The sequence below is a fragment of the Coenobita brevimanus genome, chromosome 78 (genome assembly GCF_032717465.1).
Source record: "Coenobita brevimanus isolate Jiangsu-jjx chromosome 78, ASM3271746v2, whole genome shotgun sequence".
In the NCBI taxonomy this organism is placed as follows: domain Eukaryota; kingdom Metazoa; phylum Arthropoda; class Malacostraca; order Decapoda; family Coenobitidae; genus Coenobita; species Coenobita brevimanus.
The window spans coordinates 34,544,758-34,616,846 of NC_137031.1; the positions used below are offsets into that span (position 1 = coordinate 34,544,758).

The window sequence follows — 72,089 nt, forward strand, 5'->3', positions numbered from 1 at the left end:
ATGAGTCTGTTAGTGTCAGTGATGGAACAATGTGTGGTGTCAGAGTTCAAGCAGCAAATTAAGTGTAGTGAGGTGAAATAACGACCAGCTTAAGTCAGTTGGAAACTAATTTTTCCTTTTATTTCATAGGAAGTAACAACTAAAGTCCAGTGAATTAAAATAATTGCAAGTTTAGGTGTGGTGGAGACTTGTTTTTAGACTTTGTTGGATGGGCAACCCTTGGCCAAAATTACACTGCCACTGAACCCATGTTATAACTGATACAATATAAAATAAACTGTCTTGCAATGGATTTTTTCAAAGGCATCCTTATCATGAATTGAGGGTGCGCAGTACTGTGTATGAAATATTCATATCATATTAGGTCAAATAAAGCCATGCATCCTCTTAAGGAATCCTCATACTGAGGCTGATGATCTCTGGTGATGACTCTGAATACAATGATAACTGTAAGGAAATACTTGATACTGGATTTTGATACTTTCCATCCATCCATCCATCATCCAATCCTATGTTGCCCCATAAGGAGCATGGAAGCCTGGGGCTAGGCAAGTTGGTCCTGACATTTAAGATGAGAGTGACCAGCCTCAATCATCTCTGGGTGGCATTATGTAGACAATAAACCCCAACCAACCCTTAGATATAAACCTACAGACTCAATCCGAATGGAGCACCTAATTACCCACTAAACCACCATGTGCCATAATTTGGTTGTATGGTTACCATCCAGCATAGTAAATGGTTTCCTGGTGTAAAGGAAACTATTTGGCTTGTCATTCAGTGTAGAGTCAACCACAGGTAGAAGGAAGAGGAATGAATGAAGGGAAAAAAAACAGAAGAGGGAGTGTAAAATAACCCATAGGCAGAAGAAGAGGAAAAAATGAAGGAAGACAGAGGAGGAAGGAAGGAAGAAAGGAAGGAAGAGACGAAAGGGCAAACACCCAAAGCAGCACTACATCAAGTGAGTGGATGGTGAGCACCCCCACCTACCACCACATCATTGATTTATAACAAATTATGCCTATATGAATATAAATGTTATGCTATTAAGTCCAGACTATACAGTATTACAGAAAAATAATACAATCTCAGCACTCACAATCTCCAGCACACCTTTCTTCAGTCTGGTTATACGGTATCTGCCGAAGATCTTAATTGCATAGGAAAAGACAACAAGCTGCCAAAGGTGTTGCACCAACACATACTTCTTGCCATCACATTCAACCTCCAAGAACAGTATGTAGTTTCCAGACCTCAATCTGCAATTAAGAAACCCTTGAATCAAATGAGACATTCTTATTCGTATTCTTTTTACTGTTGTGGCTTCAGATTCATCTGGACATGAATGATATGGACTGTAGGCTGAAGCTGCCCTTCTCCAGCACTCCACAATCCCCCATTCCAGGGACAAGCAGGGAGCTGAGGGGGCAACGAAAACATCTGGCTATATCAAAGCCACTGCATAAAGGCATCCCTCTAAGCACCTGAATAAGACCCATAATCTAGGTGACTAGGAGTCTTGGTAGCACCTCTTCCTTAGCAATTTATTTTGCATTTTAGTGTACGTCTTAACATTCTCCTAAATGATAGCTACTGTAGCTATTTATATCATTTTAATACTGGCATAATTTGCATTAATAATATCCACGAGGATACAAAGATGTGCAGAGTGAATTGCTAAGGAAGAGATATTATGAAGTCTCCAATGCAATGGCACACTCTGAGGGTGCCACTGGCCACTCCTGTATATGTCTGACCACCTCAATGGACACCCTAAATTAACAAGGGAATAAGCTCCCTCCCATCCCATTACAGAGTTCTCTTTTGAGTCACCCCATGACCAGGCTTGATCAGCCTTTGGCTACAAATTAACGAGGGAATAAGCTCCCTCTCATCCCATTACAGAGTTCTCTTTTGGGCCACCCCACAACTAGACTTGGTCAGTCCTTAGCTACCAGCGATTTAATATCTTAGCCACGCTTCTGCTCTAAAGCCACTCAGTATACAGACCTGAGTCAAACAATTGGTAAACTAACCTTAGACTGTGACTCATGGCAGTAATCCGTCCTACTACACGGACCATTTCCTTAGTGTCTTGAGGTGCCATTCTGTAGTTCCTGTTCACCTGAAAATCAGTTTACACTAGGGTTTCTGGTGGTCTAGTGGTTAGAAAGCCCTAGCTAGAGTGACAGTATAGCACATGAAAGTATGCTGATCATCTACCTTTAAATGCACTTGATTATGATGGCCTAGCCTCAGGCCTCAATACTCTGAAGTGGGTAAAATGGAATTGGGTGTTACTGTACCATGTTTTTATTTACAGTAGAATTACTGTGTATGCACATAAAACGTTACTTGTAGTACTCTTTGACCAGACAAAGATCCCTAACCTCTTCCAGTTTAGGTGATGGCATCATGTTGCCACATGGGAGGGTTGAGATAACTAGTAACCAATGAGACTCATTCCTACCTCATAAGGCTCATCAAATATCATGAAGCCAAGGAGACTCATTCCTACCTCATAAGGCTCATCAAATATCATGCAACCAAGGAGACTCATTCCTACCTCATAATTAATTCTCATCAAATATCATGCAACCATGACTTAGTACTGTACAGTGAGCCCAAGGTGCACATTTGGTTATGGCGGTTTTTATCATCACTAGATGAAAATCTGCATTCCTGCTTTTATCACGTTCTCAGTTAAAAATCATTGCTATCGCCCATCTGAGCTGCATACTATGATAGTGCAAAATCTGTGGTTCCTGACAGCTTTGAGGGATTAAATGACAAGTCCTTACTAAAGGAGTACTGGTACTGTAAATTCCAGCCAGTGGAGACCACTAACCCCACCCTCTAGCCTCAGAACCCCTTACCACAAGCCCATTTCAGGTCTCTGTAAGGTATGTGCGTCTTCCTTATTGTGCCCTATTCACCATTTCCCATTAACCTAACCATTACTATGTGTGTTTCTGATACCGTTTGGTACTTGCCATAGCAGTATGGATGTCTCTATTGTTGTAAAGGGGAAAATTTGGGTTTATGACTGGGGTGCCCAGTACCTATTAGGATAAATCCCATAGGTTCTCTACTTTCAGTCGCACAATTTCATTATCTCGCACTAAATGCAGTAGTGGTACCAGTTATGTGCAAAAACAAGGGCTCACTATACTGTGTTCATGTGGGAGTAAAACAGTTTCAAGTGAAAATACATCTACTATTGCTACTTATACAAGGTGTGAACAAACACACACACACATATCCCATAGTACCCCCTCCAAGGTGTAGCTTGAGGTCCGAGGCAAGGTTACTGCACTCCAATATATATGGTACTCAAAAGGTAGATGACTAGCCTACTTTCTTTGATGGCATTACATAATTAAAAAACATCCTGTCACCACTTGGGAACTGAACCTGTGCAAAACTGTGTCCCTGACAGAGATGTTATTACCACAAGACTACTGTACATGTAAACATAAAAGAGAGCTGTAGTTGTTCTTGTTTGTAGGTGAGCCACAGGCTGTTGCCTTTCTCTTGCAGTCAAGCTTCCTCCTTTGAGGGGTTGGAGAGGGGGTAGTTTATGGACTTTCAAAACAACTATGCAGCTCTGCCATCCAGTAATATTGGTGCTACTGTGAAGTGACCATCTTTCAAATCGTGTCTGTCCTCATTATAAATTATTTTTTCCAAGTTCAGTATTCTAGCTGAGTAAAGCTACAGAAGTATCATCCATTAAAGATCCATACCAGCTGTATGAAACCGATTTTCTACATTGTTTCCCTTAATCTACAGTATCAACTGTACAGCAAGAAGGGAGAGAATGTGGAAAACATCCCTAATTTATGACAAGGACTGCCTGTACAGTAATTGGCTATTTAAACAAGGCAGGTAAGTTTTTGAAAATGCTATGTTCCCCCACTGAAAGTATAGAGGCCCAGGGCTAGGGTACTGCAATCAGGTATACTGACAGATGACCAGCCTACTATCCTTAATGGCATTATGTCATCAAAAACATGCAAATCTCCAGCCACCACTTAAAGATGAAACCTTTGCAAACCACTCTGAATGTGGCATTCTAGCCTTTGTTAAATGCTGTTAAGAGTATGTATAACAGAGTAAGGGCTACAGTTTATGTGGAAGGTGGACTATGCGAATGCTTTTATTTGAATTTTGGCTTGATACAGAAATGTTCCCTGTCACCATGGATCTCTTGCAGAAATACTCTACAGTACAACTAGGGCAGTGAATTCTGAAGCATCCCTGCTGAGGGATGGTGGCATTTGGAAGTTGAATGTGCTGTTTTTTGATGATGCTGTTTTGCAACGTGAAGATGAGTGGGATTTGCAGATCTTGGTGAATAAGCTTGGAGGTATGTCCATTATATTACATTCAGAGCCCATGGACCATACTAGTATTGGCCTAGGATATGCAGCTTAAGTCTTTGCACTTGACAATAGCACTTCGTCTAGCAATGTTAAGCCATCTCTCCTCACTCTCCTATCCGGAAGGTTTGTCTCAACACAGGACCTCATCCAACATCTTCCATGTCTGCTTGTGAGCATTTTTCCCTCCACATTCATGCCTGTAACCTTACGAAATGTCACTCTGCCTTCGTCCCTATCAGCACATCCAAACCATCTTATTCCAGTTCACATCACTTTTATTTCATTAAGAGTAGACTATCACATCTCTTGTGATACTGTATTCAGAACTCAGTTCTAGCATCAGTGATGCCTTACACATCCATCCTTTCTGTACGTTCCAACTTACTCATACCCTCTCCTGTCACTTGTCGAGTCTCACTGTCATACAACATAACACTTTTCCCACATGTTTTGTATAGAGGACTCTTAGCATGGAAGGAAGGCCCCTTCGTTGTCAGAATAGGCAGTTTTCAAAATGAGTGCGGCTGACGGTCGACGAATCACTGATTCGGCATTCATTTACCGAATCGGCACTCGAAATTGGAAAATATTTTAATTCTTATCACATTATTGTCTCATACACACCTAATTATCTGAAATCCGGTAAAAAAAAAATTAAAAAAAAGGGGGATTCAGAGCGAAAGGGTGCTAAAGTTAGCCGGTTTTGCCATTAGCTCGCCAACTTGCCTTGATAGACTTCAGTTTTGCATAAATATTCAAAATGCAAATAAATGTATTGACAGGCATATTTTTTTCCTATTTACCGATAGCTTGGCAATGATCCGTGCTTATTTTCCAAGATTTTGAAGCTTTGCGGGGTGTGTTTTTGGTCCATATTTAGAGCTTTAATGTGACCTCTTGATGTCTGGGATAAACTCTGTTAATTATATAGATGATGTTTTCAGTACTATGAGAGAGTTTAAGTTAAGAAAGAATGTGCATAGAACAGGTAAAGAGAGTACATTATTGTTGATGGTCATTGCCGCTAACAGATTCTCTCTCATCATTTCCGGCAAGTTTGGCAACACTGATGTGAGTACTTTTTGTTTATCATCTGAAACAGGAACACGTGTTGGTAAGAATGGGATAACGTGTTTGCTTTAGATTTTAAGTGACATGATCATTTTGTCGTAATTGAAATATTGAATGTGATGTTGCTGCATTAGTTTACAGAAACTTGGGTAGGTTAACATCCGAAAGGAAGCAGGTTGGGTTTACTTACCTGGTGGATTATTTATTGTATTTTTTTTTTCCGTAAAGGTACGTTATGCTTGAAGCAGGAGGACCTTACAAATTCAGTTCATGTTCCTCCAGTTTGTGTTCTTTATTTTTCAGACTTTTCCGGGTGGTAAACTACCTATTTCAGTACAAATATTTTCCACCCTATCATGTATTTTAAGTCGTACCTACGATTGTCTGACTCTACGTACTCAAAGGTGGTTTTCGCTTCCCACCTGGATGCTAGGTACAATTAGGCACAGTAAGGTTCGGTTCAGTTGAACACTTAGGTCCATCATTCAAAACTTTGATAAGCAGACCGCCATCAGGTTGGACTCCCAGTTCCCTGTAGTGCTCATGGATATTTTTGGTAGGCTGCAGTCATAGTGGGGTATTAGTGAAGTTTAGGACCATATTGTTCCTAAGGTTGGGTTAGGTTAGGTTGGGTTGGGTTGAGTTAGGTTAGGTTGGGTTGGGTTGAGTTAGGTTAGGTTTGTAGACAAGGTTTTTCTGATGGTTTTTGATGTAGTTTGAAAGATTCTGACCTTTTGGCAATGCTTCGTTTTCCCTTCTACTACACCCAGATGGGGAGGGGGGAGAATGGGAAAACGAAGCATTTCCGGCAGAAATGAAGGTCAGATTCTTTCAAAACACACCAAAAACCATCAGATAAACCTTGTCTGCATGTTGAAAGCCATATTGGTCCTAGACTTCACTTTTACCCATGGTGGCATTTGTAATGTTCCATTTGGGAGTAGATATATCTGGCGTGGTCCTCATGGGCAACTGTGTTGAGGGAGGGTCTTTTCAAGGCACCAGTCATCCTGTCAAATCCAGCAAAGCCCGAATTACAGATAAGAGAATAGTACCGGTATATCATGCTGACATTGAGTGTTGTCTGCCATTTCACATGTGGGATGTTAAGGGTTATAGCAGGTTCAGCTGATACAGTGGTGCACAGGCACTCCCAGGTCACAGTGCAGTCAGGGCCATTATTTTGTATTTCCATCTCAAATTCACCCCCACAGTCCTTACAGACTGCTTGACTTCAAAGTTTCTCTCATCCTTCTTGGCCCAGTATGACAATATGATATTCCTTTTTGGTATGAGTTTTAGGTGGCAGCAGCACTGGATGCACTCTTGTTGAAATGGAAGTGGGGGGAAGAGGTGGAGGTGGAAGATGTGGTTGTGGAGGTGGATGGAGTGGCAGTGGAGGTGGAAGGTGTGGGAGTGGAGGTGGAGGAAGTTGCAGGTGGAGGTGGAGATGGTAGCAGTGGCAGCAGTAGAAACAGGCTTTGTGGTGCTTGTCGAGTGTCCTCCTGCAGTGGCTCTAAAACAAAGCTTTTCCAGTTTTGTTTAGCTTGGGCAGCTTCCAAAGCTCTCATTGCCTTGGCCCTGAGGGCTAACTTCCTCTTGGACTCGGGCATGATGAAAGAACGTGCGATATGGCAGCAGCAACGAAATGTGTGCCCTCCTTGGCTGCTGTATGATTCTGAGCCTGCCTAAGCCACTGCCTCTGAGCCTAAGCACACATGTACATACGAGCAAACCACTAAAAGTTGCAGTTTGCTCCAGAAATCCATTTTACCTCAATTATTTTGGAAAAAATATAATGCTCACAAACTATGACAAATGGGTGTGGCTCAGGCAGCATGCATGCCTCAGGGCCAGAAAGGTATAGCTCTAAATAACAGCATAACAAGGCGATATATTTCCTTAGACATGTTTCTTTAGTTACCCATGATACCAGTGCTTTCTTTGGTGGTGATCTAAGAAAAAAAAAACATGATATTTTAAGGTATATCCCCCACTTAGTGACCCCAGTAATAATAGCTGTAGTACTTGTAGTATGTAATTATTACTTTTTTTTATTTCAGAAAAGCTATCACCATGGGTGTGAGGACAAGAAAGAAGAGACGTAACAAGTCAAGGCTTAGAATAAATGCCAAGAGAAAGAAGAAGGCAGACAAGAGAATATCTAACCCTTTAATTAAACAGTAAGTACTTGTAGTATGGTTTTGTGTAACCAACTTAGTTGTCTCTGGAATCTAGATTAGATTTATTCTTTAGGAACCGTGTCTTTGGTAACATGGGTAGTTTCCTATCCACTCGTGTAATGGGAAATTACTCTCAAAATCTCCATGTAATGCATGTTAAGTATGGATGTTTATGCCTTTGAATTGCAGTCAGGATTTTGGTTGCTTGAATGATGAGAGTGTGGCCTATTTACTGGTTAACTGGGGAGAAATTTGATAGTTTTCTGTCTGGTTTATGGCTGCTCTCTCAGCCTACCTTGTCCCATCCTTAACTGTAGCTGGAAAAAGATGAGATGATGATGATTTTCATAAAAATTATTTGCAGCATGTATTTATACCCAAAATTAAATTGTGAGGTGGAAAATTATTATTTTCAGACTAAAATACAATTAGAAATACCTATATACTGTACCTGTTTCCTGCAGTTTTTCTGTTTGGAATTTTGTATTTTCAAGTTTTCATTAAGTATTTGAATACAGTTTACTGGTACATTTTACAAACAGGCATGATGGTATTTTGTGTGTAATTATAATGTGGCCTACACTCATTATGTTTATATATGTGGAGTATTCAGTGGTTGATGCTGAAGTGGCACATACTGTATTAAAGAAAATTAATGGCTGTCCAAAGTCTCTTTTTGTGTGAAATAAATCCCATATGACCCACAAACATGACAGAACAGAGCAAAAGCAAGCCCATGGGAACCTTAAGTGTTCAGAGTGACATTGTGGAATGTTTTCACCTACATGTACGGTATTGGCTACGCCTACAGTATTTCTGTCTTATAGGATTTGAGTACTGTACTAGACTTGTACGATCCTGTCTCCAGCATTACAACTATCCAAGCTTTCCTTGCAAGAATGGACATTCTTAGCACTTAACACACCTTCATGCAATTGGTTCCATTTAGCGCTACTAATATTTGGAAGACAGTGTTTTCTTATGTCATCCAAGCACCCTGGCAGCCAAAGTTTACAACTATGTTCTCCTGTTCTTCCACCATCCCATATGATATAATCACATCTCGAAATTTTTTCAGTACCATGCATACTTATCATGTCCTCTCTTTCTCTTCTCTCTTGCAACATGTAATTTCAGCTTTTGTAAACTGACCTCATACTGCAATTCTCTCAAGTTAAGTATCATCTTAGTAACCACTCTTTGCAAATTCTCTAATTTATATATATTGTATATACATGTATATGTTTTATATGGGGAGGCAACACAACTTCAGCATACTCACATATAGGTGATACCATTGTCATCACCAGTTTACTTAGCATATCTTCTTCATTCATGAAATTAAATGCTATTCTTGTATTTGTTAAAAGATTGTATGCTCAGCTGGTTGTCTTATTTCTGTGCTTCTCTGGTGATAATCCCTACTGTATTTGCGCAGTGGCAGTATCGTAACCAATAAGATCTTGCCTAAGTTATGTATTTGCTCCTGTCATAAAGCTCAGATTGGGAAAGGTTGTAAAACACCATCTCAGCACTTTTATGTCACCTCAATTTGGGTTACCTTTTCTAGAAGTGTAGTCAAGTCATGCCCCACCTGCTCATGGTGGCCTAGCAGAAACCCTGTTTTTTAATTTCTGTTGTCTGTGTGAGTTTTTCAGTTTTCTTTTCTTTTCTTTTCTTTTTTTCCCCTAAATTAGGGGGCAGCACTACCTGGGTTTTTCCCGGGCAGTAGCTATTGTATATACTTTTTGCTGTTGTTGTTGTTTTGTTTTTCTTTTGTTCTTTTCTTTTTTGCCAACCATGAGCAAACAACACCAGTGCCCTCACTGCAGTAGGTTTGCAGCAAAAAGTGCATAAGCACTGAAGTGCGCCCACTGCAGCGAGAGGGTTCATTTGGCTTGGGAAAGTATGGATGCTAATGATTATCCATTTATGAAGTTGAGCCACCAGCTGGGCTTTCGCTGGCTGTGTAACCAATGTCTTGCACTAGCAGATTAGGTCTTGGCTGGTGTGGGAAGGAGAGTCACTAAGAAGCTGGAAGGTGAGGTTGTTGGGGTGATTTTTCAGGCTATGAAAGATGTTTCAAACAAACTGGAAGCACAAGAGACCAAAGTCTCATCACCCATGACTGTCACCAAAGACCAGGCCAGGCCATTTGCGGATGCTCTTCAGAGGTCTCTCATGGGGGAAGGGAAGGATCTGTGTGGGTGCGTGATTGAGATCAGTGCTCATGACCAGAAAAAAGCCATTTGTAGTCAACAGGTACTGATCGTAAAACTAAAGAGTGGTGCTGACGCTCTGACAAGTCAAATGGGACCAGAAGACATCAGAGGTGTACTTGACTCGTACAGTACCAGTTGATAGCTGCCTTAAGACCAAGGCTGGTGGGCTAGTAATGGAAGTTTCTGTCAGCTGAGGCCAAAGGTGAAGCAGCTTGGGTGCTGAGTGATCATTTGTCTCTGATGGCAGTTTTTGCCTATCAGGGCCAAAGTAAAATGCAGCCAAAATGACTGTGATGGGCCTTTCCTCTTACTTGGGCAACTGTGACATCATCCCAAGCATTCTGAATAAAAACAATAAAATTAAGATGCTCGTTGATCGAGGTTGTACCCTTAACCTTCTCTTCACAAGAACAAGGAATGACACTAAAACCGCTGTTTTGAAGATGTCGCCAGAGGTGAGATCCTCCATCGTAGAACAGGGCAGCTTCATCTATGTGGATCTTACAAGATGCCTTGCATTTGACAGATTCTGGGTTACACAGTATCATCACAGTCAAGGTTTTGGTCATACATCTGGGAGATGCTCTAGATTTAGAGTGACTTTGGACATTGTAATATGGAATGGACATGTAATTTTATTATTAAATTTATCTTTTATTGCAAAAATTTTGCAACTTCCTAGGACTAGAAGTTGTTCACAGTGCATTTCTGCACAAAAGTGTACGATATTTTATATGACTGTGAAGTCATCCCATTTTATGGTACATATATTAATAACTGTATTGACAGTGTTTTCTTTGGTTACTATTCATTATAATTCTCCCCAGCACAACAGAGTAGAAGTCAATACATCATTTACTGAGCCCATGTTGACTCTTCTGTTAAGATCTTCCTTCACAAACACTGTAACTCCAAAGCATGTGCCCAAGCATTCCATTGTCTAAATTCTGTCCTCTGGCCACCTTTCATTGCAAGGTGGGCAGAGGACAGAACTGAGACAAACTTTCACCATCTCAGACTTAACTTGGCATACCCAGTACATGTACTGTGAGGTGATACATACCTACTGTAATTATTCATTCCTTATTCTTTCATTGTTCATCAACAAAGCACCTTTTGCTTAACCCTTGTTTGGTCATGCTTGACCTTACTCATGTGATACCTTCCCGTTTATCTACTTAATGAGTTCTCATCCTACTTTGCTTCCTGATACAGTAGGCTAACGACTTTATTCTTTAATATTTTCATACATGCCCCTTACATTCCACAGAGGCATATGAGTCTGCCAGTTTTACTGGATTTTGGGCATGCATAGAATGCAGAGCCATGGTACTTGTATTGATAGGAAGATTTTAGTGGTAAGGAGATCACTGCTGTAGATACTCTGTCTCTTTTATGTGGATTGTATTCTTTTCCTCCTCACCTGGGGATAGATTTTATGGTTCTCCAGCCAAATGTATCCATCCATCCATCATCCAATCCAGTGTTGCCCTGTGCGGAGCCTAGGAGCCCATTGGCTAGGCAAGTTGGTCCTGACATTTAAGATTTCTTGATACATTTCATTTCATTTTTGAAGGTTCCAACATGCTTGCATGCATCAGCCTTGGTCTCCTAATGGTGGCTGTCCATGCTGCTTGATCTCTGGCAGTTTCCCTATCCAGTTCCATATTCCTGGCCATATATGGCCATAACCACCCTAACCAGCCATTCCTCAATCCCAAGCTTTCTGATACATGAGAAACAATTATGTGTGTGTGTGTGGAGAGAGAGAGAGAGAGAGAGAGAGAGAGAGATGTATGGGTTATTATTGTTATTTTTTTTTATTTAATTTGCTTTTCCATCCTCTGTTCATCTTCAGTTTGTAAAAAAATGTACCTTATATTGTAAATTTCTTTAACATGAATGAAGATGTGATTTGGAGATGAAATAGGCTAATGCTGTTGATGGAAGTGTTTATTCTTATACTTTTGCATGCACTTTGTATGGTATATTTATGTATTGTCATCTATTAATTTTTTAACTTTTGCAGTAACGCAGTGGAGAAAGCCTGGGAAAGTAGGAAGCCAGCCTCAACAAACTTAGGAGATATGGGCCTTGTATTTAATCTGAAGAGGATCCCTATAGCTCCAAAACAGGTATCTCCTACCTCTTTTTACAGTGTTTATATAGTAATGCAGTAGAGAAAGCCCGGGAAAATAGGAAGCCAGCCTCAACAGACTTAGAAGATGTGGGCCTTTTATTTGATCTGAAGAGGATCCCTATAGCTCCAAAGCAGGTATCTTCTACCTCTTTTTACAATGTTTATATAGGTTAGTCATACTCTGCATAAATACTGTACAAGTTCATAAGTTTCATGGTCTTACATCCTGATTTATATAACTGTATTGTAGAATACACCCACTAAAAGAATTATCAGCACTCCTTCAGCGTGATAAAATTTGATCTGAAAATAAACTCTTGAGTTAACGTGCCAGGTTGGTATCCCTGATCTGCTGAGCCTTAGGACTGTTTACCGAAGAGTTTGTTTTACTATCACTGTTTTTATGGTCTATCTGTCTATCTATTGCCAGATGCCTTAATCCCTTACAGGATGGCCACAAACAAATTGCCTCCACGTCGCCCTGTCTCTCACAATTTCACTGCCCTGCTTGCAACTTACACCCCCCTCTCTCATATATCTCTCCACTCCATCCCTCCATGGTACCTGTACTTAAAGACTTTCAGTATTAACATCATTTTCATTGAAGTTATAAATGAGAATGTTGTTGTGTAATGTGCAAAATAAATCACAGCCGTATGTAACAAATATTATGAAAGAACCTGAAGTCACTTTGATTATGAGTCCTTGGTTTGAGTACTCTGTAGTGTGTAACTGGCAGCATTGCCATTTTAGCGCAGGAATACAAGTGGTCCCCGCTTTACGAACGGCTGACCTATGAACTTTCAACTTTACGAATGTTGAAATTGTACTTCGAAATTTGAATTTTGATCTCTTCCCTGGCTCGTGATATGTGGTACGTTGCAACGGCAGCGAGTTTAGCCTCATTCAGCCTGGACGGTCATTAGTGTAAGCAATCAATGCTCTACAATGTTCTGTGTTGCCTTTTTTTTTTTTTTTTTTTTTTTTTTTTTTTTTTTCCAGTACCCCCTTGTATCTACGTTGTGTTTTTTGCATCCATCATATCTATGAAATGCTCATCCATCTCTCCTGCTACTGGTGAGAAGGTGAGGAAGACAGTTACTTTTGAGATGAAACTTAGTTGCCCAGCATGAAGGCAGCAAGCCTGTAGGTTCCAAGACACATTTTTAAAGTTTTTTGAGTTATAAAAGTGATGATGGGTTATTGTTTTTATTGTAAATGTAAAATGTGGCATCAGATGGTCGGTATTAACGGAAAAAATATAATATTGATATGCAACTCAGGCGATGTACAATAACTTTCACTTCATTGTCTATCAGTAGGCTACATACGAGACATTAGCATTTATTTAATTGTCTGATGAATGTAAGTGTACATTTGATATACTTTAAAATTATACAAATAGCCTGCACATGTTACATGTATATAAACAAGTACGGCAAGTTTTAAATTCCCACCCTGTTGACGGGAAATTGGCTTGAAGTGGAATTGTCCTGAGCTGGAACCTCCTATGCTGCCTGCTAGTTTAAGTGACCTTCTCTACAATGCTCTGTGTTGCCAGTGCCACCTCTTTTTTTTTTTTTTTTTTTTTTTTTTTTTTTTCTCCTGTATAGCAGGAAACCATTTACAATGCTGGGTGGTAACTATATAACCAAATTATGATGCCTGGTGGTTTAATGAGTAATTAACCCCTACACCGCGGGCATGTTTACCGATGTTTTGCGTGTGCCGCGGGGTTATTCGGGCTCCGACAGACTCTCAAAAAATATTTGCCAAAAATCAGTTATTAGTCCTAGAATATTAAAATTTTATATGCTTATGGCACATACCTTCAGCTTTCTCCTGGAATGTTTGTTGAGCCTTCGTCAGTTACCGTAGGACTTGTGGAGACCTCTGAAGTTGGGTAACGAAGTCTCCACTTTACACTTCCCGACGACCCGTAATATGATTACCACAGCCAGATATTAACACTATAAACACTACTCTATGATTTTCAAGTAGTTTGGGATCCATACTCCAAAAAAAAAAAAACTGTGAAAGCAATGAAAATTATGAGCGCGTCTGACCGCCGCACTTGCGCTAGTTCGCTCTTGGTACTCTGTCATTTATTATTCATAAAACCCCTCACACTTTATATTTCTATTACTGTATAACACTTATATATATCTACAGTCTTTATCCATAAGTTTCCTTAAGTAGTATTAGTTTATTGTCACTGTAGGGATTCAATTTCTTTCAGTAAAATACGTAGCATTCACTTTCTCGTCCTGTATACTAGCATTGAGAGTGAATGTCACTTTCATCTTCACTGTCATAACTCATAGTATTCAGACATGCTAGAGTGAAACTTTCACTTTCATTACTCCTAGGGTATATACTCGTATTCTTATAATACTACTCATTTACATTTCTATTTACGTTCTCTATTTTATTTACGTTATTTACATTTCTATTTTATTTACACTGTGTTATGCACTGTCACTTGAAGTAACTTATAAAACTATTTTCCATTGTTCACGTATATTTACATTCATTACTTTCACTTGCTGTTTACACATTATTTACAATTCCACTTGCACTGTTTTACTCAATAGAAAGATCGTAGTCACTCTTTTATCAATTGTCAGCCCTTTACCTCTTTCCACACGAGGTTTAGTAGGGGGTAAAGGTCACAGGGCCCTTTGCATGGGGGTGAAAAAGGCCCTGAAGTCAGCAAGAGGAACAGACGCGTACCTCCTCTTCGGAAGATGAGAGAGAACTGATAAGGGAGGGCCGGCCCGGGTAGAGGCCTACTTAGGGGATATTCAGTACTATACTCTGTTCCATATAAAGTGGCGGAAGAAGTACGCTCAAGTCTTAGTCGAACACAGGTGCCCGTACAAAGGGATTAAAGTGACCTCACCTGACTCTTTCTCCAGCCCTACCCTTCTCCTTCCTCTCCTGAGAGAGAGAGAGAGAGAGATTTGAACTGTTTATTGTCTAATATTCAAATATAGCAATCATATTTTTCTGACCTATTATTAATTAATCCTACATCCAATCCAAACATGAATTTGTGTAATTTGAAGGCATTATTACGAGTTCTATTCTGATTAGCAAACCTAAGAAAATCACCAATTCATCGCGAAATGGTGAACCCTTATAAGTATTAAAATATCAGTCATATGATTTGCTGAAAATAGCTTCTATCAAGATAGAGTTTTATATAAAAAAAATGGTGAAATATTCATTACCCTCTCTCTCCCTTCTAGTGTGTGTGTGTGTGTGTGTGTGTGTGTGTGTGTGTGTGTGTGTGTGTGTGTGTGTGTGATGAATAGGAAAAGGGAATGTTTCTCTTTCCCTTCCCTCCCTCTCTGTTCTTTCCTCCTTCCCTCCCTCCCTCCTCTCTCTCTCTCTCTCTCTCTCTCTCTCTCTTGTATAATATGAAACAATGCATGTATATGGCTTATATTTACAGCTCTTGTTTACAATAAGTATACACAAGACACCTCACACAACACTTGTTTATTCATCTTCTTCGCTGCTGGATTCGCTCGATGTATTGATAACAAAATTTTCTACCATGTGGTTTACAGCAGTGTCATTTCTCATAAATTTTTTTTTTTTTTTTTTTTTTTTTTTTTTTTGTGCCACACATTTCTGCCAGTTTTCTGCTGTTATTTTTTCTATCGCATTTCTCGTCAGCTCTTCGATCACTCATATTTTTCGAGAAGAATTTGAGTTTCTCTTCCTCACATCATCGTTGACCTGAGCCCAAATCAGCTCTATGGGGTTGAGCTGGCAATGATAGGGAGGAAGCCGCAGCACCTGGTGACCAGGATTATTGGCGATTTCATCAATTTCAAACAATTGCTTATCTTTATTTGTCTGTTTGTTTGTTTGTTTGTTTTTTTCACTTGGTGTAGCAGCTCAGCCTTAGTGTGCAGAGGGTTATGAGGGAGGTTTTTTTTTATCAAGAAGCCACTTTATAATTTCTTGTTTTCGTAAGCTCTGTGTTGGTGCTTTAGTTATGATTTTGCAGTGGTATGATGCTTTCTTCATTATTATAAGTGACCTGGCGGGATGTTGGGAAGCATCATCAAGGGCGTTCCAGGAAATGCTGCATGTGACCTCAGGGCAAATGCGCCACCCATCTTGACCTGAGGCCAAACGCACACCTGAACCAGTATGGGTCAGCAGGTGCTCCACTCATGCATTCCCTCCTTCCTCTTCTTTGTTACCATTCATCTCAAGCTATACTCACCCAAGAGTCCCAGCAGGTTCCACATATTTTTATAAGAAATGTCGATAGAGAATATACCTTATATGCGCCTGCGTGGGAGTGTGTGTGTGTGTGTGTGTGTGTGTGTGTGTGTGTGTGTGTGTGTGTGTGTGTGTGTGTGTGTGTGTGCGCGCGTCCGTGCGTGCGTCTAAGATGAATGGGAAATTTTGAAACCTGTCTCAGATAGTTTTTAAAATATTAATACAACAATCATGTAAGTTGCTAAAAGTTACACATAAGAATATACTGCAAGAAGAGAGGATAACTGCAGTAGACCTTTTGGTCCATGCTAGGCAGCTCCAACAGGAATAAGACTAATCTATTAGATAAACACAAGGATAGCACAGAAGAAGGCTCTCCACGGATAATAAAGACACACACACATGCACCTACACCTACGCGCGCGCGCATGCACACACACACACACACACACACACACACACACACACACGCATGCACGCACGCACGCACGCACACACACACACACACACACACACACACACACACACACACACACACACACACACACACACACACACACACACACACACACACACACACACACACACACACACACACACACACACACTCTCTCTCTCTCTCTCTCTCTCTCTCTCTCTCTCTCTCTCTCTCTCTCTCTCTCTCTCTCAGGAGAGTAGGGAGAAGGGAAGGGCTTGAGGAAAGAGGGGGATAATCCTTCAGAGGTCACCTGCGTTCTGCGTTTGACCCAGACTTGGGAAGGAAAATACAGATTTCTCTCCGCCAGTTTATATGGAACAGACTATACCAACGTAGCTCTTGAAACAGCTATGTATTTCACTGAAATGATTGGCAGGAAATCTAGGCAATACATTATAAATTAGGTAGTTCCAGGTGAATGTAAATATCACTTAGGCTTCTCCCTTCCCTCCTTATGTGTATATTTATTACGAAAATAGATTATATGGCATATTTCAAGGGGAAAAAACAGCGAAAATTAGCGAACGAGTGCACGTGAGGTGTTGTCAGGTGATAATTAGCCAATTCCAGGTGTATGGCACTCTCACTTACCTTATTTCTTTCTTGTATATATTATTTGGTATAAGAATAGGGCATAGGGCTTATTTGAATGGATGAAATCAGTGAAAAATTCCAGGGAAGATTTACTTAGCGTAGCACGGCCGGACAGGCGAGAGGATAGGGTAATGGAGGGGGGGTAGGGAGGGGAGTCAAGAACGGGGAGAAATGGCTAAATTGTCAACAATGGATGGGAGTACAGATGAGATTAGGAGTGCTGACTAGTGTTGGACATTGGCAGTACTGATAGATGATACAAGCCTCCACTTGGAAGCCCGGGTGAATTCAAAATAACGCAGAATCACAAAAGCGACGCCCTGCGGTATGATCCCTTGCTCCCAAGCGTCACGAAAGTGACGCCCCGCGGTTAAGGGGTTAAGGATTGAGCCTGTTTAGGTTTACATCCAAGGGGTGGTTGGGGTTTATTGCTCACATAATGGCACTTAGGGATGAGTGAAGCTGGTCACTCTCATCAAAAATATCAGGACCAACTTGCCTGGCCCTGAGCTTCTGCACTTCTCATGGGGCAACACAGGATTGGATGATGAATGATTAAACATCTCTGCAACTTACTGCCCATTCAGTAAGCTGTATGGATGAAGTCTTCAGCAGGTCTGGCCCTTGTCCTCAGGATGAGTGATAGTCAGAATTTTCTTTTTCCTAATGCCTCCCAAGTATGAATTGAGAATGATTTTCATGGTGAGAGCAATGCATGTGATAGTGGAAGTGTTGCAATGGCTGCAGTTGTATGTGTCACCTTTTTGTATATAAGTTGTTAGTTTGGCTATGGAACCAAGGGTGCTGGAAAATTTGTCTTTTACTAGTAATAATGATAATACTGTAATAATAATAATAATAATAATAATAATAATAATAATAATAATAGTTGGTAGGTGTTGTTGACCATCATCCACTCACTTGATGTAGTGCTGCCTGCTTCTTCCTTCACCTTTATCATTCTTTTTCTGTGTCTGCTCTCCTCTCTTCTTATTTCTCTCATCTTTACTGTCACTTTTTCTTACTCTTCTTTTCATTTCAGGTGGCTTTACATTGAGTGATAAGTATATTGGTTTCCTGTAAGCCAGGAAACCTTTTACAACACTGGGTGGTAACCACATAACCAGCCCATACATGTTGTCTGTATTAGCAAGTGAGTTGGCAGAGAGTCAGTACCCATCCCTGTAAAACAACCTACTCAAATCAAATGGCCACCCCTTATGGATTATGACTTTAGGCCATAGATAGATAAACAGTTTGAACCATTATGGTTGGTACATATGTTAGTAAATGAAAAAAAACTATTAACCACTTAAATGTCTGCCACAGCGGAGTTGGAACCCAGACTCAGAGCACTGCATTTCGGGAGACAAGCATAGATAACGACTGGACTACCATGACTCTGTAGTGCATTATAGATAAAGTCAATCTGTACATGTCAGCTTATGGCATATTATCATATATTCTCGCGTTTGTGTCATTTTTAGTTTATAGTCCTTTGAAGCAAGAGAAAGTTTCAGTTGCAACATTAGGATTACAGGTGCAGGCCTTGTAATTTTATTTTTATTTATTTTTTTTGCATTATTGAAGCCAGTTGTGTTTGAGATAACAGTTTAATAACTTGTGACTTATTTTTCATTTATAGGCACATGAGTCATCTACATCATCAAGGACCAGAAGAAAAAGAAAGAGGAAGGAGGAAGAAACAGAAGTGGTGAGTACATTCATTATGCCATAAGTATTGAATGAAAGCAATGGTAGGGTACAGTTGGAAGCACAGTAGACTCCCACTAAAACAAACCTCGATAGATCAGACTGTGGATTTAACAAACACCTCAGAACCCACCAAACGTTCATCAGCTATACCAAACAACAGTTGTTACGTGAGGTATATCACACGGCCCTTCTTAACGCCTCTAAGCGCTTTCTTTCTCTTTTGTCTTCTTTTTCTTTTCTTCTTTGTTTTTCTTCTTTGTCTTTCTTCTTTTTCTTCTTTGTGGTAGGTGAAGGCAATCACCATCCACTAACTCGATGTAGTGCAGTTACCTAGGAAACCTCCCTAGTGCACAGTTTTTCAAATGTATGTATGTTTGTTGACCTGAGCTGTGGCTGCCACTTACCCATAAACCGTTGGAACTAAGGCTCACTCTACACAGGTTAAACAGATGTCTATCTATCTATCTATCTATAGCCCGACGCCCTAATCCCGCAAAGGGTGGCCGCAGACAAAACGCCTCCAAGTCACTCTGTCACCCACCATTTGACTTTTTCATTTGGTTTTGGTTTGGTAAGGGAAAGGCATTTTAAAATTTACAGGTATTTATTTATTTGTGCTTCCAGTGTAACTCAGGAGCCAAACCTCACTCTTTCTAATGAAAATAATTCACTTGATATGTGAAGTTTTTTAACTTTTGTAAATTACATTATTGAAGAATACTCACCAACTGGTTTTTTCCATATTCCAGGTGAAGAAGATTAAGGAAGATGTGGCCACTAGAACTGAGAGGAATAAGAAGGAGGGTGGTATGCGACTGACTCATGCTCAGGTGGAGCTTTGCAGTTACATGATTGACAGATATGGTGATGACTACAAGGTAGGTATGCATATTCTCAAATGATGCTATCCACATCCAGGAGGGGATAAGGAACGCTTAAGTTTAATTGTGGCACAGTAGTGCAGTACTGTACAGTATTGCATGGTATTTGTAAGTACAGTATACAGTAATCCCTCATTTATCCAGATGTGCAGTATACTGACTTGTTCATTATCCAGATACTGGACCTTAGCTCTATGAAGCCATTATATGAATTTAAGCCATTATATGAATTCACTTGCCATTATCCAGATGTAAAAGTCCCCGAGAACTTTGGCCAGCCAGCCGACATGTTCAAACATACGGTATCGTGGCCGCTGGGCTCTAGTGGTGCGTGGGAAATAGGCAGTAACCCACAGCCTGAGCTAAAATGCCCGTCCGTCCCAGTACTGAATCATAAAAGCTGCGCATTGATCCCATCACTCCCTACTAATCTCCAGCACCCAAGTAACACCAACTGTAGCCCACAAATGGTGACAAAACATCTGTTAGCATCCCCACTGAATATCCAAAGTTGCGAGGCCACTGGGATTAGCCTTTCCTAACTGCCATCGCACATCTAACAGAGACCTCAAGCCACAGGTCAGGTGAAAGCGCCCTTCTGCCTCTAGACTGAATATCCAAAGCTGCCCAGTCACTGGGATATGCGTTTCTCAACGGCCAACACCCGTGTAAGACATATCACAAGCCACAAGTCAGGTGAAAGGGCCCGCCTGCCTCTTGAAAGAAAGATGAAAATCCTGCCCACAGCCTTGCTTTTCCTCCCCTCCTGTCCTTTCTCCATACCCTTCCATGCTCCTAGTCTTACTAGCCAGGCCTTCTGGCTCCCCCCTCAGTCCCTCAGTCCCTCCCCTCCTTTGTGCTGAAAACACCAACCTGTGACTTTTTAAAATTTTTGGCGATTTATTCTGATACTATAGGTCGCATCAAAATTCCGCGAAATCCATGAGAAAGCTCATGAAATTCTGCATCTAGAGATATGCTTAACTCTTGCAAGGTGTGGGCAAAATTTTGCATTAGGATGTTGGAAATTTATATATAGTTACACACCTTGAATCCAGCAACTTAATTAGTGATAGACTGCCACGAAAAATCCACCATTGATATACTTACTCTCCTGACTCATACCATCCATCAGTCAGTTGACCACCATGGAGAAACTCATGCATTAGCCCTTGATATATAGCGTTTGACAGAATGTGGCACCGATCCCTGCTATCCAAACTCCCATGCTATGGACTAACATCTATTGTTCATCTGATTTCCTCATATCTCAGTGACAAAAATGAGATTAAAAGTAGATGATGATTATTCCAATTTCCACTCAGTTAATGCTGGTGTGCCACAAGGATCAGTTCTGGTGCCAACCCTATTCCTAGTTCATATTAATAATCTCTTATCTGTCACCCACAATCCCATCCATTCATATGCAGATGACTCAACACTTCACAGTTCATTCACACTCAGACTTTCATTAACAAAGTTTTATATCTCTAACTCTCAATTCAGTACAGCCATCTCCATAAATCAAGACTTATGTATGATCACTGAATGGGAACAAAATAACCTGGTCTCATTTAATGCTAGTATTATCATCATCGTCTTCGTTGTCGTCCGGACCTCTTTTCCCACCCCAGGGGAGGGTGAGGAATAGCAACATCCAGACAGCCCAAATTTGCCCAATCCAATGGGCCACACTTCCATTCACTCCCCATTCAAGCCCATGGAATCCTGGATGTATCTGATATGCCAATAAGGTTCACCACATACTCTAGCTTCACATAAATATATCCGAGAGTTAATCCGAATGCTGTCACGTTAGAAAGGGGTGCCAAATCACTGATTATGCGCTTCTCCTCACAATATTCATCCAGCCAGCTTAGTCTCTTGTCAGTCCCTTAGCCTCACCAACTTCCATACCTCTCTTCCTCACACACTTATCCACCATATCCCTCCATCTTCTCCTTGGCCCACCTCGCCTCCTTCCTCCTTCAGATTCGCTCAGATATACCTTTTTCACCACTCTATTGTAGTCCACTCTCTCCACATGACCATACCATCTCAGTACACTCTCTTCGATTCTGTTGTCCACAGACTTCCTCACTCCACATCTTTCACGAATCACATTACTTTGTATCCTGTCCACTCTCTGTCCTCCACATACATTCCTCAGCAGTCCCATCTCCACTGCTTTCACTCTTAGCTTTTCGTTTTCATGCCACACCATAGTCTCACATCCATATGTTAAAGTTGGCATTAACATTCCTTCATGTAAGCCTTGTGCAGCTGCAACACTCAAGCCTCTGTTTCTTATCAAGGCCTTCATTGGACCAGCTACTTTCCTTCCTTGTGTCACTCTACTTTCCACTTCTTTTGTACATTTTCCTCTCTTTTCTACCACTGTACCCAGGTATTTGAATGCTATCACCAGTTCTAGTCTCTCTCCATTCACTGTAACATCACACTGGGAGTCACCTTCTCACTCAGCAACCATCACTTTACTTTTTTCTGCATTTACTCTCAAGACACGATGCTCACAGATATCAGCAAAACTCTGCACTAATCTACCAAGTTTTTGTCTGGTATTTGCAAGTAGTACTGCATCATCAGCATACAACAAATTTGAGATATTCTGTCCATCACCAAAACCAAAAATATACAATTTACTAATAGACAGATATTGCCAGATTTGTATATTACCTTCAGTGCTACTAATATTCCTATATCCCAAAATATTGAAATTCTCTTTGTTTTACTTAACAATGCCCTCAGCTAGACGTTTCATGTAAAATCACTTGCTAAAGCTGCCTCAAGAAACATGGATTATTGTACATAGTCCGTAGTTTCTTCACTGACGAGCAGTTAGCTATAATTTATAAGAGTCATGTGCCCTCTCAGCTAGAATATTGCTCACCCTTGTGGAATGGATGTGGAGAGGTTGCACTAAAACAACTAGACAGAATTCAGAACAAAGCTGTTGGAATTATTAATAACCCTGCCATTATAAATAGACTACCTCCCCTGCAAGTAAGAAGGGATGTTGCCTCCCTTACATTATTTTACAGATACTTTTATGGCAAATGCTCAGACGAAGTTGCTTCCATTGTGCCACCTCTCCATGCCTTTCCTTGTGCTACACATGCATCTGGTGGGCTCATGACTAGAATGTCATAGAACCATATTGCAGAACTTTTGCCTATCAGAATCCTTTTATTCCTCGAACTGCATCTCTCTGGAACTCACTTCCCCTAAAGCTGTTCAAGTGCAACTGTTACAGATTTTTTATGAATGGAGGGTGCCAGTAATCTGGTGTTTGGATTTTTTTTTAAATTCATATGTTTTTCCTCTTCTGTTATTAAAAAAAAAAAAAATGAAGGTAAGATTTACTTTTGAACACCATTTATTTTTACTGCAGTTTTGTTATTTTACTTATCAGTTTTCTGTGTTTTTATTAGCTTATCGTATAGTATGAACATCGGCAAAAATGATGTTAAAACCATTTATACTGATATAATCAATTTCCATTGGCATATTTGGTTGTGGATTGTGTGTGTGTGTGTGTGTGTGTGTGTGTGTGTGTGTGTGTGTAATTCACCGGGTTGGTCAGGATCATTTGATGGTCGTGATCGTCAGCTTTTACCCTCCCGGAAGGGAGCTGAGAGCTCATATAGTCCGATCTAAGGGCAAGTCTGTGACCTTCACACACCCACACACCCTTCCCCTTGCTCAAGGGGGACAGTAACCACCCACTTCGTCAGTGAAACTTTTCGCAACCTGAGCAAGGCGCGAACTCCCATCTACCAGATGGCAAGCGAGAACGTTACCACTGCACCAGCGAGCAGTGTGTGTGTGTGTGTGTGTGTGTGTGTGTGTGTGTGCCCTGGGAGCAGCTATCACTGTGTCACAAAGATAACTGATTTTCCAACTGTCTTCTGGTTTTTTGTGGATTTTTGTTGTTTATGCATTGTTTTCTTGGTGTTGAGCATTATATATTATGGATATCAATATGTGTGTTTTGATATCTCAGTATGGCAGAATGACCGGAAAACACTGCCAAAATTTGGAGGGGGTACTGTACATGTAGGTGGTTTATATATATATATATATATATATATATATATATGTGTGTGTGTGTGTGTGTGTGTGTGTATTTTTTTTTTTTTTTGCATGGTTTCTTGATGTTTAGATTTACTTTGGATATTTTATGTGTGTTTTGATGTCTAAATTTGGCAGATTTTTTTTTTTTTTTTTTTTTTTTTTTTCATGGCTTTCTTGGTGTTTAAAATGATTTTGGATATTCCTGTGTGTGTTCTGATGCCTAAATATGACAGAATGACTAGAAAACACTGCCAAAATTAGTTTAGGTACTGTACATACTGTGGTGTATTGGTAGGGTGTTTTGGGGTTTTCATTTTTTTGTTTTTGTTTGCATGTTTTTCTTGGTGATTAAAATTATTTTGGATATCCCTATGTGTTTTGATGTATAAATATGGCAGAATGACTGGAAAACACAGCCAAAATTAGGATGGGTGCTGTACATACAGTATTGTATAGCTAGGGTGTTTTTGGGTTTTCATTTTTTTTTTTTAATGGTTTTCTTGGTGTTAAAAATTATTTTTGATATTCCATTTTGTGTTTTGATGTTTAACTATGTCTGAATGATCAGAAAACACTGACAAATTAAGCAGAGGTACTGTACAAATAGGTTATGTATGAGTTAGAGGTTGGGTATAGGTAGGGTCTTGGTATAGTATGGGGGGGGCGTATTGTTCGTTATCCGGACATTGCCACTACCTGGACATGCCTTGGGCTCTGTTACATTGGATAATTGAGGGATTACTGTAATCAAGTCTCAATTTTTCCGTCGAAGCATTATGCGGCTTGCGCCATCATCCATTACAGCTGATGGTTGAATTTAATAAAATTATCAGGGGAAGCCCAGAACTCTAAATCCACACCATTTGTCTCGTCACCCAAACACAGTTTCCTGGCAGCCTATCTTGTAACTTGAAATTCTTGGCCACAACAGGTGATTTAATTTCATTCTTGTTACCATCCAAACAGAATCAGAAAGATGCAAGCAGAATACTCGTATATTTTAGACTAGATTGCATTTTTTTTTTTCCCATTTTCTCTTTAAGCATTGCTGATACTGTATATCGATGAATGTGATTTGAGGATTAGATATATTTCTCTTCTACTGGGCATTCTTATTACTGAAACAAACGAACGAGCGAATGAGCGTACAGTAAGACCTCACTATAACAGACTAATTGGGGCTCAAACCATTTTGGAAAATGCGAAATTCCGATAAAAGCGACATCCGGACTTCTCCCTGCTGACCCGGACTTTTTCCGATATACAATATCAGACATTAATCTGGATTGCATGAATGGTTTTTAAACTGTTTTGACTACCGTTGCAGTACTGTACTGTGTTATAACTTCACTACGTTAATCAAATGATATATTTAATAATATTGCACTGTACACTGATAAACATGTCTTTTATTTACCTTATTGTGGTGAACATAGTTGAAGTAGTCAGGCAGCTCGGGCTGCTTCTGGCTTTATTGGACTTTTTCTGATATGTAGGAATTTAGTCCGGTACGTTTAAGTACTTGGGTAGTGTGATGAGTAAGGATGGAGGTTTGGAGGGTGAAGTTCTTGAAAGGGTACAGCAGGGAAGAAAGGTTGCTGGTTCTTTGAAAGCAGTGATAAGAAACAGGAAAGTGAGCATGGAAGTGAAAAAGTTACTACATGACAGTATTGTGATACCAACTCTAACGTATGGAAGTGAAGCTTGGACGTTGTTGGAAGGACACAAGTCAAGAGTGAGAGCAGTGGAAATGAGTTATTTAAGAGGAGCCTGTGGAGTCACATGGAGAGACAAGCTGACGAATGAAGATATAAAGGAGCGTTGTGGTGTGGATGTGGATGTGATAGGAAGCATTATGAGGAACACACTGAGGTGGTTTGGCCATGTGGAGAGGATGGAGGGTGAAAGACTGATGAAGAGAGTGTATGTGAGTGAGGTGGAGGGGGGAAGAGGGAGGGGGAGGCCGAGGATGATATGGAGGGATGGGATGGAGAGGTATATAAGAGAGGGGGGTGTGAGTTGGGAGCAGGGCAGTGAAATGGCGGGGGACAGGGCGACTTGGAGGCGATTTGTTTGTGGCCACCCCAAACGGGATTGAGGCGTCTGGCAATAGATAGATAGATAGATAGTCCGGTAGCTCCTCGAGTCCGACAAAAGCGAATTCCGATCTATTGAAGTCCATTATATCGAGGTTTTACCGTATCTTACTGAGTTCAGTTCATGTATTTTTCAATGCTGCCAAATAATATATATATATGGTAGGTGGGGGCGCTCACCATCCACTCGCTCAGTGTAGTGCTGCTGTCGGGTGTCAGCACTTTCCTCTCCTCCATCCTTCCTTCCTTCCATCTTCTTCTGTCTTTCTTTCCTTCATTCTTTCCTCGTTCTTCTGGCTACGAGTGACTACACTCCCTCTTCTGTCTTTCTTTCCTTCATTCTTTCCTCTTCCTTCTGCCTGTGGGTGACTCTTCACTGAGTGACAAGCCAAATGGTTTCCTGTACACCAGAAAACCATTTGCTATGCTGGGTGGTAACCATATAACCAGATTTTTGCACCTGGTGGCTTAGTGGGTAATTACAGCACTCCAATTGGATTGAGCCGGTGAAGGTTCATATCCAAGGGGTGGTTGGGATGTATTGCTAACGTAATGCCACTCAGGGATTAATGAGGCTGGTCACTCTCATCTTAAATGTCAGGACCAACTTGCCTATCCCAGGGCTCCCATGCTTCTCATGGGGCAATGTAGGATTGGATGATGGATGGATGGATGGATGGATATACTGTATATATGTAGTGCATATATATATATATATATATATATATACAGTATATATATACCATGCTCGTCAGAAGTATGGGACGCCCTGCGTCCCTCCTGAGAAACAAACCTTTCAACATTGAAAAAACATATAAATAATGCATTTTATTTACCTTTAGTGCTTCGTAGGGTAGCCTTTACGTTTCTTCACGGACCTGAGACATCTTGGAAATGAAAGGACGAGGCTCCTGAGGTGCTGGAGGGGTATTTTGTCCCAGGAGTCACGAATGGCGGCTTCCAGCTTAGGCAGAGAGCTCACGTCCTTCCCCTGGAGACTCTTCTTTACGAGGTACCAGAGGTTTTCAATCGGGTTGAGGTCTGGGCTATTTCCTGGCCAGTCTGTCATGAATGATACCTCGCAGTCACGAAGTCAATTGGTGACCGATTTGGCCTTGTGAGCAGGTGCACTGTCCTGCTGAAACACTCGTGCACCAATTAGCTCAAAGGAGTTGGTAAATGATCACACAGAAGCTCCAGGTAAACATCCTGATTCACTCTGAGCTTCTTGGGAAGTACAACAAGCTTCCCCAAACCCTTCCCTGAGAAACAACCCCATACCATGAGTGAATCAGGATGTTTAACTGTGCTTTCTACATACCGTGGGTCAAGTGGGTCACTACCTTTGCATGCTCCTCTGTTACAGGTAACACTAAATGTTGCCTCATCAGACCACAACACTGACAACCATTGCTCCTCACCCCAATTTAGATATTTATTAGCAAAGGCAAGCCTACGAATTCTCTGGCTGCTACAGAGAAGAGGCTTTTTCACAGGCCTGTGACTTGTGTAACCAAGCTCATGCACCCTACGAGACACTGTTCTCACTGACACCTCACCAAACACTTCCGGGTTGCTCTCCTTAATTTTCCTTGCACTCACACAAGGATTAAACTCCACTGCACGTTTTAAAACATTAACAGACCTTGGGGAAGTTTTCCTAGGCCTACCAGACCTCGGTTTCTTTGTGGGAACTTCGCCACTGTTTTCCTCCCAAAACCGCGCACACCAACGACGCACTGTCGATCGTGCCACACCAACCAATTCACTAATTTCCTTTGTGTGGTGGCCTGCCTCCTTTAGAGCAATGATCTGGGATATGATTTCACTCGATAGTTCACGGGTAGGTGCCATAACAAAGTTTTGAAGGCCAAAACACTGAGGGACATTCGGTAAAAAATGGCGCAATTTGAGAGGGACACTCGGCGGAGTTCCTCTCTCTCAGGCAGCCCGTGGGCGACTGAGGCGGGAACCAACCAGCGCGTCAGAAGGCCTCAGGCTACCGTGACGTCATGCTCGGAGCTCAAACTTAAGGCTCAATTCTTACCCCCAAAAATGGGTGATTCTTTTTGGGCCATAAGTATTGCGCGCCCGGCGGACAACGCTGAATACTTCTGACGAGCACAGTATACTGTACTGTATATATATCCATCCATCCGTTATCATCCACTAACATTCACACTGATCAGTTATTTCTGTGACACTTTGATTTTGAACACACATTGGTTTACTTTACCATTATAAAAAAAAAATAATAATAATTTAGTTTTACGCCAGGTATCCCAGAAGGGCTAAGGCGTTGCCTCTGGGTAGAGGACTTTTGGACTGGAGTGTGTAGCATTTTATGACCGGATGCCCTTCCTGATGTCTACCAATGACCCTTGGGTGGATTCGATCCTCCGACCCTTCGGTCAGAGCGGAGCGCTCTAACCCACTGAGCCACCATTAATTCATGATATATGAGCACAATTTGTAGTGAGAATAATAAAAAAAAAGTCATGCAAGTTAAAAAAAAAAAAAAAAAAAATCTATGAGGGAGGGTCAGTTTTCTCATCATAGGTGTTGTTATTACAAACCAAAAGTGATCATTTTACCTTCAAAAATATTCAAAAGGCAAAGATTGTCAAGTAAAACAAACCCAAGTGTGATAGGTTTATTAGTCTCGGGGCAACAAACTAAAAATTTTAACTGCGATTTTCTCAGTTTCTTTTTGGTGGTGCTTACAACGTTATGGAAGCGAGGCCCTCATATATCTTCCTGATGGACAAGCTTTTGTATAAAAATCAAATATTTTGTGCCAGTGATTTCACAGCCATTGTTTGTTGCTGTGCTGGGGCTTGTTGATTATTATTCATTGTTAAGTAAATCTGTGCAACAAAATTGTTAAGTAGCTGGTTCTCATTGCTAAAGTTCAGCTGACGCCCACACAGAGGCGGCTTGGATTTGACGGCATTGACAGCCTGCGAGAGGCTCAGGCCATGTTTCTGCATGACTGTTTTTGACAAGCACATCTCAGCCCTGACTCTAAACCAACTTAGAGCCCAAGTCCAGCCTAACCCTTATTCATGCATTCAGGCCTAATTGACTGTGGTGAAAAGTTGGGGCTTGATTAAGCAAGGTTGCATATGAGTGAGGCAGGAAGTGAGCGAGTGCACGGGTGAGACAGTGAATGAAAAAATGTGAAAGTAAATAACAAAATATGAGCCTGCAGCTAAGTTTCAGAGAGGGGAAGGAGAGAAACGTTGAGTAAAAATGACTTTGTAAGGGTAAGTGACTGTCAGCATAAGTGACAATGTAAAGGTAAGTGGGAAGAGAATTAATGAATTTAAAAGTGAGAGAGTGAGTGAAGGAGTGTGGGAGTCATCTGAGAGACTAAAATAGTGAGCATAAGAGAGTGAATGGAAGAATAACTTAGTGTGGGATGTGAATGGAAAAGTACAGTAGGTTAGTGTATGATAAAAGGAATAAGAGTATGAAACAGGGAATTAGCATATGGTAATCACCAAGAAAGTATGAGTGAGAATAAAAAAGTGTGAGATGAAATTCAAGCGAAAGGAAGTGAATGTAGGAACATTCTGAAAGAGCGAGTTAGTCTGGTAATGAGCAGGAAACAGTGAGTGAGAATGAAAGTAGGAGAAACTGGCTAAGTGTGAAAGAATGAGCCTGAGCATGAATGACTGGCAAAGTGTGCAAAAATGAGACGGAATGAATGATTGAGTAAATGTGAAAGACTGAGCAGGAGAATGAATGATTGGCTAAATGTGAAAGAATGAGCTAGGAAATGAATGATTGGCTAAGTGTGAAAAAATGAGCTGGAGAACGAATGATTGGCTATGTGTGAAAGAATGAGCTAGGGAATGAATGAATGGTTAAGTGTGAAAGAATGAGCTGGAGAATGATTGTCTGGCCAAGTGTGGAGGAATGGGGTAGAAAATGATTGAGTGAAAATGTTTGGGATTCCATTTTTAACTTGGTAGTTCTTGGAATGACTCACTGATAGGTGTATATCAACTTTTGAAGTGTTTCCATTAAAAGAAAAAAATATGTAGATGTTTATGGTTGTGAGGTAGAGCCAAGATTTCATAGGCTTCCATGATTCATGAAAGATATTGTGGCCCATTTCACAAGGTAGCTATGCATCATTGTTCTCCCAGCTTCTGAATCCTACCCCTCTTCGGCATTTTAGGTGCGAGTAATGGTTTGGACAGTGCTGATTATTATGCAGTACAGTATTGCTTCTGCCTGCTTGGAATGAACTGCATGTTCTTATTGACACCAGATTGTACTCCACAGGCTATGACGCGGGATCGCAGAAACTATTTCCAGGAAACGTGGAGACAGTTCCGAAATAAGATCCAGCTCTTCCTAAATAACCCCCACTACCATGCTGAATACCTCAAATCCAGAAAAATAATAAAAAAAGGGAAGCTGAATATGAAGAAGATGAAGAAAGTGAAGAAGACTCAACAAAATAATGGAGTATCTTCATCATCAGATAATCAGACAGCAACTTCATCTGTGTAACACATCATTTTATTCCAATAAATCTGTTCCCTAGGACATTGTTTCAGTTTAGGTTGTTACATGACACACTTAAAATTAAAACATGTAGTGCACTAATGTGATGTATGTTCATTTGATGAGACAGAAATACAGCAGACCCTCCTGATGTGTGGGTTCTGCATACATAGAATCCAATGCATAGTTGAAATGATGTATTGTACCATGGACATCTCATGCACAGAAAGAGCATGCCACATGCAAAGTGGTGCTTGAAAGAGGGGTCCCTGATGGCTAAAACTGTCCATGATGTTGGTTTTTGCCAATTTGTATTACTTGAAACCTCAATGTTGTTATTTTAGTTGTCTGTTTTACCTGTGAACAATATTGTACCCTTTGGTAGCCTATCTGTAATCTAGTTGGAGGCATAGAGGGTTTTTAGTAGTGAAGTTGTGGTATGATGTGATTTTTTTTCATCGTTGTATTCATTTAGCACTGCCTATTGAAACGTGTCTGGTCTACCTCTTTACAGTGGGCTATGCCCTAAGTTAGCATATCTGTAGTCTGCTGTAGTTGGGGTCCCAAAAAGTCGTTAATAGGCAAATTGAGGTCATGTTGGAGGGATGGTTGATAGTTAACACTCATTTTCATACAGTACAGTACTGGGATATGGAGCTCTTATGTGTATGGGCTCCAGATGCAGTACCCTAGGTTAACACGTTATCTGTTAGTCTGGGGGTCTATGGTGTGTGCTACACTGTTACTTGATGGATCACTGCAGCCTGGGGACATAGTACCATAACTGAATGTAATTGTTTAGCACAGTATTTGCCAGATTAAAATAAATTCTACATCATGCATGAGGCTGAAAGGGTTATTTATACTATGCCCTTTTGAAGAGGTGTGGCAGTCATCATGGTAATGAAATGACATTCTGATATTGCAGCTCCAGGTCTAATTATATTAACCCCTTTTTACAAAAGCATGGATATTCAGTGAATTCTACAAGGAGAAACATTCCCTGACAAACTGTGTGAGTGAAGTAAGATTTTGAACCCTATTATCATACTAGTAGCACACTTTCTTCATTCCAACAGTAATCTCACTACTAACAGTTAGCACAGTACAAACGTCATGGTTGAAAGAATACGAGCATTGCAAATGTTGTTCTAAGTGTAGCGTGACAATGTAACAGCATTAAGTGGAAAAAGACCTCGATGGGGTTAGATGGTGAGATTTAAGTTGCATTGTTATTTTATTTCAGCTTGGGCAAAAATTGCCATCTGTCCATTTTGAATGCTGAGCTGCAGAAAGAGATTAACAAACTGGATACCACATAATCACAGGGAAAGCAGTGGAAACAGTGTAGAGCCATAGTATGGTATTGCCCTGTTCGTCAGTGAACGAACTGAAATAAGTAGCAAAAAGGTGAAAATCTGGGTCAACTTGAGATGAAAGAATTATTGCGTTAACACTTCCCATACACATAGCGACTTGCCATAAATACATCCGCAGGAATGGCCCAAAGAGTTTGTGATGGAGAGTAACCTTAGTTTTGACCAACTAGTCCCCCCATCCATGGCTCCAACATGCTTGCATGTGTTGGCCTTGGTCATCTAATGGTGGCTGTCCATGCTGCCCAATCTCTGGCAGCTTCCCTGTTTAGTCCCTTACCCCTGAGGTCACACTCAATGACCCTATCCCAGGTCTTTATTGGTCTACCTCTTGCTACTCTATCAACAACATTAACATTTCTCACTTTCTGCACTCAATTGTCATCCTCCATGATTCACTGTTTGTTGACAAATTGGAGAAAGAAACACCAATGTGGGACTTAGTATGTATTGACATTTCACCTCATGGCTTCCTCAGAATACAGTTGCTGAATATACACCACATTTCCTGCATGAAATAATCAGTGATAATGAAACTGACCTGCCTGTACCGAAATCGATTTCCTGAAATTGGTTGAAATGTGCATAAACCTTAATTACTTTAAGTTTCATGACACCTTCTACAAGCAAAGTTTTGGAATGGCTATGGAGTCACCGCTGTGTGCTGTGTTAGCTAACCTCTTCATGGAATCGCTCGAGTCTGGTCCCCCACAAACGGTTGTCATGAACATCGTCACGTGGCTGCAGTATGTCGATGACATTTTGGTCACTGAACCCAGATGTTTCGACACAGACAATCTGCAGGACAGACTTAATGAAGTGGAACAGCCAATTCAGTATTCACTTGAAGAAGCTGACAGTTGCTTGCCCTTCCTGGATACCCTGCTCATTAGGAACAATAAGTTGGCATTTAAAGTGTATAGGAAAGCCACAAATAGGAATGATCTTATTCACTGTTATTCCAACCATAAGCTCTCTCATGCAACTTAAAAAATGAACTTACATAGATGTTTTATGCTAACTAGGTGTTGACTGTGAAGAATGAGAGGGAGGTGGAGGAAAGATTTAGGAAGAGCGATACAATGGGATACAAAGGTTTGAGAGTAAATGTCTATCTACAGAAAATAAAACTGGTGATATGCAGGGTGGTGGCAGTACTGTAAAAGCAGAGGGAGTATGGGTATTTGCCAGAAGAGTGTGGAAAGTAACTCCATCTTGTGCAGTGTTTGTGATAAGTTGGTGTACAAGAAATGTTGTGGTATTAGAGGTAGGCTGCAAAAATAATGCTAATGTCATATGTGCAGTGTGTCAGGGGGAACATGCAGAGATTGAGAGTTGTGCAAGGGCTGATTTTGCTGGAGAGATCATGACTGTGTGAAGGAGCTTTATTATTTGAGGGTCATGTTATATACTGGAGGTGGGGCTGTGGTCAAGGTAAGGAGTGGCTGAAGGAAGTTCTAGGTGCTGTTGCTTCTCCGGACACTGACAGGGCTCTCCCTCCATCCTTGTATGCAACATATGTTAGTATAATGTTGTATGGTAATCAAATAAGGGCAGTAAAGAGGATATTCATTAAGCTCAATCATACAGAAATGATACTCATTAGATGGAAGTGCAGTGCATCCTTGAATGAGAGGCCTGAGGGGGTTAGGACTGTGAAAAGTTGAGAGGAAGGATAGGATTTGAGTGTATTGGTATTTTGATGAGGAAAGGAATATTGAGATGGTCTGGGCATGTTCACAGGAGTGAAGATGACAACTGGGTGCACAGGGTGAGGGGTGTAAACCTCAAGGGTAGGGATGCAAGGGGCAGGGGGGGGGGGGAAGGAAAAAGAAAAAAAAAAAAAGACGGGATGAGGTCACACAGCAGGACCTTAGGGACAGGGGACTGAATAGGAAGACTGCCTGTGACTGAGGAGCGTGGAAAGCTGCCACGAGGTGACCAAGGCCAATGCATGGTAACATGTTGGGGGCATTTTAAATGAAACAAAGTGAAATGGCCAACTTCTGGTTGCCCCCACTCTTTTAATGGTTTGCTTTTTTGCATTAAAAAAGGGGGGGGGGGGGCATTCAGTTCACTGCCACCTGTTCCACTAAAACACCCAGTAGAATCAGTTACAAGTCCCCTTATTTTCCTCTCCAAATTTTCAACTAAATCCTTATCCACTTTTAAAGAACTTCCTTTGTTTTCTACTGTAGGAATCCAATAAGTATTTGTGGTGCGTCAAGGTGAGGAATGGCATGAAGACGAGAGGGTCCAAGCTGGGAGCGTATGGTGAGACGGCAGCACTGAGTGAGGGGCTGGGGATCCCTTTCATGGGTTGCCAGAACATGCTGCAGAGATGGGGATCGAACAGCAAGGTCTCGTGGTGTTCGTCCCTGGCTGTGAATGGAAACAATGATGATGACTTAGGATATATGGAATCCACTGACAGATGCATTTTATCTCTTAAAACAATATCTGCTTCTGGTCTCTTGCTAGTCTGTCTGTGGCTCTGAAAATTATATCCCACAGTTTGGGCGAGTTATACATTAATGTTGAAATTTATATACGTTTATGTGTAACTAATACAAAGGGCCTAAAATTACAACATGTAAGCACAAGAAAAACTAAAAAAAGTGTAGCTGTTGTTAATGTTAACCTTGATCTGTAAGGGTGAGGAGACCCACTAACCACAAGCAAGCAACCCCCTTGTGGGGTCGTCCCATTGGCACAGCACAGCATGTACACTGTACAGGAATCTGGCTACCCCTTGTGGTAGACAACATCTTACAATGGTCGAACCCAGGTTCTCCCACAGCGGGACGCATGGAAACATGAGGTTTGGCTCCTGGGTGGATGCTACAGGTGCTCCACCCAGGGTGCACAGCTCTACACTATGCAGCTTCTCATCAGCGTGAAAAAGAATGGTAAATGGTAACGGTAGCTGTCAGTACTAGTTTCTGTAATCAGCAAATTCCTCTAATTATCTTCATGCTGGTTCCTTCCTGGGAACTCAGTGGATCACCCAAGAACTGAAGTTTCTAAGTGGCCCTATCATCGCAACTTCACTCACCTGAATTAATTTCTTCCCTTTCCTATTCTGAAGAGTATATAATTTTCAGAATGTTTCCTAGCCTATATACAAAGTCTTATGCATGAAATGATGCACTTACTTATCTCGTAGATAAACACTGGCACCGTAAGAGATGAGCAAGAGAGCTGCTTCCTCACTACAGCTGTGTTGAGCTATCATGTGCAATGGTGTCTTGTGGGTCTTCAGTGCATTCACATTAGCCCCTGAACACAGAAAATAAACATCTGAGAAAAAATTTCAAGGAAGCACCTGCATTTCCAATACAGTTTTAATGATTTTTTTGGCATTAATGGTAAACCCTTAAATACAAAAGATACTTTTCACTTTATACATTCCCTCTTTGGAGGGACCCTGAGGAAGGGGATTTCAGTCATCTTATGACACCATCCAGGCATTTCAAACAGTGACTGGTATAATTTTAGACTCAGTGCTCAGACAGAGTGCAATGCTTATCTCCAAGTAACATGTCTCATAAGTCATGGTGACCTCTGTTCAGAGTGACTCAATGACAATAGTGTTATCAATCTGGTCAGCAAAGGTAGAAGTAAGAACAAAAGTTACAGTTATCCATCGCAAGACACTCAGAATGTCAGTGTAGGATAACAGGCACAAACCCTTGCACCATTTCAGGCACCCCCTCATATGATATAAAACAACAGATTCTTCAGACAACCCTAAACTGCCCTCTGGTCACCTATCTTCACTGGTCTGTATATTGGCAACAACTCTTCCAAACTTGACGGGCATTTAACAGGCTGTAACCTACATCTTTTAAAATGATTCACTTTAGCAGCCTTCCCATTCATATTCCACATGAATGTTGCAGTCTGTGCCAGACAATATGACTGTCTTCCTGGCACATCAACCAAGTGTACCAGGCCATGCATCATCTCCAAGGCAGCCAGTGGACTTTAGCTACCAGGACCACTGATCCATCCTTGTCTAAGGAAATCCTTTCCACACTGCCAAATTGATGCAACCAAATTCTCAGACTGTTTATGTGCCCAACCTTCATTACCCTCATTCACCAATCCCTGGCCCTATGAAGTTATGTCACTGTCCTTGAACACATAGCTCTTTGGTGATACAGCACTGTCCATGGTTCTTCAGGTCTACCAGCCTTTCTGTTACCCACTCTGTACTGTCTGGATAATGAAGGTTCTGCTAGTGATGTCTCTGTGCTAGGCACATTTTTGGTGAACATCAACATCAAAGCAACAACCTGACCCACTGTCTTTGACAGAAGTCCAAGGATTTGCCCGTCTTTGATAATGCTCTCCTTGCTTAACATCTCAAGGATGAGGTGTCCTCCAAGACTGAGGCCACACTCCCTACCACACAACAACAGAATGCAACCCCTGACACCTCTTCTGACTGGAAGATGATGGATCTTTACATTGTCATATGCTATGTTTTAGAGTAGTGCTTGGCAAGCCAGTGTGCTGCCAAAAGCTTCCTGGTGTGCTGTGGTACATTACCCTCCCTCTCACCAACAATTATAGTGAAATAACTATTATGTAACTGAAAATAAGAGATATAGGTTAATACTGGAAATACATAAATAGATGCAGTATAGTTCACTATTCATTTTCATTCGGACATTAATAAAATGTTTTGGGGTGCATACTTGACCCAATTAGTGTAATGTGCCTAGGCCCCAGAGACTCCTGCACATGTAGGAACATTGGCTGCTGCTGTTTTGGTACCTGTACTTTTATTACACAAGTTTAATCTGACAACGCTGTTCACTTGGAAGGAATATTGTACAGAAAACTCGTGTTTTAAAAAACAGCGTAACGGGGTTTGTGATCCTTTTGTTTCAGCTGCTGAAGCATCAGTCTGTTATCTCTCCTTGAAGGCACAAGAGGAACTTGTGGATATTAACCTTAATTCAGTGAAGTAACCTTAAAGATATTTTGGGTACAGTTGAAATGAAAGTACAGTACCTATCTCCGAGTGTGCTGTTGACATGCTGTACGGTGGTCATCTGCCGCAGCTTATTTGTGCTAATTTAGCTTTAAATATTAATACTTACAGTGTAAAAAACAAAAACAAGGTCAACCCTAAAATCACTAGATGAGGAACTTCGTATGAGTCTTTCATTAATAGAACCAGACATTAAGAATCTGTGTTCCTCAAAACAGGCACAAACTTCTCATTAATTTTCAGTGAAAGGATCACCAATATAATATTTTCTTGGAAAAACAATTTGATCTATATTTATTACAGAAAGTCTCAATGAAAATTTTTATTTAACTTGTCTCTCAAAATGTATATGCTGTTGTATATGTTCAGTTAATAACCTTTCTTGGTGACACTGGCTGAATTTATCTTCTGGGGAAAAACATTATTCTGAGAAGTTATCCTATGTGCAGTCAGCAAGTGCTTATCACTGCTTGCACCTGTAATAATCTTTATTTCATAAATGTGTAAATTTCTTTAACAGTAAAAACTTCAACATGTTAATTTAAAGACATGGTGCTCTACTCCTTGTAACTTTAGTTTCATTTCATCAAATGTTGGCAAAAGTAAAAATAAGCAATTCTGATACTGGTAAGATGAAATACCAAACTGGGAGTCTTTTACCAAACCAGCACTGAATGGCACCAAACTGGCACTTTTATTAGGGAAATATAATTTTTTCACCATATACTGTGGCGCCCCGCAATTCGCGCCTAATTGGATCTGTGAAAAATACTGTACCACGAACCATGAAATCACTAAGTTGGGGCATTAATCCTGTGGGAAATAGACTAGTTGGTTCCGGGTCACATGCCAACTCCCCCTAGAACCCATTTATGCAATGTAAAATTTACTGATCACACCTGAAAAGAAACTAGCAAATAATCCCTCGATTATTCAGATGTCCATTATCTGAACAATCCATTATCCTGACGCTGTGATCCGGCTGTTCAAAACCATTACAGTATTCATACGTTTTTACATTTTATCCAGACAAAATGCTTGCGTCCGGGTGGAAATTATGGCTGAATGAACATTTTTGCTCGGCAGGGCTGTTTTTTTTTTCATGTTTTTTTCATGTCACTGCAGGGTATGGCCCTGCAGTGGTGATTGCTTGTCAGTGGTTGATGGATCTTCTTGACCATGGTAATTGCTTGGCTGTGGTTTATAAGTCTGCTTGACCAGACAGAGCAGTGTAAAACTCAAGGAATAAATGTTGTACGATGTACTGGAGTGGCATTTTACAATGGCCTGCAAAGTTAGGGTATGTACGAAGGGGAGCCATGGGAGAAGTCCATTACCTAGACAGATCCACTACCTAGATGTGCCTTTGGTTCTATTATGTTGAATAATTGAGGGATTACTGTATATACAGTAAATGTCCTCTCATTCGGCATCTGGTCTTACGGTATTTCTGGTCTTTTGGCGGTTTTCATAAACAGTCCCATTACGAAAGTTCTCTGCTCTTCTGGTATGTATGCTGAGCTGATTGGCACCTGTGATGGGATCGCCAGCTTGTCGCTGGTACCCGTGCGCCCATAGTTGTCAGTCTGGCGCTGTTGGTGCTAGATCTAGCACTTTTCATAATAATTTAGCACTTTTCATTATAATTTTGAGCCAATAAATAAGAGATTTTCTTTTATATCTAGCATGTTTTGATGTCCAATTTAGAGAAAAAATTTGAACAGTTCATCTATGGCTTAGTGCATTATAAAGTTGAGCTTAGCACTTTTGAAGATTTCTGCTTGCCAACACTGCGTGCTCAGTCAGCCATCACAACTTGTGAGTGTCTGGCTTTGTGAGCAGGACCTTTCGAAAGTTTGGAAACTTTGTCATGCTATTTTACGGTGTACATATGTAAATACTGTACTGTACTGTACACCTTGGTTAACGTAAGTTTATGTGTACTGAATCATTATACATTATATATAAATTGCTAATTATATGTTTAGTGCTAAGGGTTGACCAATAATACTTGCTAGACACTGTGATTGCATTTGGATGGCCAACCATGTTTGCCAGTAACATTTTGGCAGGTTTTCCTGGTCATTCGGCAGTTTCTGCTCTTTCGGCACCTGCTTGATTCCAAAGATGCTGAATGAGAGGACTTTTACTGTATATCTATATACAGTATACTGTATATATATATATATATATATATATATATATATATATACTGTATATATATATATATACATATAAATACTGTATATATATATATATATATATATATATATATATATATATATATATATATACTGTATATACAGATGGTGAGGAATTGGAAAATGTGAGTACGTTTAAGTACTTGGGTAGTGTGATGAGTAAGGATGGAGGTTTGGAGGGTGAAGTGCTTGAAAGGGTACAGCAGGGAAGAAAGGTTGCTGGTTCTTTGAAAGCAGTGATAAGAAACAGGGAAGTGAGCATGGAAGTGAAAAAGTTACTACATGACAGTATTGTGATACCAACTCTAACGTACGGAAGTGAAGCTTGGACGTTGTTGGAAGGACACAAGTCAAGAGTGAGAGCAGTGGAAATGAGTTATTTAAGAGGAGCCTGTGGAGTCACATGGAGAGACAGGCTGACGAATGAGGATATAAAGGAGCGTTGTGGTGTTGATGTGGATGTGATAGGAAGCGTTATGAGGAACACACTGAGGTGGTTTGGCCATGTGGAGAGGATGGAGGGTCAAAGACTGACGAAGAGAGTGTATGTGAGTGAGGTGGAGGGGGAAAGAGGGAGGGGGAGGCCGAAGATGAGATGGAGAGATGGGGTGGAGAGGTATATGAGAGAGGGGGGTGTGAGTTGGGAGCAGGGGAGTGAAATGGCGGGGGACAGGGCGACTTGGAGGCGATTTGTTTGTGGCAACCCCAAACGGGATTGAGGCGTCTGGCAATAGATAGATAGATAGATATACAGTACCCTCGCGTCCAACACAGTAATATTGTCATGCATGGGTCCCGTGTTGGACCAAAAACGTGTTGGACAAACAACAGAACTTATGGGGAAAAATGAATTATGTCAGCAACCCTAGGAAAAGTCACCCTAAATACCTACCATATACCTATACATATATTGGTACTATTGTAATTATAATAAATGGTACTGTGCTATGAATGATAACTAACCTTTTAGGATAGTGTTGGTGGGCTTGCTGGGAATGGAAGGTGGTATCCAAGGCTGTAGGTAGTCCTACTGGGTCCCCGGAGGATGGCTGCTGGCGTCACTAGCGGGTAATGGCTGCTGCTCCTCCTCAACCTCCCTCATAAATCCTTCGAAATCACACTCAGAATCACTATCTTCGTCCACAGCCATGGAAGGTCCTGCTTCTGCCTGTCCTAGCACCCTATAAGCCTTCACTGCTGCCAGGATCCTGTCTTGGTTTTTTATTATGGTCCTCACGTTGGCTTCATTCATGTTGTAGGCCTTGGCAATGTCAACTTTCCTCTCCCCTTTCTTCTTTCTCTCGATGCTTTCTAGCTTGGTGGCCTGAGGGAGGTGCCGACGCTTCTTGGGGTTCTTAGAAGGCTTCCTAGGCATCGTGAGCAGGGTAAAATGCAGTAACAAGGGCAGAAAATGCAGCAAGAAAAAAGCACCTTCCAATGCGAATTGTGCGACTGAGTGGCGCTGTGGCGGGAGAAATTTAAACAAAACATCACGTGATAGCAGAAGCGTTTTTAATTGGGCGGCATCACGACCACGTCACGATAGCGGGCGGGGATGGCTACTTGATCAGAAGTTTTCATTGGCTATCATCATTATGGGAATGTCCAGTATGACCATGTTGGACCGGAGGTGTTTGTGCTAGAGGTGAACTCAGCGGATTTCGCCCACTTCTCGGAACTCTGTGCGTGTTATGCTAACACACTCGTGTTGCAGTAATTAAATCGTATTAAATAATACTAATTATTTGCTCTCCGTGCTGGACATGAATCGTGCTGGACTAACGCATGTTGGACGCGAGGGTACTGTATATATATATTTGTTTGTGGCCACCCCAAACGGGATTGAGGTGTCTGGCAATAGATAGATAGATAGATAGATATATAATATATATATATATATATATATATATGTATATAATATATATATATATATATATATATATATATATATATATATATATGTATATAATATATATATATATATATATATATATATATATATATATATATATATATATATATACATTTTTATATACAGTGCACCCTCACACAATGCGAGTCTATGGGTGGCAGAAACCCTAACATTCTACGATTTTGCATTGTGTGAGCTAAAGAACTTACTGGTATGGGAATAATGGTATGTGGTAAGCAGCCCACCCAGGGCTTGGTCTTTGGGTTCCTTTCCAGCCTACTCTACCCTGCTAATACTCTGTCTAATAATACTTCTAGTTGGACCAATAAATAAAACAACAAACAGAACACCACGTACTGTGTGTTCGTTTCGTTTCGTTTTTAAAGGCTCCAACATGCTTGCATGTGTCGGCCTTGGTCACCTAATGGCAGCTCTCCACGCTGCACGATCCATTGCAGCCTCTCTGTTCAGTCCCTAAACCCTAAGGTCACACTTAATGACCTCGTCCCATGTCTTTCTCGGTCTACCCCTCATAACCCCACCCCCAATATTAACACTTCTCATCTTCCTCACCCAATTATCATCCCCCATTCTCTCCACATGTCCAAACCACCTCAATCTACCTCTCCTCATCACAACACCAATACACTCCAGTCCCATCCTACCTCTCAACTCTTCCATTGTAAACCCAGCCCCTCCAGGCCTTGGACGCAGGGACGCACTGCACATCCACCTAATCATTGTCATTTCTGTACGTCTGAGCCGGCGAATGTCTTCCTCCTTCACTGCCCAGGTCTCACTGCCATACAGCATTACACTCCTAACACATGCTGCATACAAAGACCCCTTAGCACGTAGAGAGAGCCCTCTCAATGTCAGGAGAGGCAAGAGCTCCCTGAACTTCTTCCAATCACTTCTCACCCTAGCCACAGAGCTAGCTCCAGCCCCACCTCCAGCACACAACATGTCTCCCAAATAACAAAACTCTTCCACACACTCAAGAGATTCACCAGCAAGTTCAATCCTTTCACGTCTGACGATCTCCACCTGCTCACCCCGGCACGCCGTACACATAAAATCAGCATTATCTCGCAGTCTACCTCTGATACCACTACATCTCTTATGCACCCATTTATCACACACACCGCACAAGATGGAATTACTTCCCACGCCCTTGTGGCAAACTGCACATGGCCACTCTCCCTCGTCTTTGATAGTACCGCCACCAACCCTACATATCATCACTTTTGTTTTATCTGCATTTACCCTTAAACCCTTTTGCCCCATACCATCTCTCCACTTCCTAAACCTTTCCTCCGCCTCCCTTTCATTCTCTGCAATCAACACCAAATCATCAGCATACAACAACTCCCACGGGAGTCCGTTTCTAAAGTCACGTGAAAGGGCTTCCAGTACCATGATAAACAACATGGGACTCAAGACTGACCCCTGATGCACACCAACATTCACGGAAAACTCATCACTCAAATCTCCATTCACTCTCACCTGGGTGTGAGCACCCACATACATGGCCATAACCACCCTAACCAGCCACTCCTCCAAGCCAAGCTTTCTCATTGCCCACTTCACCACCTCTCTAGGGACTCTGTCAAAGGCCTTTTCCAAATCAACAAAAACAAAATAAAGATCCCTTCTCCTACCAATATATTTTTCCTGAAGCTGTTGAACAATGAATATGGCATCAGTGGTCCCCCTACCTGGCATAAACCCAAACTGCATCTCATCAATATTTACTCTTTCTCTAATCATACCTTCTAAAACTCTCTCCATTACCTTCATTATCTGATCTAAAAGCTTTATACCTCTATAATTTCCTCTTTCCAGGGCATCACCCTTCCCTTTATACACATTTACAATTACACTCTTCAGCCAATCATCTGGGACAACACACTCATAAATAATCCTATTTATCAGGTCAGTGACTAAACTCACCCCTATATCGCCTGAGGCCTTCAACATTTCGGCAGTCAACCCAGACACACCTGCTGCCTTCCCCACCCTCATCCTGCCTATTGCCTCACTCACAGTAGCAGTATCAATCAAAGGCCAAGGGCCAGACACTGGATCTTCTGGCTCCAAACCTTCTCTGTCCCAGTCAAACTCCTCATTCAACAACCGGTTATAATGCTCTCTCCATGCATCTTTAATATCTTCACTGTTCACCAATACCCTTCCTTCATCATTCTTCACACACTGCTCACCTATGATATCCCGATTATCCCTCTTCACCTGACCTGCCACCCTAAATATATTTTTCCTTTCCCCATGATTTAGGTTATCAAGTAATTGTCTCTGTGACTCAGACTTTGCCCTGTATACCTCTCTCCTAGGCCTACGCTTGGCAGCCAAATATTCCTCTTTGCTACCACCCTTCTTCCATTCCCGGAAAAGCCTTCTTTTCTCCTTAATTGCAGCTTCTACACCCTCATCCCACCACCAAGTTACTTTATGTCTTGGTGGTCCTCTTGTCTAGCCGCATGTTACATCAGTAACTCTCAAGAAATTGTTCTTGAGGGCTCTGTACTGTTCATTAACGTCTCTGTCTACAGCTCCCTGTGTGTATATATATATATATATATATATATATATATATATATATCTATCAATTGCCAGATGCAATAATCCCGTAAGGGGTGGCCATTTGACTCTGAGTTATTTGTTTTACGGGGAGGGGAACTAACACTCCACCAACCCACTTGTTGACACATAGGGAGCACATATGGTTTGGTTATATGGTTATATATATACTGTATATATATATATACACACACACACACACATACACACACAAACAGACCCTACCCTCTTCAACTTCATTTAAGTAGAGTTAGAAAGAATGTGATGAACTGCGTGTTGCTTCAGACAGCAGTTAACCTGTGAATACTCAGAAGGTGGCTAGTGTACTGCATGAGATGCAGACACATTCCATTTCAACTTTCCAAAATGACAAAAGTAGTTTTGCTTGCTTCACAAACACAGTGGGGTTGTTGTATTCGTAACACTTTAACTTTATGGGAGTGTAAGATGCCTCCCTAAACATCAATGCTTATGTACAGCAGCCAAGAGTAGCTTAACCTACTCTTCCGTCTGATGTCAATTATCTGTGGTATAATGGTGACAAAGGAACGACTGACCAATTCATTACAAATTAACTAGCCATACCTGCCTGGAGCAGAAGTTTGATGCAAGTTATTGATGGAGTAACCCAGGAGCAGGCAGCATGGAGAGGGGTGCCATAATGCAGGTCACTAGCATCCACCTGTGCTCCTGCGCTGAGCAGACACCTCACCACCTCCGTGTGGCCTGTAGAATCACCCATCACCTATATTGCTTTGTTGATATAGTCACTCGAAGGCAGAAGGAAGAGGAAAGAATGATGGAAAGCAAGACAGAAGAAGAATGAAAGAGAGGAAGGGGTAGACACCCAAAGCAGCATTACATTGTTTGAGTGGATGGTGAAGGTCCCCACCTACCACTATGTGTGTATATATATATATATATATATATATATATATATATATATATATATATATATATATATTCACTCTCATCTTAATGTCAGGACCAACTGCCTAGCCCCGGGCTCCTACGCTCCTCATGAGGCAATGTAAGATTGTATGATGGATTGATGGATGGATATATACAGTATATTTTATATATATATATATATATATATACTGAGGGGAGGTGTGACACAGGCTCCATCAGCATACTGTAGTTTTGGGACTGGGATGGGATAGGGCTCAGACCTGTGCAAATGGATACAGGGCATTGCAGTTCCTAGGCAGCCGCTTCCGCCCAACTGAGAGGGGCTTGAACCCGGGAGTAGCACCCCAGGAGGCTGCCCTATCAGTGAGAAGCTGGGGGTTGGGGTCCTGGAGTCGGTAGTGGTGGATCCTAAGACAATGTAGAGGCTGTCAGGAATGCTGATGCTACATGCATACTGAAGGAAAGGGCACAGGCATGAAAAACTGGGAATCTTAGCTGGCATCTGCCTTGGCTGCTGCAGCTACATTAGCTGCAACCTGTTGAGCTGCATGACCTTGTAATGGTGAGCAACAGGCCCTCCAATTCTGACCACGATTGTCACGGCTGTGTCTGCAGCATCAATACTTGCAGCCAGCGATGGTCCTCATGCCTCCTCCTCCTTCTCCTCCTCATCTTTCTACTTTGCTGGTGTCCTGTCTTGTTGCAGTTCAGCAGCAATCTCCTCTTCTGTGTGGTGATGGTAACCAGGCACACCAGCATTCTTATCCAGCCACTCTTGCAGCTCCTTCTCAGCTAGGTTCCCCTGCCCTGCACCCACCACCATTTTTGCCTTCATTGGTGGTTCAAATCCCCCAAAATCATGCAGTGGTGCTGGAGTCTTGGGGGTTCTGAGGAGTTTGCACCACCCATTCTAAAGTGTGGCAAGTGGCACTTTTATTTGCCCAGTTGAAGATTATGTCCTTGATGATGTATTTTTTGAAGTTATGCAGGGTCTTCTTGCCTTTGGTGTCCTCATAGTTTCCTCGTTTATCCCATCCTCAGTAACAACGAGGCACTGGTGCAGGTTGAGGTTTCCGTAGTTTCTTTGCACTCTCTGTAACTCCCTGGTCCATAGGCTGGATAAGGGCAGTGGTGGTAGCTGCCAGGAACAAAGCCTTGATTCATCCATCCTCATTACTGAGTTTGGTGGAGGAGGGACTGGTTGGTGCACTGTCCAACAGCAACACTGCCCTCATGCCATAAGGACTGATACCATAGCTTTTTTGGTGCTGCCTCATGGAAGGCTTGAAGCTGTACTGGAACCAGCCATGAATGATATCCTGGGTAAACCAAACACTGCCTTCATGTCATCAGGACTCATGCCATATCTTTTTTGGTGCTGCCTCAGGGAAGGGTTGAAGCTGTAGTGGAACCAGTCTGGGTAAACTGAGCACTCTTGTTCCATGGTACTCCACATTAAGCTTAGCGATGATGTCCCTAAGTAACCAGGTTGCTTGCTCTTACCTACTATGACTGGCTGTAGGCAAGGAGTCAACAGCATTGGCACAAGCCAAAACTGAGAGACACTCCTTCATTTTCTTATGCCCTGAAGTGCTGCCCATATCTTTCGAGGCCTGGGTATTTTGAGGGATGGCACACCAGAAGTGCCCAGTTCATCTGTACTATAAATGTGGAATTCATGCAGACCCTCATCCTCCAACAGCTTCTTCTGAAGATGCTGGACAAATGACTTCACATCATCGACATCAGCACTGAGCATCTCAGTTGTGGTCTTATTAACGATGACATGGCACATCCTGAACCTCCACAGCCAGCCATTACTACACTTGAAATCTTCGACTTCTAGGTGAGTACAAGCCTCTGTGCTGCGCTGCGTCTTGCACATCCAGGCTATGCACAGGGACGCCCTCAGATTGCTCTTGTGTGTACCACCTAGGTATACACCGCTTTGTCGAGTTTCTCGTTGGGAACCTCCTAGTCCTGAACACATCCTTACCTTTCCTCTTGCCATCCATTTTCTTCATAACCTTGTTTGGTTTTGGCCTTCAGGATGTCATGCAGGGTTGACTTCTTAACGCCATACTTGTAAATGACGTTGCCCCTGCTGGTGACTTTCTCAGATGCCTTGATCACTTTCATCTTCTCCACTGTGGTCATAATCCTCCTCTTTGCTTTCTTGGCAATTTTTTTTTTTTTTTTTAAATAACAGACTGACTCTATGGGATACAATTACTTGAAGCTACAGAATGTTTTTGGTGAATGTTTTTGGCATATCAGATAAAGCCAGGATTCCGGGGGCTTGAATGATGCGTGAATGGAAGCATGGCCTATTGGATTGGGCAAATATGGACTGTCTGGACACTGCTACTCCTCATCCTGCCCTAGGGTGGGAAAGGAGGTCCGGATGATGATGATTAAATTACAGAACAGTTGAAGGAAAAACAAATGAATAAAAATGAAAATAATAATCCATACACCAGATTACTGGCATCCTCTGTTCATAAAAAACCTGTAACAGCTGGACCTGAACAGCTGTAGGTTGAAATTTGGGGGAAAACAACTCTGGGGAAGCGAATTCCAAAGAGATGCAGTTCGGGGAATAAAAGAATTCTGATAGGCAATGCTCCTCATGGGGCAATGTAGGATTGGATGAGGGATGGATGGATGGAAAACTTCTGCAATACGGCAGCTAGATATTCAGGTCATGAGCACTACCAGATGCCTGCGTAGTGCAGGGGAAGGAACGGAGGGGTGGCACAATGGCTGCAACTTCATCTGAACATTTGCCATAAAAGTATCTGTAATGCAGGGGAGACAACATTCCTTCTTACTTTTAGGGGAAGTAGTTTATTTGTAATGGCAGAGTTATTTGGTGCTCACCATCCACTCACTCGATGTAGTGCTGCTCTCGGGTGTCTGCCCTTTCCTCTCCTCCATCCTTCTTTTCTTCCATCCTCTTCTGTCTTTCTTTCCTTCATTCTTTCCTCTTCCTTCTGCCTGTGGGTGACTCTTCACTGAGTGACAAGCCAAATGGTTTCCTATACGCCAGGGAACCATTTACTACGCTGGGTGGTAACCATATAACCAAATATTGGCGCCTTGTGGTTTAGTGGGTAATTATGGCGCTCCAATCGGACTGAGCCAGTGAAGGTTTATATCCATGCAGTGGTTGTGGTTTATTGCTCACGTAATGCCACACAGGGATGAGTGAGGCTGGTCACTCTCATCTTATATATCAGGATCAACTTGCCTAGCCCCATGCTCCTACACTCCTCATGGGGCAACACAGGATTGGGATGATGGATGGATGGATGGATAGATTAATAATTCTAACAGTTCTCTTCTGAATTTTTTCTAGTTGTTTTATTGCAACCTCTCCACATCCATTCCACATGGATGAGCAACATTCCAGCTGAGAGCACACATAACTCTTATAAATTACAGCTAACTGCTTGTCAATGAAGAAGTTACGGACCCTGTACAATAATCCAAGCTTCTCTGACATGGTTTTAGCAAGTGATCTAACATGAAAGGTCCAGCTGAAGGCACTGTTCAGTGAAACACCAAGAATTTCGATACTTTTAGAGATAGGAATATTAGTAGCATTGAAGGTAATATAGGAATCTGGCAATATCTATCTATTAGTAAACTGTACATACAGTAATTGGTTTTATTAGCATTATATGAGACAACATTATTTTGTCCCCATTCAGTGATCTTAGGTAAGTCTTGATTTATTGAGATGACTGTACTGAGTTGTGAGTTAGAGATATTAAACTTTGTGAATGGGTGTTTAAGTGTGACTGAATAGTGAAGCGTTGAGTCATCTGCTTATGAATGGATGGGATTATGGGTGACAGATAAAGAGATCATTAATATGCTCATACAGGTGCTTGTCTTGAAGAAGTACTGTATATCACAGAGTGGTTAAATATCAACGTTTTCCTGCAATGACTCTGGAAGTGTTATTTCTTTATGTCAAATAAGCACTTCTTCAATACAATTCCCCTAAACAGTCAAATGACATGCAGAAGTCACTTAACAACTCTGTTATGATACTGTGTTAATCCTTCCCTGCATATTTTATGATGAAAATTGAGAAAAACTGAAGAAAAGAGGCATTTAAAGCCCTCATTACCAGCTGACTTTTGTTTACATTACAGTGTTTACAGCCACATAATGGCAACATGAACTGCAATCTTGTTTCTCCCAGAAATTCCAGAGAAAAGCAGAGATTGCTGGAGTTAAGGGTTGACATTTTCAAAATGATGTGGTGGGTTAGTGCCCCACACCGTAAAAAGAACCAACTAAAAAAGCGAATAAAGCGCCTCGGACCTGGACGGACCATACGTTGACGACTAAGGAACGGACAAAGGACATTCTTAGGGTGGGAACATGGAATGTGAGAGGAGTGAATGATGAAGTGAAAGAGAGAGAGATTGTTCAGTTGCTTGAGGATGCAAAAGTGGATATATGTGGACTGACTGAAACTAAATGGAAAGGTGAAAGGGTGAGAGAATGGGAATATGGTGTAGGTATATGTGCGGGAGTCAGTGAGAATGAGAGGGCAAGAGAGGGAGTATGTCTGATGATAAGCAAGAAGTGGAAGGAGAATATAAGAGAGTATGGAACAGTGGGTGCAAGGATTGTATGGGTGAGGATGAAAGTAGGTATACAAGCATGGGCGATTGTATGTGTGTATGCTCCAACAGAGGATCGAGTGGCAAGAGTGAAAGATGAGTTTTGGGCGAAAGTAGAAGCATGTATGGACAAGTTTGAGAGGAGCGAGAGAGTGCTGTTGATTGGAGACATGAATGGCAAAGTTGGGAATGTACGAGTGGATGGAGTGGTTGGTCAGTGGGGTGTGCCAGCTGAAGTAGATGGGAATGGTAGTGCTTTGGTGGACATCTGTGCTTGTAAGGGGTTGGCAATAGCCAACACCTACTTTCGTCATAAGATGATCCACCGGTATACATGAAGAGTAATGAGGAGGATGGATGGTGAACTTGTTGAACGAAAGGCAATGATAGACTACGTGTGTGTGGATGAGCGAATGAGAAGACAAGTGTTGGATGCAAGAGTGTGGAGAGGGTGGGGGAATGGAGTCTCGGACCATCACTTAGTGATGGCCAAGGTAAAGACGCAAAGAAAGTGGTTGAGGAGGCGAAGGGGAAGACAGGAGGACACAGCTCCAGTGAGAAGAGTGGAGAAATTGCAAGATAGTGAGAAAATGACAGAGTATAAGAGCATAGTGGAAGAAAGATTGGGAAGGTATGAGCTAGAGCAGATGGAAGGGGTGGAAGACGTATGTAAGATATTCAAGGAAGAGATAGGCGCAGTGTGTGAGGCGGTTTGTGGAGTGAGGAGGAGATGCAAGGGTGTGCAAGGGACAGCATGGTGGAATGATGAGGTGAAACGAGCTGTGGAACAAAAGAAGAAGGCATATGGTGAATGGTTGGCGAGTAGAGGTAGGGGAGAAGATGAGAGAGAGAAGAGAGAGGTATATGTGAGCAGGAGAAGGGAGGTTAAGAGACTGGTGAAGGAGAGTAAGAAGAAAGTGGATGAAGAGTTTGGGAGGAATCTGAGTGTGAAATGGAGGGAGAGTAAGAAATTGTTTTGGAAGGAGGTAAAGAAAGTAAGGCAGTGTGAAAGCAGAAGTAATAGGGGAGTGAAAGATAGGAATAATAGATTGTTGGTGGAGAAGAGAGAGAAATTGAGGAGATGGAAGGAGCACTTTGAGGATTTGTTGAATGTAGAGAGTGAGAGCAGTGTGAGTATAAGTGGTTGGGGAATGGCTGGGAGAAGAAGAGATGAGAGGAGGGAGGGAGAGATCAGTAGGGCGGAAGTAGTGGAAGCGATGAAGAAGATTAAGCTGGGAAAGGCCCTAGGAATTGATGGAGTGTGTGGTGAAATGCTTAGGTATGGGGGTGAGATTGTTGTGGAGTGGATATGGAAGTTGTGTAGATTGGCTTGGGAGGAGGGAAGGGTTCCAGAGGACTGGAAATCAGGTATAATTGTTCCTCTGTACAAAGGAAAAGGGGAGAAAGAAGTATGTGGTAACCATAGGGGTATTTGCCTTCTTAGTGTGACTGGTAAAATATATGGTAGAATACTCATTGATAGGGTTAGGCATATGACAGAGGAGCTAGTTGGAGAAGAACAAGGGGGATTTAGGAAGGGAAAATGGTGTGTAGATCAGATATTTGTTCTAAGATGTTTAGTGGAGAAGTATCTAGAGAAGGGAAGGAACGTGTATGCTGCCTTCATGGACTTGGAGAAAGCTTATGACAGAATAGATAGGCAAGGTATGTGGAAGGTATTAAGAATATATGGAGTCGAGGGGAAACTGTTGAGTGCTGTGAAGAGTATGTACGAGGGAGCTAGGGCTACGGTGCGAGTGGATGGTGAGCTGAGTGAGTTCTTTGCTCTCAATGTGGGACTGAAACAGGGGTGTGTGATGTCTCCATGGCTGTTTAATATATATATGGATGGGGTTGTAAAGGAGATGCAAGGTAGGGCAGTGGATGTGGGGCTGGCCCTAATGAATGAGGGTGAGATTTGGAAGCTTCCTGTGTTGCTGTTTGCTGATGATACAGTATTGTTGAGTGAAGATGAATGGGAGTTGCAAGGTTTGGTGAATGAATTTGGGACAGTGTGTAGGAGGAGGAAGCTGAATGTTAATGTAAACAAAAGTAAAGTTATGGTGTTTGAGAGGAATGAAGTCACAGAGTGTGCGGTGGGGTTGGATGGTGAGGATATGGAGAATGTGAATGCATTCACACTACTTGGGTAGTGTGATGAGTAAGGATGGAACTTTGGGGGATGAAGTACGTGAAAGGGTACAGCAGGGAAGGAAGGTTGTTGATACACTGAAAGCAGTGATGAGAAATAGGGAGGTGAGTATGGAAGTTAAGAAGTCACTGCATGATGGTATTGTGATCCCTACCCTGACGTATGGAAGCGAGGCGCGGACCTTGCAAGAGGGGAACAAGTCAAGAGTGAGAGCAGTGGAAATGAGTTACTTGAGAGGAGCATGAGGAGTGACGTGGAGGGACAGGTTGACGAATGAAGAAGTGAAGGAACGTTGTGGGGTAGATGTGGATGTGGTTGAGAAGATTAGAAGAAATACACTGAGGTGGTTTGGACATGTGGAGAGAATGGAGAATGAAAGACTGACTAAGAGGGTGTATGTAGGTGAGGTGGAGGAAGGGAGAGGGAGGGGTAGACCGAGGATGAGGTGGAGGGATGGAGTTGAGAGGTATATGAGGGAGGGGGGGGTGAGTTGGGGGGAGGGTAGTCAAATGGTGGGTGACAGAGTGACTTGGAGGCGTTTTGTCTGCGGCCACCCTTTGCGGGATTAGGGCGTCGGGCTATAGATAGATAGATAGATGTGGACAACAGTCAACAACTGTGGTCAAAAGGTATTTTTTCAATGTCAATTTCAGCTAACCATGGCAGTCAAAGGGTTAACTAAGGTTATAACTAGTTCAAAAGTATAATTATCTGTAAGAAGCAAGAAAGATGTGGAAAACTACATAACTATATAGTGTATAGGGAATTAATTCTTCAAATCTCTCAAAAACGTTTGATATTCTGACCTCTAAGGGCTGCCTCATGCAAGGGTGTTGAAAGGAGGAGGGGAGGATTGACGAGTGCCCCATGAGACAGCAGCAGCTTCACACACTCCACACTTCCACTTGCTGAAGCATCACACAATGGGGTTGAGTTGTCTATGCTCTGGGCATTGATCTGGAGAGAAAAAGTGGTCAGGCTGCCTATAATGCAATATCTTAGTACATGCTAGTCACCATAATATGGAAAAATGTGGTATGCTATTTATAACAGAACACCTTGATCGAGGGTGATCACAAACAAATCGCCTCCATGTCACCTTATCCTCTGCTATCATGTTGCCCTATGTCCACCTCAAACTGCCCTCATTCATATACCTGGCCACCCTATCCCTCTCTGACATTCTAGGCCTTCCCCTCCCCCTCTCACCTTTCACCTCACTCACATATATACACTTTCTTTGTCAATATCTCACTCTGCATGCTTTCCACATTGCTAACCATTGCAGGGTACTTATTCTGATATTTTCCAGCATATCTATATCAACAACATATTTGCTACTTAACTTTCAAATTTGTCTTTAGAACTCTCTGCATAACTCACGTAACTCATTTCCACAATTCCCACTCTTGATTTGTGTTCTTCCAGCTAAGTTCAAGCTTCACTTCCATACATTAGGGTGGAGTCACAATACTGTTGTGCAATGACTTCTATCTATCTATTGCCAGACGCCTCAATCCCGTTTGGGGTGGCCACAAACAAATCGCCTCCAAGTCGCCCTGTCCCCCGCCATTTCACTCCCCTGCTCCCAACTCACACCCCCCTCTCTCATATACCTCTCCACCCCATCTCTCCATCTCATCCTCGGCCTCCCCCTCCCTCTTTCCCCCTCCACCTCCCTCACATACACTCTCTTCGTCAGTCTTTCACCCTCCATCCTCTCCACATGGCCAAACCACCTCAGTGTGTTCCTCATAACGCTTCCTATCACATCCACATCAACACCACAACGCTCCTTTATATCCTCATTCGTCAGCCTGTCTCTCCATGTGACTCCACAGGCTCCTCTTAAATAACTCATTTCCACGGCTCTCACTCTTGACTTGTGTCCTTCCAACAACGTCCACGCTTCACTTCCGTACGTTAGAGTTGGTATCACAATACTGTCATGTAGTAACTTTTTCACTTCCATGCTCACTTCCCTGTTTCTTATCACTGCTTTCAAAGAACCAGCAACCTTTCTTCCCTGCTGTACCCTTTCAAGCACTTCACCCTCCAAACCTCCATCCTTACTCATCACACTACCCAAATACTTAAACGTACTCACATTTTCCAATTCCTCACCATCCAACCTCGCTGTACATTCACTGACTTCACCTCTCTCAAAGACCATCACTTTACTCTTCCCTACATTCACCTTTAGATTCCGTTTCCTACACACTCTCTCAAACTCATCCACCAAGCCTTGCAGCTCTCCTTCGTCTTCACTCAACAACACGGTATCATCTGCAAACAACAGTACAGGGAGTTTCCAAACACTATCCTCTCTCACCAGGGCCACTCCAACATCCACTACCCTACCTTGTACCTCTTTTATTACCCCATCCATGTACAGATTGAACAACCATGGAGACATGACACATCCCTGTTTCAACCCAACTTTCAAAGAGAAAAATTCACATAGTTCACCATCCACACGCACTGCAGCCTTCGCACCATCGTACATACTCTTCACAGCATTCAACAACTTCCCATCTATTCCATATATTCTTAACACTTTCCACAATCCTAGTCTATCCACCCTGTCATATGCTTTCTCCAAATCCATGAAAGCCACATACAACTTCTTTCCCTTCTCTAGAAACTTTTCCACTAAAGATCTGAGAATGAATATCTGATCTACACAACCTCTTCCCTTCCTAAAGCCTCCCTGTTCTTCTCCAACTAATTTCTCTGTTCTTTCTCTAACTCTGTCAATAAGTATCCTACCATACACTTTTCCTATTATACTAAGAAGACAAATGCCCCTATGATTACCACACACTTCTTTTTCCCCTTTTCCTTTGTACAAGGGAATAATTATACCTGACTTCCAATCCTCCGGGACTCTACCTTCCTCCCAGGCCAATCTGCACATCTTCCACATCCATTCTACTACTATCTCTCCCCCATGCTTCAACATTTCACCACACAGTCCATCAATTCCTGGGGCTTTCCCTGATTTAACTTTCTTCATTGCTTCCACAACTTCTATCCTACTGATTTCTTCCTGTCTTCTCACCTCCCTCCTTCTCCCAGCCATTCCCCAGCCACTTATACTTGCATTACTTCCATCCTCCACGTTCAACAATTCCTTAAAGTGTTCTCTCCATCTGCTCACTTTTTCTCCCTTCTCCACTAGTAATCTACCATTTTTATCTTTCACTCCCCTGCTAACTTCACTTCCACCCTGTCTTACTCTTTTCACCTCTTTCCAGAACATTTTCTTACAGTCCCTCCACTTTATACTCAAATTCCTTCCAAATTCTTCATCCACTCTCTTCTTACTCTCTCTTCTTTACTTATATGTCACTTTCCTATTCCTTATCATTGCCTTTAATGTACCTGTAACCTTTCTTTGCTTCTATACCTTTCCTTGCAATTAAACTTCAAAAATCCCATCCTTTTGAAAGCACTGGGGGGATGGTGCCAGCAAGGGCATGTGGCCAGAAAACTTGGCTCCTGCTACCTAGCTGCAGAGCAGACATGAAAGGACGCATGCTAGGGGTTCCATCAATGCAGCTATAAGCTGTGATGGGGCTGGGACTCAGATCTGTGCCAAACGGTACTGAGCATTGTGGATCCCTTGCTGTTGTTTCTGTCCAATAGTGAGGGGCTTGAAACTGGAAGCCAAGAGGCTGCCCTATCATTGGATGCATAATGAGAGGGCAGTCACAGTGTCAAGGTGCACTTTGATGGGTGTTACTGGGGTTACCCTGGTGGGGTGTCCCAAGGGCACTGGCACAGCCGCTGTCCACAGCTGGTGGGCTATGGGTCCCTGTTTCCCTGCCTGGGCTTGGGGCTCTGTGGACTGGGTCTGTGGTCTGTCTCCACCTTTTATTTACCAACTATGACACAAACCAAAGAATAATGTACAAAACAAGCCTGAAGGAATTAAAATACCCAAAGGGTCCATCATCGGTTTAATGCATACACAATAATGTAACATACAGTAAAAAGAAGTATTGTTTCATGGGGGCTAAACATGTGTTTACCATTGTTTATCTGTAAAGGATAAGTAGTACTGTTTTGTTCTTTGATAATTTAGTTGTGGGTTTTAGTGCAGTGACTGAACTATTTCAGCAGCCGCAAAGCGGTCCCTCACTATTCCCGGGGGTTTGAGAACAAAAACCAATGCAACATGTGAATTCCAGCTAGTAATTATAACCCTTCTAACATGGCCCTTACAGTTGTAATTTGACTGTGTGATTGTCTCAAAACCCTCTGTAATGCCCCCCAGACACCTTCAGATATTAGATTCTAATTGATTAAATTGTACTTTTACACTGTGTAGAACCTAGCTGTTAAATCATTCCAATATGCACCCTGAACTTTCCTAGTGTATCTAGAGATGTTTAGCTTATGAATAAAGCAGAAGTAGTAAAACTGCAAACAGTGAGGGATGACTATATCTGTAAAACAAAGTTTGTGGGCCTGGATGATGATAAAGAAAGCTCACCCATGAACCATGTTGTATAAGATATGATGTGATGCGGAGGTCACCAGTGAGGCAGGCCATGTGAAGTGGAGTAACACGGTCATAATGCTGAGTGTTGACATCATATCCACTGCTCACTAGTTGCTCCACCTCATCAAAGTCGCGTGATGCTACTGCGTTGTGAAGTGGGAACAGCTCATCCCCTGAAATGTGACAAAAGGTACTATACACTGTACATCAGTTTTCCTGATTACCATCTCATGGCGACCAATATCACAGGCTCACTTATTATATAATACAGGTATCTACAGCAACTGCCATATTTGCTTAGTTAGCTGAGAACAAAATCTGAAAGGACCTTAACCAATATCCTCTGTATCTGTACAACATAATACGGTGCTGCAGACTATACTATGCAATTTCAAGTGGTTTACTTAGAAAACATACTGTAAAACTGCATTGAAATGCACAGCAGAACATCATTAAGAGTGCATGACTGGGGCTCTAGCAAGCCTGAAATTTCCGAAATGCAGAAGCCTCTTCCCATGATTTTGAATAGTTATCAAATATTCAGGGAATGCCAAATTCAGAAACATACATCCCTTGTCCTATATGTCTTTAAGTTGTTATACAGTACTGGGGTTTCAAAGTAAAATATGAGTACTTATTGACAAATAAGTTTTGAATAAGTATTATTCTTACAATACACAGTACAGAATTGCTCTCTTGTACTTGAGGGTTGTATCATTGTATCAGCACTTTTGTCTGTCTCCCCAAAAATCAAGTTGGCCTACTGTCATATTTTTGCCTGAAGCATGCTCCACTATTTTTTTTTTTTTTCTTATCCGTGAACTCATTATATGGTATCCAAATTAAACCCTTCCAAAACGCAATTTTTCCCTTCCTCAGGATTCAACACCCCATATCCCATCTGCCTATTCTATCCATTGCCAGACACCTTAATCCTGTTAGGGGTGGCCACAAACAAATCACCCCCATGTCGCCTTGTCCCCCGCCATTTCACTGCCTTGCTCCCAGCTCACACCTCCTCTCTCATATACCTCTCCACTCCATCCCTCCATCTCATCCTTGGCCTCTCCCTCCCTCTCCTCTCCTCTACCTCACTCATATACACCCTCCTCATCAGTTTCTCACTCTCCATCCTCTCCACATGGCCAAACCACCTCAATATGTTCCTCCTAATGCTTCCTATCACATCCACATCCACACCACAATGCTCCTTCACTTCCTCATTTGACAGTCTGTCACTCCATGTAACTTCACATGCTCCTCTCAAATAACTCATTTCCACTGCCCTCACTCTTGACTTGTCTCCCTCCAACAAAGTCCAAGCTTCACTTCCATACGTCAGAGTCAGTATCACAATAGTGTCGTGCAGTAACTTTTTCACTTTCATGCTCACTTCCCTGTTTCTTATCACTGCTTTCAAAGAACCAGCAACTTTTCTTCCTTGCTGTACCCTTTCAAGCACTTCACCTTCTAAACTTCCATCCTGACTCATCACACTACCCACGTACTTAAATGCACTCACATTTTCTATTTCCTCATCGCCCAACCTCACTGTACATTCAGTGACTTCATTTCTCTCGAAGATCATAACTTTACTCTTCCCTACATGCACCTTTAGAATCTGTTTCTTACACACTCTCCCAAACTCATTCACCAAGCCTTGCAGCTCCCCTTCATCTTCATTTAACAACACAATATCATCTGCAAACAACATTACAGGGAGTTTCCACACATTGCCCTCTCCACTGTCCTACCTTTGAATCTTTTATAACCCCATCCATGTACAGATTGAACAACCATGGAGACATGACACATCCCTGCTTCAATCCAACCTTCAAACAGAAAAATTCACTTAGTTCACATTCCACTTGCACTGCAGCCTTAGCACCCTCATACATACTCTTTACAGCCTTCAACAACTTCCCATTTACTCCGTATAGTCTTAATACTTTTCCACAATCCTTGTCTGTTCCTATATTCCTTATTGGTTATAAATTTTTGTCTCTGCTGGTTTTGGCATCAGATTAGTATGTTATCTGTTGTTGCTTAATTCCGGTTCACCTGAAACATGAGGCTGTTTCATAGGTTCTCTATACTATTGACGTTGTGTCTGTATCATAGTGATGGGTGGACATCAGGAAGAGGAGCTTGTAGTATAGCATTCTGATCAAGGTGGTGTATTGGCCTGCATGTGAAGTGGGTTTGTAGGTATTTCTTTATTATCACAGTAAATGTGCCATCCAGTTTTCTTGTCTTTTATTGTTTTATTTGTTGTTAATTTAATTTTTTGTTGTTGGTGCCCTGTGATGGTACAATGAGTGTATGGAACAGGGTACCTGCATTTGTGTCATGTTGTTCTGAGGCAATGTTTAGGTTGTTGTGTTCCAGTTGGTGTGTCAAGCTGGGCATGTGTCGCCTATGATTCAATCCAACTCAAATCTAAAGCTGATACCTTAGAAGGGCTGGATGTTGCCCTGATCTAAATTTCGTTAGGTGAACTTGATCAGCTCTATTTAAGGATACCTTTGACAGGTGGACATCGGGAGGGGGTTTTGTAGTATAGTGTTCTGATCAAGGTGGTGTATCAGCTTGCATGTGAAGTGAGTTTGTGTTTCTTCATTATAAGAGTAGAAATGTATGGAGGTGGAATACTACTGAAGAGGGTCTGGTAATATCTGTGTGGTGATGGTTTCATGCGTCTAGTTCCATAGTGTGGCTCTGGCATATAATGATAGGGGTGTCATGTGTTAACATAGGCTGCTGCATAGAACTGTGTGCATAGTAGTATAACTGCCTATTCTATGTATGAGGGTCTGTAAAGTGACAATGGTGTTACAAAGGTCTTCCAGTTTTCTATTTACAGTTCGGTTTCGGTATATGACAGGGTTGTGTCTAGGGAAAACCTATTGCATAGCGAGGTCGATATAACTTGCAGTCAGTGGGACTAGGGAGGGTGATCTCAACTCTAAAATCTGAAACACCTTACCCATTTAGGCATGCCTTGGCACCCCTCACTTGTACCATGCTATTCACTGGGGGTTGCATGCTTGCCAGACACTATTTCCATGTCATAAGTTTCAGTATTTCACAAAACAATTATTGTTTCACTTAATACTGCACCCTGCACTACAGTCTGGCCTCATTATACAATTCGTTATGAGATAAATCGCTAGAATGATAAAGTTATACCCACTTTTGGAATAAGGTTAAAAAATTGGTCGCGATTTCACTGGACTGATATTTTCGACAGCTGCCTCTAAGAATCTCAAGCAGACAAAGAGACACACCCAAGCCAACAGTAAATTGTCAGTGCCAAGATGGCTTCTCAGTGTTTATATTTACTGTGATCATCTGCCTCTTGTTCCATTTCGTGCACAAACAGCCACTGAAACACCACTGGTATTGCCAAAATAAAAGTGCAAGTGCTTAACAAATACTGTAGCTCAGTGTGTGATAATAAATGAAGTGACAACTTTTTGCATGGAGGATCATGACGACATATAGGTGTCATCGTGGCAAAGGGGTTAATAGAGCTGAGCAAAAAGAGCCGGATATTGCGTTGGGCCAGTTACAGCGACAACAGATAACTGAAAGTTTACTGTACATTCCTGATATTTTCCACATTCCTTGTCTATCCACTCGGTCATGTGCTTTCTCCAAATCCATGAAGGCTGCATACAACTTCTTTCCCTTCTATAGAGGTAGTTGAAGTCACTAGACCATACTCCCAGTTTACTCAGAAACCATGATGCATGCACTGTCCTTTAATAATCTCTACATCAAGTAAATTTCTTACCTCCTCAAACTTGGCATGTCTCTACCCTCATTATTACAGTCAGGTAAATATATAAAAGCCTAGGCTTGCCTCACAGGGGATTGAGTTGGATAGGCTTTATATTCATGGCATTTTTATCCAGCATATGACCTATGGATTCTACTGCCAAATGCTTAAAGCACATCTTCCTACAGATACCTTCAAAAAGTTTGCCAAGTTAAGCCTATCAGAGCATGCTGATGTCTATTCTGCATTAGTCACTTTGCTAGAGATACAACAGCTCAAGTTTCTGTATGTGTGCTTGAAGCCTTGGGTTTATTCTTTCTTCCTTGCTCCTACTTGCCCTTATTCCATCCTTGAGATTTCCAGTGGGTACTTCCAAAAGATGGAAGAATAATGTGAAACAAGAGATTTGGGGGAAACCCTCAAGTCCACCTTTTACTGTTTTAGCAAGTGAAATCTAGAAGCACCTGATTCACATGGCTCTGCTCAAGAGACCACAGCTCACTCTACTTCCCAATGTTGCACAGAATTAGGCCACACACAGCACTGATGGAATGGCTTACAGTTATTTTCAAGAGTAGTTACACAAAAAATTCCAGCAGCCCCATGGATGGCAGATGAGGCAGTAACATCAATGGGTGGTTATCATGAACAGTGCATGAGACAATGAGAACCTTGGGGGAAGGTCGTCTTGCTGGTACTTCATGATGCATTATATATAGAAACAGAAATCAGATCAACCACTCTTCAACTCTGAGTACTAGATAATTCTTCTCAACAACATGTCAAGTGCCTGGGTAGTGTTGTAAATGGCCTGATACATTGTCCTGAGGGTGCCATCAAAATTTACTTGCTGCAAGTGAAAAATGGGTTTTAGATACTGCAATGACTTTTTTTTTTTCCCACTCTAGCCATGAGAAAATTTGCCTCTTTCTTAAGGATTATTCACTTTCATGAATGTCGTACAATTTCACGTGTCATTTCTTATCACCAATACCTACCATCCACACTGAATAACTTCAGGTAAATATTAGTAGTAATGTTTTTATGAAATATCTGCAGCTGTTGTGGTTCATCAGAAAAGACTGAATGAATTCAAATCCACAACTGTTCCCTCCTCCAGCCTTGAAATGAAACAAAATTCAAATCCACAACTTTTCCCTCTCCCGGCATGACAGTGATCTTGAGTCTTTCAGACCATAGCCCTCTGCTACTGTATATCCAATCCAGCATCATTTTCCCCTCAGAGGGAATAGAGGTACCCGAGGGTGGACCTTTGATTGAACCAGGGCCATGAATCACTGGAGAAAGGAAGACTCAGGTACAATGAACCAAAGAATGAAAGAAAAAAAAAAAAAGCATCTGTACAACTTTTCATTACATAAAACAATACACTGTACCAACAATGAATTCTGAAATGTGGCTGAGACCTGTTGGCAGCCCTGCTTACCTCAGAGTTCACTAGAACTTGAGGAAGGTGTTGTTTAGGTAGGAAGAACCTGTACGATATGCATCTATGGTTCTAATAGTAACCTCTAATGGATTGAAGCAATCCGTGTTGGTTCTAATAGTAGCTTCTAATGGACTGAAGCAATCTGTGTTGAGCTATGTACAGTACAGTAAGACCTCATGAAGTCAAAAACTCTTTATGTCAGATGCAGCTTTGGCTTGCTTGTGACTTGTGGGTAGTCAGTGGTCAGGTCCACAATAGATACGAAGTCAGTACATGCAAAATAATGTTGACATGGTGTGCCAGATATGAGTACCATAACTGTCACCTGCATTTAGTTGCTGTCTGGCAGCTGACAAAAGTATCAGAGACTTAAGTGTAGCATATGCATACATGCATGTGTAATCATAAGTTTAATAATAAAATAAGTCTTGTATTTCTTGTCACTTTTTTATATTAGTGTAAAATGTAACCATTCTACTATATCAGAAAAAATAAAAATAATCTCCAAATAGCTGCCTAAGAGGAGTTTAAGTGTATTTTTCAAGATTTTTTTTTTTTTTTTTAACAGCAAAAAGGTACCTATTTCCCCTCCCCCAAAGGATGGAGTGGTGACAGATAACTTGGATTTACAGACAAGTCGTACAGGCTTGAGCCCCAATTAGTATGATTTAAGGTCTTACTGTACTTTCGGTTGCTCCAGTACAGTTACTGTCATAATAAGGTAACAAGTTTGCTACAGCTGACATACCGATACACCAATCCTCACCTCAGCAGTGCTGTAATCCATAGCATGATGAATGTTGCTATGGTACTGGATTGCTTGTGATGCTTCCATAAGTCCTTGTAAAATGTCAGCTTTAGTGTACTGCAGTATGATACATGAAATAGCAACAAATTGCACAACTATGATGCTTCAAAACAGAATTGATGTGTTTCTAACATTCTTCATCATCTAGAACTCCCTTTCAACCACAGGGTGGGGTTAGGAATGGTTCAGAAAGTCAGAAAGAACCTGACAGAATAAGACTTTAACCAAAATTTGCCCAGATTAATGGACCACACTCACATTCATTCACCATTCAAAGCCTCAGTATCCTGGCTCCACCTGAGAAGTAAAAAAAGTCCATGCACTGCTTTACACTTGCCTGTCCAACAGTCAATCCAACAACTGTCAAGTTAAAAGAGGTGCCAAACCCTGGTTATACACTCCTCCACACAAAATACATCCAGCCAGCTTGATCTCTGGTCACCTCCTTAGCCTCAACAGCTTCAAAACATCTCTTTCTCACACATTCATTTACCATCTCAATCCACATTTTCTTGGCCTACCATGCCTCCTCTCATTTCTGAACTCACTCAGATATATGATTTTCACCACTCTACTTACATCCATTCTCTCTACATGACCATACCATCTAAGGATACTCTAACTCTGGTGTCCACAGACTCTCTAACTCAACACCTTTCATGAATCACATTATTCCTTATCCTATCCATGCCGCTCACTCCACACAAAATCCTCAACAGTCCCATCTCTATTGCCTCATTAGCTGAAAAACTGCTACCTGACTTAACCTAACCTCTTTCGATACTGAAGGCTACCTGCACTATAATTAAAATATATATATATATACAGGTATATATATATATATATATATATATATATATATATATATATACTGTATATATATATATATATATATATATATATATATATATATACAGGTATATATATATATGTTTTAACACAAGGTGGAGCCACCTGGAACTCAAATGGAGTTCAGCCCGCTTTTTTGTAACAGCCGTGGCTGAGTGAGTTACAGCACTCTTACCGAAGGGTCAGAAGTTCAAGTCCACCCAAGGGTCATTGGCAGACATCATGAAAGGCATCTGGTCATAAAGTGCGACACGCTCCAAAAACCTAAGTCCTCTATCCAAGGGCAACGCCTTAGCCCTAATTGACAAAAGGAAAAATGGCGTCAAAAGAAAAAAAAAAAGCTCTATAACAGAATATAAAACAACTTCTAACTTACTAGCATGGTGAATATCGGGAACTGTCTCCATGATGTTCACTGTGATTTATACAGATGGATGATGCACACAGTATCAGCAGACAGTTAGAAGACTGGAGGTCATTCAAGACACCTGGTAACAACAAAACATGTCTGCATATAACAGCAAAAGTATATTTACACAGCACAGGTATTCTATATACAGTATCTACAACATCTATCTATCTAATACAGTGAGGGGTGGCCACATCCAAACTGCCTCCATGTCACACTCTCCTCTGTGATTAAGCTGCCCTTCTTTCAACTCACACCCACTTCTCATCTCTCCACCCTCTCTCCATTTCATCCTCAGTCTCCTCACCCCTTCCCCTCCACCTCACTCACATCCACTCTTCTAGTCAGCCTCTCATTCTCCACCATTTCCATATGACCAAACCATCTCAGTGTATGTCTCAGTGTTTTCAGTGACATCCACATTAACATTACAATGCTCTTTCACTTCCTCATTTGTCTGCCCTTCCTCAGTGTAGCTAACTCAACATGCTCCTCTCAGATAACTACTGCATTATTAGTGGCAGATGGGGGCGCCCATCATCCACCCACTCAATGGGATGCCTTATGGTCTCAACACTAAGTGGCAAGCCAAATGGTTCCCTGTACCCAGAAAACCATTTACTACTCTGGGTGATAACCATATAACCAGGGTTTTTGGCTGGGTTAAGAATCCCCCAGATTCCCCTATCTAAAATCACTTAATCATGGCAAATGTTTCGGACAGCCTCGGAGGGCCCAACACCTGCCCAGGGCCCCAACCAAATGGTCAGATTTGCATGGCCTTGTGGAATGTGAGAGGTGTGAATAAGGACAGCAAGAGAGTGGAAGTGGTGAATGTGTTCAAGAATGCGAGATATGCTGTGATGGCATTGTGTCAAACAATGATGAAAGAGTGTGAAGTGGCGGGGTGGGAGGGTTTGAAATGTGTAAAATCGGGCATGGAATATCTCAAATTTGTTGTATGCTGATGATGCAGTACTACTTGCAAATACGGCACAAGAATTTGGTAGACTTGTGTAGAGTTTTGCTAATGTCTGTGAGCATCGTGCCTTAAGAGTCAATGTAGAAAAGAGTTAAGTGATGGTTGAGAGAGAAGGTGAATCCCAGTGTGATGTTACAGTGAATGGAGAGAGACTAGAATTGGTGAGAGAGGTCAAGTACCTGGGTAGGGCAATGGAAAAGAGGAAAATGTGTAAAAGAAGTGGAAAGTAGAGAGACACATGGAAGGAAAGTAGCTGGTGCTATGAAGGCCTTGATAAGAAACAGGCTTGAATGTTGCAGCTGCATGAGGCTTACATGAAGGAGTGTTACTGCCAACTGTAACATATGGATGTGAGACTATGATGTGGCATGAAAATGAAAAATCAAGAGTAAGAGCAGTAGAGATGGCAATGCTGAGGAATGTACTGTATGTGGAGTACAGAGAGTGGATTGGATACAAAATTATGTGATTCATGAAAAATGTGGAGTGAGGAAGTCTGTGGACACCAGAACTGAAGAGAGTGTACTGAGATAGTATGGTCATATGGAGAGAACTGATGACAACAGAGTAGCGAAAAAGGTATATCTGAGCGAATTTGAAGGAGGAAGAAGGCAAGGTAGGCCAAGGAGAAGGTAGATGGATATCGTGGATGAGTGTATGAGGAAGAGAGGTAAGAAAGTTGGTGAGGCTAGGGGACTTATAGGAGCTTGGGCTGACTGGATGAATGTTGTGAGAAAAGTGCATGATCAAGGATTTTGGCACCCCTTGTTAACGTGACAGGATCCGGACTGACTCTATCGGATACATTTCTGTGAAGCTACAGAATGTGGTGAATGTTTTTGGCATATCAGTTACAGCCAGGATTCCAGGGGCTTGAATGATGAGTGAATGGAAGCGTGGCCCATAAAGGACTGGGCAAACTTAGGCTGTCTGGACGTGCTACACCTCACCCTGCCCTTGGCCATGAAAAGAGGTCTGGATGATGATTATGATGATGATGATGGTTTTATTTTGGCTCAGTGCCATATGGATATAATAAACAATGCTCAAGCTGTCTTTAAACCCAGAGGGTTGGGCAATCCCTTGTCTCTATGGTAAAAAAAAAATAATAATAAAAAAATAAAAAATAAACATATGGTACAATATGCCCATTCAGTTACTCAAATACAGTAATCTCTCAAACATCCGACATAACAAAGCCAAAGGCATATCCAGAGAGGGGAAAAGTGTGGATACAGAGCAATATCCTCTACTGCACCCATACCCTACCTATACCCATCTCTGTACCTATACCCTACCTATATGTACAGTACCCTTCCTAATTTTGGCCGTGTTCTGCAGTCTTTCAGCTGTTTTTAGACATCAAAACACACATTGGAATATGCAATATACAGTAATCCTAAACACTAAAAATATAAGGCACAAACAACAAAAATCCTCAAAAACCCTACCTATAAGCACAGTACCCCTCCTAATTTTGGCAGTGTTCTCTGGTCTTTCAGCTGTTTTTAGACACCAAAAGCCACTTTGGAATATGCAACAGAATCCTAAACACTGGGAAAACAATACATAAACAACAAATATCCACAAAAACCCTACCTGTATGCACAATACCCCTTCAAATTGTGGCAGTGTTCTCTGGTCTTTCAATCATATTTCTACATCATAACATACATGAGAATATGCAATATAATACTATAGCCTACACTAAGAAAACAATGCCTAAACAATAAAGATTACAAAAAAATCCACAGTACTTACCACCCAGTAAGTGACAGATGGGCGTTGTAACCCACAAGGCTCCAGCAGGTGTACAGTTATCCTACATGGTCTAGTTGCTAACACAGTTACTTGGCAAAGATCGAAGAACCCCTCCTTCTCCTTCTCCTCCATCTGCGAAGCTGGGTGGTGAGCGGAGACATGTGGCAAGGTGATGGAACCCTATCCACCTCTGGAGACTCTGAAGACAGCCGCAAGTTCACATCTAACAGTGACTCAATGGGTGTTGATGCACTTGGTTGTGGGCCTGAGAGGGTGGTGGTGGTGGTGGTGGGTGGGGAGATACAGCGTGCATGCGTGGAAAGTGGCAGGCTTGAAGAAGGAGTTGATCTTCATCTGACAATAGGTGCACTGATTCTGACGGAGGATGGCAGCATCCTTGAGTGCCTGCAGATCCATTGCCAGCTTCAGTGGCACCAACTCCCTGTGGCAGTGAGGGTGCTCGGCATATTTGAGCATCTGCTTTATGTCGGCCTGTAGCGTACCAAGACGAGGGAGTGATGGAGTGGCAGGGTGGCCAGTCAGGGTCCTCGTCCTCATTGCTTCCCTCTGTTGGCCTTGCAGAAACAGCTGTGGCGATCTTCTCATCAGATAACGTCTGATAACCTGGATCGTCGCCATCATCATCCAGCCAATTCCTCACATCATCGACATTCACATCCTCGCCTGCGGTTTGTATCCGAATGTGGAAATTGTCCATGTCAAATCAAAGTCATGCATCCCTGATGGAGATGAGACCAACCACCTTCAAGGGTTTTCACGGAGACTTCCTTCCAAGCATTGACCCAGTTGAACACCGCAGACTTGAGGTTGTGACAATGCAGATTCTCCAAGGTCTGCTCCCCACGAGTGTCGACCCCTTCGTTGTCCTCAAGCACCACCATCATCTTCTCAAGGAACCTCTGATGGTACAGTCTGTTGGCTGCCACAATAGCACCTTGGTCCATTGGTTGAATGAGAGCAGTTATATAAGGTGACAGAAATATGCACCTTATATGACCATTATCAGCAACCAAATCCTTCTCCAATGGATGCACAGAGGCACTGTCGAGAATCAGGGGAGCCTTCACCTGGTCGTGAGGGATACCAAGTTCCATTGTTTAATAAAGGATAACCTCCTCAACAAATGTGGAACCAATCTCTGCAGATCTTTGAGGTAAACCTACCTGGCCTTCACAGAATGGTACCACATGTGAGGCAGGCTATCCATTAACCCATGGAGACAACATGGCTGTTTTGTGCATCCAACAATAATGGGCTTGAGGTGGTGCATCCCGTTAGCATTGGAACAGCAGAACATCAAGACCAGTCTTCTCCATCTCTTTTGCCAAGGTGTTGGTGGGCAAGGAGCAACAGAACAGGCAAGTTTCTTCGGCACTGTATGGTTGACCAAAAGCAAGCCCCTCATTCTTGATCAGGTGCTGCATTTTCAGGCAAAATGGCTCAGCATCCTCTGCTGTCCCTTCCAAGGCCTCACCATGTGCCTTACGGCTAGTTAGTCCATGCCAGAGTTTAAACTGGAAGAGCCAACCCTTGGAAGCCTTGAAGTCATGCACGCCGTGTAGGCGTGCAAACTTCTCGGCTGCAGCTTTCAACTTGGTCCCACATACAAGCACGCTGGCACCCCGTTGTTGGCGGAGCCAAACCAAAGCCAACTGGTCGATGCTGGTGCTGGAACATCACCTTCTGGTCACCCTTTTAAGCGGTATTGCCGAAGTCCTGTCTGTACTGAGTCAGCTTGTCCTGTGATTTCTTGATATCAAACAAGGTTGAACGGGCAAAATCATTTTCACACAGAATGTGTGAAGTTGGCCAGCCCACGTTAACCTTGCCCAGTATATATCTTACACTTCTCCAGAGTCAAAATCCTCCTCTTTCGTTTCTTGGGTGGTGGTGAGGCCATCATCACGTACACATGAATACCACAGAGGAAGATCAAGGTCTGAAGAAGGTAGGAAACCACCACAATGCAACAATGGAAGCTACCATTGTTTTGCCTCAGCCAAGCATGTCCACACACAAAGAGAAAAAGGCAGGAACTATGGTGTGGTATCACCAGGGAGTGAACAGTGTTGCCATGTCTCTACCCATGCTCGGCTATAAGCAAACAAGCAAAAAGTGGCACACGGACCGGTGAGCGCATGGGTCTTTTTCGCTCGCCCAGGCAAATGTCGAAGCATGGTGGGAACACTGGGTTCCCTTACATCCTGGGCTTAAGGAGTGCTGGAGTAATGTTGATGGCAGTGCGACTTTGACCATTCGGAAAGGAGGCTGACAGCCATGCGTTGGCGGGAGTTATTGACTTATCTGGGTGGCAAGGGGACTTTGACCATTCACTTGGGAGCCGGACAACCATTCTCGCTCCTGGACAGCCACTCCTGCTCAGCTTGTGCGTTGCTGTCTGTATTACTTGTGTGCTGGTGGAACTACCTGAGTTAACAGGGTGCCCGGGGGACTTTTACCATTAGGCTGAGAGCCGGACAGGCATTCACGCTCAGCTTCTGGGTTACGGTCTGTAATACTTGCGTACTACTGGTATGTTACTTTGACCATTCGGTAGGGAGCCAGACAGCCTTGTTTGCTCTGCATGTGGGTTATTGTCTATTACCCGTGTGTGGACAGACAGGCCGATGAGCCACCCCCCAACAGACTTTTTTGACATTGCAAGCCAGCTGCCCACTGATGCCAGAACTTTTATATCCAGGTACACACAAATAAATCTGGCTATGGTATGGATCCAACAGAGCCAAGGCCTAACATCCATACATGGAGCATGATCGGATATGGAGCATTCGGAAAATCAAGTGATTACTGTAGCAAGTCAAAGGCAGAGGTGGCTGATGAGGGTCATCGATGACTGTAAAAGAGCAGTGAAAGCAATTCCACTTTCAAAGGAAAAATTTCGAGGTGTCCTGTTTCAAAGGAAAGATGGGGTAGATATGAAGAAGCATATGATTAACATATGGTACAATATGTTCAATCAGTTATTCAAATTGCAAGTCACAGGCAGAGGTGGGCGACGAGGATCATTAACAACTGTCAAAAGGCAGTGAAAGAGACCCCACTGTTGAAGGAAAAACTTTGAAGTATCCAGTTTCAAAGGAGAGATGGACTAGATATGAAGAAGCATATGATATGTTGGAGGCAGTTATTCTTCAAGATGATAGTGAAGAGAAGTATAATGTAGAAAATTCTACCTCTGAAATTGGGTCATGATGATGAAAAGAGGTATAAAGTACCCGGTATGAAATATAAATAGAAAAAGTTTTGCTGCAAATGTAAAGCTGTATGAAGATCAAATAGGTGCATTAAATAAGGAATCAGTCAGTGTTTGCAGTAAAACAACACTATCAGTGACATTACTTCCAGATATTCTGGGATAAATTTAAATGTTTAGTCCATGACAGAACAGACTTCTCAAACGTTAATAAATTCACTTATCTATTAGAGCAAATCAAAGACACCCTCTCGAAAATGACTGGTGAATTATCTGCAGAAGATGACAAATATGAGGTGGTTCTGACTATCCTTAGAGATTATTACGAGGATAGCAAGCAGACCTTTAATAAATTAACTGTGAGTTTAATTGAGCTACCCACTTCCAACCATGACTTTGACTCTTTGCAAAACTTTCTAGCCTTAGGTACTTATCAGGATGCTCATGCATCAAGGTCCTGTGTTAGATATAATTCAGGTAGGTTTTTAATACATTTTGATCAATTTAGATTTTATTCTGTATCTGACCAGGCGGTGCATTTCAATCGATTCTGTTTATTCTATGCTGTGTCTGACTTCACACCCCTGTAGGGGTACTAGTCTTTTGTTACAATATTGTCTCTGCATAATTCAAAATACATTAAAAACTACTGACTGAAAAAAAGGAATCATGGGTGCAACAATGGAAGAAATTTCTCAAAAAGGGTGGGAGGGGAGAATAGATGTACTGGCTTTTTTTTAGGTGTGTGTCCTACTCTGGGCAAAAGCTTCAGATCTTCTGATGCTTAAATTAAAACGTTACTTTACCACTGGATTATAGAAATGCGATGACAGAGTCTAACTGCTGATGATATTAGTAACACGACACGAGAGACTGCCAAATTGGGAGCTTCCTTACCGGGTAATCCCGAAAAATTATTTATTTATAATTTGGTGGACTCTACCAGGCGGCGATATTGGCCTAATTAGTCTTGCAAGTATCATGAAGTACGGTCAGTATATAAGCTAAAGGCTCAATCTCTGTTGACGGAATGTCTTTAGTAAGGAGAGTGTTCATAAGTCTTTGGGCTGAACAAGACACCTTGGCCGCCACTACTCCCATACGCTATACGCAGTCCCGATCAGCTGATATTTGTTTACCTGAGTAGTGGCCTGAGGCAACGATAGATGGCGATGTCAGACGTAAACAGACGACAGCCATTGTCGCTAGTCAACAATCATTCCAGTTATTTTCTCCTCTCTCTAGTGCGATTATAATCGCGTCTCGGGATATGGGACAAAGTAGCAGTGCCTTCTGTCAATCAGGTAAGTAAACGTGATAGATACAATTCTGAATGATGTACTGAGCTGGAGTAACTGATTGTGAAATTCGTGGACGATTTAGGACATGACAAACGTGACTTGTCTCTGAGATTACTTCTTATATTTTGGGTGTACGTAAACAAACAGCGACACGTGGTTACAGTGTTGAAGGAATTATTACAGTTCATAAGCGGATAGGCTATATGAACCACGCATATGATGCTCAGGCGAATAGAGGTACCGGTAGGTTTTTAGGTAATATATTTCGGTTATGCATTTGCGAATAGTATCGTATTTAAAGAAAATGTTCTCTTTTTTGATGGCCTACAGTACCTGTCTATGATCCTTATCTTACTGGGTTCCATACTGTGTACTTGTAAAATAAAACAATCCTCAAACCTTAGTTGATCATGCTTTGGTTTTAATAACTTAGCTAAGGTATTGCTGATTCTGTACTGTAATTTGTCATATAGTAGCGTCTTGGTATTCAAATTATTCATGAAAAAAGTCATTATTATGCCGTGTATTCTTTAGACAGATAGTTAAGGCAACCTACTATAGACAGTAAAACATTGCTTACTTTATTTTACTGTGGCTGATCAAGTATGTGTGCAAGACATTTCCTGATAAGAAACAGGATTAAGGTAGTCAGTAACATTAATTTATAAACAGTTGATATTTATGAATTTGCAAGTGTTTTGGTAGAAAACATGCTAAAGCATGAAGTTGAGTGACCAACTTCAGAGCATGTACTGGTATTTATTTACTGTAGATTAATAATGTTTAAAGTGTTTAGACCGACAGCTATGCATCAAGTTAGTTTTGACATTTAGTGATTTGTAGACTATACCCTGTCGCTTGAAGTCTGAGATTTGGTTGGCGGATGTGTAGAAAAAATTGTTAATTTGGTTGCAGCAGGCTACTTTACTAGTTTTTTTTTTACAGGTAAGCCAGTTTTTGATAATGGCAGTGGTAATATCCACTTTTGTTGGAAATGTATGATTTTGTTTGGCTGTATAATACAGTATCCTGTTTTTTCATAGCCCATAATCCCCTGCAGAATGTTAGTAGCCACCTAAAGTGGTTAGGACTTTGAAAAAAAATTGCATAATATACTGTTTTAAAAAATGTATAAATAAGGTAAGCATGTAGGCTATATATAATGGAAGCTTCATGATTTTCCATATGTTCGTAGATTATGTTTGCCATCTAAGTTCAGATGGCTTTTTCTGCTTTAGACTAGGTGTCACTTTGCTTTGGGTAGTTTTTTTTTTTTTTTCCTTTAACCCACCGTGTGCCACAGCCATAATATTACAGCCTGCTATGTGTGTGCACAAATTGCCACAGTTGTAATAATACGGCCTGCAGTTGAAAAAAATTGCGAAAATTCGAAAATTCAAATTTGATGGGAGATTTTTGGTAGACCCCGCACCTCTGTAGGACTGGTACCGATGTTATGACTCACTGCAGGTGTAGCCCGAGTTCCATATTGAACGAGCTGGCGATCGTTCACAACTGTGGAGTTAGTTATGCTGGGAATTAGAAATTATCAAGTCAACATGGTGAAAGCAAGGTTGCCAGTTACCGTAGTT

The 72,089-nt window shown here is 41.8% G+C and overlaps 3 protein-coding genes across 3 annotated transcripts in view; 2 read left to right on the plus strand and 1 right to left on the minus strand.

Annotated features, from left to right (window-relative positions):
- Nucleotides 1–5,422: 5,422 nt before the first annotated feature.
- Nucleotides 5,423–31,458, plus strand: LOC145408615 (nucleolar protein 16). The gene is made up of 6 exons (XM_080279304.1): nt 5,423–5,456; nt 7,520–7,639; nt 11,891–11,996; nt 18,961–19,029; nt 19,781–19,909; nt 30,397–31,458. Exons 2-6 carry the CDS (start codon nt 7,533–7,535, stop codon nt 30,625–30,627), a joined length of 642 nt encoding a protein of 213 aa, XP_080135430.1. The 5' UTR covers nt 5,423–5,456; nt 7,520–7,532; the 3' UTR covers nt 30,628–31,458.
- Nucleotides 31,459–34,112: 2,654 nt separating this feature from the next.
- On the minus strand, nt 34,113–58,330 carry LOC145408801 (uncharacterized). Its single transcript, XM_080279448.1, has 6 exons — nt 58,258–58,330; nt 55,913–56,094; nt 52,221–52,371; nt 44,296–44,436; nt 35,153–35,276; nt 34,113–34,379 (listed from the first exon to the last, which is right to left on the minus strand). Exons 1-6 carry the CDS (start codon nt 58,328–58,330, stop codon nt 34,187–34,189), a joined length of 864 nt encoding a protein of 287 aa, XP_080135574.1. The 3' UTR covers nt 34,113–34,186.
- A 12,058-nt stretch (nt 58,331–70,388) lies between these two features.
- The window catches only part of neur (E3 ubiquitin-protein ligase neur), a 165,225-nt gene continuing 163,524 nt past the window's right edge, over nt 70,389–72,089 (plus strand). Inside the window, exon 1 of the mRNA XM_080279484.1 lies at nt 70,389–70,500. Within this exon, the coding sequence (XP_080135610.1) occupies nt 70,467–70,500 (34 nt within the window). The 5' untranslated portion in view covers nt 70,389–70,466. The remainder of the gene's footprint in view (nt 70,501–72,089) is intronic.

Excerpts from the sequence above, each read along its gene's own strand:
- LOC145408615 (XM_080279304.1), top strand. The coding sequence starts at position 7,533 with ATGGGTGTGAGGACAAGAAAGAAGAGACGTAACAAGTCAAGGCTTAGA. Across the intron at positions 7,640-11,890 it reads TCTAACCCTTTAATTAAACA|TAACGCAGTGGAGAAAGCCT; the intron begins GTAAGTACTTGT and ends TAACTTTTGCAG. Across the intron at positions 19,030-19,780 it reads AGGAGGAAGAAACAGAAGTG|GTGAAGAAGATTAAGGAAGA; the intron begins GTGAGTACATTC and ends TCCATATTCCAG.
- LOC145408801 (XM_080279448.1), bottom strand. The coding sequence starts at position 58,330 with ATGCCCAGCTTGACACACCAACTGGAACACAACAACCTAAACATTGCC. Across the intron at positions 44,437-52,220 it reads GCATGAGGCAGCCCTTAGAG|GCCACACGGAGGTGGTGAGG; the intron begins GTCAGAATATCA and ends GTGATTCTACAG. Across the intron at positions 34,380-35,152 it reads AGTGTTTATCTACGAGATAA|CCAGGGACGAACACCACGAG; the intron begins GTAAGTGCATCA and ends TTCCATTCACAG.